Source organism: Syngnathus floridae, chromosome 2, assembly GCF_059516105.1.
Source record: "Syngnathus floridae isolate MCC-2025c chromosome 2, RoL_Sflo_1.0, whole genome shotgun sequence".
Lineage (NCBI taxonomy): Eukaryota > Metazoa > Chordata > Actinopteri > Syngnathiformes > Syngnathidae > Syngnathus > Syngnathus floridae.
The window spans coordinates 18,719,158-18,791,246 of record NC_142414.1 but is presented as its reverse complement, the minus strand read 5'-3'; the positions used below and the strand labels follow the sequence as shown (position 1 = coordinate 18,791,246).

The window sequence follows — 72,089 nt, the reverse complement described above, 5'->3', positions numbered from 1 at the left end:
GGCTTGGCCCAGTCCCACAGGCGGAAGAGTTTAAGAAAGGTCAAGCTAGGAGAAGATGGGGGAGGGGGGTTGGTGGTGGGTTGTGCCGGTGACCCCTCCCCAATTACAGGCACTCCAGCAGAACATATCACAGCGCTGTCCGCAGTGACAGTCATTTAGCAGCAACTCATCGGAGGGGTGGAAGTGGGAGATGGATGATCAGGAAATAAGAAATGATTTGCCGGGACCTGTTAAGCTCTTCCCAGCTATCTCTCCACCCATCGGTGTCGTCCCACCTCCCGCTGCCACCTGCACTCCTGCTACACACACGCACACACACACACAGGCATCCACGTGACGTGCCGCCGCATGATTATTGGCGCAATCACTCATGTAACAGCCCGGCATGGCTTTGTGTGGGGGCTCCCGTATTTGTCACTGTCACTTTCCCCCAATGCTCCGCCATTGTCTTGGAAATTGTATGTGTAAGGCAAGAGATGCCTGTGACCCACTTCGACAAGCAGGCCGGCTCTCACGCACACACGCATGCGTGCGTGCACAAGCACACAGCAGTTTGATGTGTCCTATTATGTGTCTCAGCAAGAGCCATAAATAATTGTGACAAGTTTTTTTGTTGTGCGTAAAAGTCCTTGACTCTGCCTCCTGTTCCAGCACCTCCTCTCTTGTATGGATACATTGCCATACGGCTCTTCACCACCCCCATACCTCTCCATACACCCCAGCGACCCCCCCCAACACATACACTCCCTTCTCTGGCCCGATGATAGATGGGACGGTGCGGCAAATGACAACGGGATAGATTTTTAGTTTGTGCTTTGGAAGGGATCAGTAATGGTGCTTTGCTGTACAGAGCAATAAAGAAGAAAGACAGAGGGGAGAACAACAATACCAAAAAAAAGAAGAAAAAAAATGAAAATGATTGGACAATGGCGAGGACTGTGGAATTGATGGTTTTGGTGAGGAGTGAATGTCAGCTATGTGAGCTCTTAGAAAAATGACTTGTCCAGATAAAATGCTGCAGTGCCGTTTGGCATCACATGTAATACGCACATCTCTCATTATTGAGTTGATTTTTGATCCGCAGAGGTCAGCCTCCTCAGAAAATAATGTGAACCAGAATGCCATTGATTCCATTTTTTCCTTTGACTCTTGGAAGGAGCATGTATCGTCATTACATTCTTCTTGGTGCCGCTAAACCAATCCTTTAACTTTGAAGACTCCTTTCTTCCTGTCAAGGAAGTAATCCTATTGAGTTTTCAAAGATTTATGACACAGCAGGCAAAACCTTGAAGTAATATCAGGGGTAGTTGTCTATTTCAAGCAAGCAACGGTCAGCTCTGGATTTTGAGAACATTATTGTTTTACATCATTCAAATCAGCAATGCATTCATATCTAGATTTTTACTTTTCTAGTTTTGTGTCGCAGTTAAACACAATACAGTCTTTCAGTATCATTTCATGTTGTCTATCAATCAAATTTCTGTAGTTCTGTAGTTATTGTACACAACTGGCATGTAGAATGTAGATTTGGATATTCTGTCCTTGTTTTTCTCCCTGCCAAGGGAAAATAGACATACTGGAATGTTTTTACTCGGCTTTACACAGTCGTTTTTAACGCTTTCTATTCCCGGACAAGCCTGCACTGCTTCCACACAACATTGTCCATGAAAAATGGGCCTGGATGTCAGATAGAGTACCTCCTGCAGGTTTGTGGTGCCAGGCAGGCAGGATGCTCGCTGACATCATGATCAGTCATGAAAATGAGCACTGGACTCACATACAAACATGCTTTTGAATTATGGCACTTTGAGGTTTTTTTTCCAACCCAAAGCAGCTTGTGGTTCAACCATTCCATCACCCTACCTACCTACCTACCTACCTACCTACCTACCTACCTACCTACCTACCTACCTACCTACCTACCTACCTACCTACCTACCTACCTACCTACCTACCTACCTACCTACCTACCTACCTACCTACCTACCTACCTACCTACCTACCTACCTACCTACCTACCTACCTAACTAATAGTGGTGTCATGGAGATGGAATGAAAATGTTGTGGTGTTTTATTTTTTGTTTTTACACCTAAACCTTCCCACCATGTGAGCGGCTTTGTCTTCTTTATTTGACCACAGATGCATTTGCTAATTGCATTCTGCTCCCTCCATCAGCGGCCATGATCATTCATGTCACCGCATCAGATAGTTAAGGAGCGGGCTTCCGTAAAAATCCATCACGTACATCAATGCGCATTACGGAGGTAATTAAACAGGAGGTAACGCCACCAGATATTAAAATATCACAGGGTGATCATACGCCCCCTCGCGCTGTGCAGCCTCAGCACTTAGACATGATGCAGTGGAAGAGGAATCATCTGCGGGGTGAAAAAAAAAAAAAATCCAAATGGAAATGTAATTTGTCTACTTTAAAGTATCACTTCCTTTCCTGATGAAAAATGATAGGAAATGTACAGATTGCAGCACACTGAGAAAGTGGCATTAAAATAATTACTCGAGAGCCCGCTCCGAGTTTGTACATTGAGCACTGCGGCACCATTAGGAATAATCTGTCCAATTAAAGGTTGTGTAATTAATTAAACACACGTTGTGTGAAGTGGAGCGAGGGGTGGAGACGATTTATCAAGGTGCTGAAATACGACCTATCTTGTCCAAAAGACTAATATGTTTAAACAAAAGATGAAAATGGATGACAGCATTATTTGTAACAAAATGCTCACAGTGCAACTATGATGCATCTGCTCTTGGAGTCGGCTTGTCCTCATAAAAGCGGTGATGTATTGGGCCCGGCTGCGTTCAGTGAAGGGTACAGAGCTCGAAACGCTCGCTGACTTCATCTCGCCTCAAAATCTCGCCGTGTTTTTGTATGTTGACCTGCAAACGCCAACGCTTTGCAGGCCGTTCTCAGTCAGCCCGCGGCGTCACGTTCCGGAGAGGGACAGAATTCGTGTTTGGCACCTAGCGCATGTCCTGGTAGCGCCATCTAGAAGAGCGGTGGAGCAGAAAATCTCTAGCTGTGTGAAAGCTGTCTGGTTATTTGTGTGATTGGAAGTCAACGTGTGCCCTTTTCTCACCTGTCTATGTAGACCGGCAACTGTAGGGCAGTCAATAAAATTGAACCACAAACCATATGCACAAATGGTGAGATTTTTTCACCAAGTTAAATGGTGTTCTGATCAATATTTGTGGGAATATGAGTTCAGCAGCAAAATTCACGCCTTTTTATCCATCTCAGAGGGCGGCCATTTTGAGATGAATAAAAACGGTTGAATTCATTTTCCACAAACGAAACATTAATCAGAATTTTTCGACTAGTTAGGGTGCACGAAACATATTATTGCAGAGAACATTTTTGGCTTGAGATCTCCTTTAAAGGTGTTATTGACATGGCTGCAAACAGTTTTAAAGTCTCCTTTAAAGGGTTTGCTGTAGGTGCACTATTCATGATTCCTTTCTGTTTCCCCCTAGTGGCAAACATTAATCGTGCCGCTTGCGACCTGCCGGCCTTTCGATGGGACAAGCACTAAACTTGGGTTCAGGCCCACTGCACAGGAAGATGAATGCTGTGAGCAGGTTTTTGTTTGAGCTACACGAGTCCAATGGGGCCCATGTGCCAAATAGGGAAGAGCAGCGCCCTTGCCATATCCCAAACTGTCAATCAGCTGACATCTCGCAGCCTGAAGATGGCAGTGTGGAAGCCGGAGGGGGGACAGGGAGACATAAATCCCAAGTCGTCTATAAAAAGAAATACTCTGTGTGTCAAGGAAAGGTGGGATGCCTTAAAATGAATGATAACAGACTCATTAAAAGTAACGGCCTGCTAAATGATGAATAGGCGGCCTCCTGGAAGGTGCTCAGGACAACAGCTTCGACAAATTAAGACCGGGCACCACTCAGACGACTTTTCACCCAAATATGTATGTATATATCTGAACTTATCCCCATATATCATTCAAATATGTTTCATTTCAATAAATGCCCTCTCCACTCACGTGGATGAAGATCCAGACTCGCTTTTATATTAGTGACTGCAGATTTTTTTTATTTTTTGGGGGGAGGGGGCAACCTGTGCACCACTATTTGCTGGAAAAAAATCATCTAGTAGCTGTTTTGTGTATGTCATAAAGTATGTAGTGCAATTTTGTTGGAGGTTGGCAGACTAATTCCCTTGATGTGAGTTGAGGAGCTTCATTTGCAAAATCTTGTGGCGTTATTTGCATAGTTTGTGCCAGCTAATGGGGACGCATGAATTGTTCTGCCTGTCACTGTATTTCACTGTCATAGAAGTAGAACAATTAAGTGAAATTGGATCATTTGATAATGAGAGAGGGTGTGGGAGATGCTTTGAATGATGCCAGTAAAATAATCCAAACTATCCCACTCAGTTTTAAAGTGCAGTCTTCTTTTTCAGGCTGTAAAAAAAAATGCACAGAGTGTAAACATTTACATCTGTGTGACATAAACACATCCCAGCACTGTAAATAGTTCCGAGAAGAGACAGAACTTGGGCTTGTCATGGGGAATGAAAATGAGAAATGGATGAGTCGCGCGAGCCGCAGAGTTCCGAACTGATAGACGTCCACTCCCAAACAGGTTTGACGTGTCCGCTAGTGCACCCTCACACTGTCTCTTCTCTAAACACTGACATTCCGCGTGGATGAGAAGTGTTTTTCTGAAAAATTGAAAGGCGCCGTACGATTTCAACATCAGGAGCATGATACGTACAGCATTCTTTCAAAAAAGAAAGTCTTGGTTTGGAATGTGCGTTCTTAGATAAACATCAAAATCTAGAGATGTTTTACACTGATCTGTCCTTGTTGAAAAGAAAATGCGAAATATATACAATATGGACAGTAAAAGTGGAGTATGTATCTAATTTGGGTCTCATTCAAACCAAGTTATCAAAGCGGCAGTTTTCATGAAGTTGAGCACAATGAGAGGTTTCAAGCACTTTGTCGCTCGATTATACGCAACCACATGGCGACTCGACATCATTGTCATGTACCCGCCATCCACGCCATATGGATGCACCAAATGGAGATCACAGGCTGGCAAAAGGCAATCAGCTTTTTAATTAACAGAATTAACAGCGCGATGTCAAGGCGTAATGACAGCAGTAAAAAAAAAAAAAAAGCGGTTGATGTGACAATCACATGGGCACAGAACTCAACCGCCGCCTTTATTTTCACAAGACAACATTGAAAACAAAGAAAACAGGAAAGAGTCTGAAAGAGCAATCACCCATTAATAATGTCAATGTTAACAATGAGAACCCATAAAATGAAACTGTAGCAAATAGCATGGTAGTAAGACAAGGAACTATGCTATATTTGCTAATGCAAATGAGCCATTTCATATAAAGTGTCAAAAGAATATTAATTAAAAAAAAAAAACAGCAGAACCACCAGAACTGCAAAAACAACCGAAAAATGGCAACAACAACAGAAGAACAAAAAACAGCAACAGAAGACAAAGATGGCAGAAGTATTCATATTTTGTACAAAATTAGTTAATAATAACTGAAAAAATACACTTGACTGAATTGAGCGTTTTCAAATGATGGCAGACAAAAAACAAAAACAAAATTGAGCGCGAGAAGCTGATGGAATTTAAGCAGGCACAAGACGCAAGCGCCATAAATCTTCAATAATGTCATGAATGTGAAATAGTTTGCTTCTCTGAATCCTTTGTTGCTGTCGTTATTGCTAGCTGGTACATGTGTAATGGACGCCAACTTGAGTAGTGCGTTCAACGTTTGTAAAACCTCACTTGTTGCAATTCCGCCAAAATACCGCTCATGAGAATCAACATGCACAAGTTCTAATTCATGGTGAGCGACTGAGCTAAAGTGCATCACAAGGCACCAGTTCAACCACACCCAAAGAAATCAGGAAAACTGAAATAAAAACACAAATAATTCTCAGTATTTGTCAGATTGTAGCAAATACCTTTAAACATACCTAATGTGTTTGCAAAATTCACTTTACAGGGTCTCTAATGAAATATTTGTTCTTTGTTACTTCCGAGCACTGAAGAACAACAATGACATTAATTCCAGCATTTTAATATTGTTCAGAAAGAAGAAATGACAATCAAAAGCCATTCAAATTTCTTTCAGCACCAATTACTATTTGTTGATTTCCAATCAGCATTCATTTCAGAGTTGTCAGTCAAACTTCAGAGAAATGCCGTCTCTTACTTGGAGACTTTATCAAAAAAAAAAAAAAAAAGCTGTTTATTGACCATAAAGCCCGTTATACAAAGAGCCTCACAGATGGCGAGATGGACCTCAACACGCGCCGTCCCCCCTCGCCGCACCCCCCGGCATGCAGCATGCAGCCCAACAAAAGAAAGTCAAATTATTAGAAATAATGAAAAGCCATCAATAAGAATTCAGCCGAGACTCATTTCATTCTGTTTTTGCCGACGCTTTTCAGCTCATTATTTTCTGTAAATGTTAACACGGCCGAGCTTGCCTATTGATTCTATTATTTTTGACCTTGCATTAGTGTCGGCTAATCTCGCATGCTATAAAATTTCATTTCATGGTGAAAAATGCTGCAGGGCCCTCAGGGTGAGTTATTCGCAGGTTGGGGGCACCCCTGGGATTCATAAGTGCGCATGCGGGTAAACAAACGGCACATTTAATGTTTCTTAGATGAGTGAGCAGCACCCGCACTTTCATTACATTCCTTTGTTTTTTTTCTTCTTTACAGCGAGGGTCAGGTCGAGAAGCTCATTCCAAGACAAATGTGAGCATCTTCCGGAACAATGTTGTATTTTCTCTGCCGATCCCGAGTGAGCCTTCCCGTTGTGCGCGAGCGAGGCGCGGCTTGAAGAATACGTCTTCCCTGCACATTTTAGATCACAGTGAGGCGTGACCCAAACCTGACCTGGATGAGAGAACAACGAATGGCATCTACTATGTTTACCATGCTGCTGGAATACTCTCCACTGGTCAAGTCAATTCAGTAGAAATTCATTTTTGAGGTCCCCTGATATATCAGACCAAATATTGACATCTTAGCGATTGTAGGCGTGGCCTTGGACTGTTATTATTCAATGCAAGCAAACCTTATTCAATCTGATAAAGGCATTGTGATTCATAGAGGTCTAAGGAGTGTGTCAGCAATGAATCATGCTAAGCAAATAAAGTCAGAATAGAAAAATAAATTGACAAAAATCAATACTTTTTGTGAGTTAACCTTTTCCAAGGGTGTTAAGGGGAATTGTAAATTAATTAAAGCTGTCAAAATTAATCGATTAATCGACAAAAAAATCAATTACCAAATTAATTGACTGCTATTTTAATAATCGAGTAATCGTTTGGGGCCATTTTCTCTGGGAATCGTCCAACTGCTCTAATGTCAGAATATCAACAGTACTTCAATAATTGTTGCAGTTCATTCATTCAGTCATCATCCAAACCAGTTATCCTTATTCGTTTTAATTATTTATGAGAACGAATAAAGCAAAACAAGACATTTGCAAATGGTGTGAGGTCTCGTGGTTAAGAAGTTGTCAGAGTTGTGACGTTACTGACTACATGTTGGGAAATATATGTTGGCTACTTGAAAGTAAATCACAATAGGTTAGGCACCCCCGTTTTAAATTGTCCATAACCTTTCATTTCGCCTTTCGCTCAAAAGTCAGCTGGGATAGGTTCATTATCATGATTATGAAAGCGTCCCCACCAATCAGCTCCATTTGTGTCCTGTTCAGCTGTGCTTGTCTGTCTTAGTCTGCAATTACTTCCTTTGTTTCGCTTCACTTCTGATGACATTGCCCATTGTGGTGCCCCTTGTCTCACGTAGCGCACCAGTACAATTCTTTGTTTTTTGGGAAACAAAGAATTTCTTGCATATGAAGCCTGAAAGAAATCAAATGAGTGTTTACTGACCATGATGACACTCTCGCAGCAGTGAGCTGCGAGTTGATGTCTCAATTTCAATCTCTACCTTCAGGTAAGTCATGCAAAACAATATACGACTGTGCAAAAGTCAAACATCAGATGTCCCCCAATGGCAAACTGTTAATAATAGGAAGTGGAATTTTTGGACTGTTATTTCATATCACACAAAACAAGACAACTGTTGGAATGCGATGAGACAATTTGTCAGAGACTGCTGTTAAACCGTTAAACAATTAACTGATTTGGTCTCAACATACTCAAAAAAGTGTTATTAGTTTCAATTTGGTCTTTATATTTCTCTTTGAAAAGCACTTTAAAAATGTGTCTTATTTGTTACACAATGATCAACAGAAGATGGTTTAAAACTGGCTTAAAACAACTGTGACTTGAAGTTCAAGAAAAATCGGGCACTCCTATTTTTTTTCATTTGCAAAGTCATCCATTACACTGGAATAAAGATTGTCTATTCCGAGCGCCTGCATCCTAGATTGATGAAGACTTGGATAAGGTGGATAACAGGTTCCACAGGGTGATCGGAGAGGCGAATGGAATGTTGTTTTTCTTTTGTAAGAGTGATACCACTATGTGTGTGTTTGTTCTTTTAAAGACACAAGTTGAGAGTGAAAATTAGCAATGTTCATTGGGGGCTCATCCAACTTTAAGCAAGGATGTGCTCTTATGGAAAATGTCATGAATAAATGAAGAGATGAGTTTGGTCCTGACAAGTGAGGGACATGGCACTTGCCTATGCATTTTTGATAGTGATCTAATTCATGTGGCAGGCGTGGATGTTGATTAAATCACAATGTCAGCCACTTGACAGGACAAGCGGCCCCAACCTGTTTGAACAGCCGCGAGCCCTGCAAGATGGCCGGGGAGATTCGCCACGCCGCCGCCCGAGTCAGCCCGCCGCCCTCTTATCGCTTTCCGCAACATGTCCACAGAGACAGACTTATGGACGTCAACCAATCCACATCTTGTCTACGCTCTCGGTGTGACATCGGGCCAATGTGACACTCAGGGTAAGCACCAGGGTGTGATGGCGCCGTCGTGTTCCTCCACACCCGTGTGCGATGTCTCTGTCAAATGTGGATGTCAATTAGAGCACTTGAAGCTGGACAGACCCAAGTCATATTCTGTGCCTTACAAACATGGCTGCCATAGCTTGTGTCATACAGCATCAGTGGGAAATCATATTGAGGAATGAGTCCAACATGCATGTTTTTGTTTTGTTTTTAATGCAGGAGGAGGCCACATAAACATCCAAATACCGAGAGAAGACAGCTGGAGCCCCGCTTCGAATCCATTGTTTGGGGGTTGTGCTAGCAAATGGGCAGATCAGAAAATCATTGATAGAATATCAAAGAACAAAACAAGTTGTGTAATAAAACAAATATTTTGGTCACGATCGTGTGTTGCTTTGTCCTTGCCTTCCTGCATGTACAGCTCTGAGGAGGTCAAAGTTCCATGTAAAAAGTCACTTTACTAATCTCATTTGTCACTCATAAAATTTACACATGTCCCTCATGGAGACCTGTCAGTTTGCCGCTTGCCCGTGGCTGTCACACAACATAGATAATGACTCGCCGGAATCAGCTAAGGTCTTGATTATTTATAGTGAGCATGTCTGAAAAGAAAGACAAGCACTTGATGTGGCTTTGAATGATTCCTTGTCAGTAATAATACAAGATTGGCCTTCATAATAAAACAAACAAACAAAAAAGAAGGTCTTTCCAATCATTAATGTTATAAAGCCAACAGAATAAAACTCTTGGGTCACTTTTGATGCTGACGGATATTATTTTTAATACATGAAATGAACATTCTCTATCAAAAGTTTCAAAGAGCGACGTTAAGGGCCCTTTTTTTTATCATTTGTGGGCTCGACATAAAAACGAGCGCATCATTAATTTTGTGCCCGGGCAAGACTAATTTCCTGTGTTTATGAATTTGTTAGATCGCATGACGCACCGATATACTAAATTTCAGACTACCTACAAGCAGGTCTAAGTTGTGGCGCAAGGTGGCGAAACACAATTTTGGTGAATTTGTTCAAGGCGTAGGCAGACAGATCCTGAGCTCCGCAGATGTGTGTGCTGCATGTCATCATATTTCATACAAAACTATGACAAACAATATGGGACAATCTTTCTGAATCATTTTGGAGAACAATTTATTGAACTAATTGTCATCATTATCATCTCAAAACTATTTTTAATTACAACTCCCCAACCAAGTGGCATTAGTATGAGTGTTGAGTCGTCTGCAACGGCGCAAATGCCCTCTTCAAGCTGAGCTAGTCTAGCAAAATAACAAATGAAAGAAAACTCCACCTTTGTGCACAATTAGAGTGCGCTGCTACGTTCAATGTGCATTACCTGTACCTGTGTACAGTAGTGTGTCCTCCACCAAGCAGAAGATGGAGGAACCAGAGGCCCGGCACTCGAGCAGGACATGTGAGCCCACCTAAGCAGGCCCTCGGAGGAGGCACACGTGATCTTGTTTGCTGTCGTGCCTGCTTTTTGAATGCAATCATCTCCAATGGTAACATGATAAAATTCAGATAAAAAGAAACAAACAGCTCTTGATTTCACCGATCAGTTGCTGAGATCTTTCATATGTCAGCAAAGACGCCGCTGCCATGTAGGCCTATTTTGTTTTTGTTTTTTTAATCTTTTAAAAGTAGAAGGAACAATGGCTCCCTGTCTGTCTTTTACAGTGCGTCACATCCAACACTCCGATTGATGACTTGAAACCAAAGTCAACAAAAGCTTAAAAGTAACACTTTTGTTTTTTTTGCTCAAATTCCTCTGAACTGAATTAAAAGATGTGAGGTGGCAGCAAGATATGAAACTACTTCTGTCTCACAGTATTGTCTTCACACGTTTGTTTAATCTGTGTTTCTTAATGAGCACTCCACCAGCAGCAATAATGAAAGTAGTCCGGTTAGCAAGGTATCGTCACCACACTATGCATGTTGACTTGTTTGACAGGACTGGAGGAAAGTGTCCATCACACCGAGTGAGGCACCAGGGGCAGGTGGAGCACTGAAGGGCTGATATGAACATACAATTATATTCTCGTCCCGGGCCCGTTGACAGTTGTGTGCGGTCCGTAAAAAGGCCGTAAAAGCTATGAATTTCCCGCGACAGGCCCGGGCAGCGGAGAGAGGAGCACTCGGGGAGGATAACTAGTACTGCGCAGTATAATCTGACATTTGGACCACGGGGGAGTCATAGCGCATTGCTCACAAATGACAGTGTCACTGTTGGTTTGCATCCCCGACGGAGTAGGTTAAAGAGAACAAAACATGTTTTTGCGGTGGAGTGCCACGCTTCAAGACAGCATCAATAAAAATGAATTCCATTTGCACTGGCACTGTAGAGTGAAGACCACCAATTCTCCACCCGAAGACCCGCCCCTCGAGGAAGCATCGCTCACTCTGGATGCCCACCGCGTCCTATCAAACTCCCACAACTCGTTTACAAGCGTCTCTTCATCATCTTCAGCCGCTGCCATATTTGAGTACCTGTCAAATCTTTTTAAAGACACCAAGCGTGATGTCATTCTGGGTTCGATGAGATGGTCCGGGAGGAGCTTTGTGAGCGTCCGCTGGGATTGTGTAGTGGAGCCAAACTGTGTTAGGCAAGATCTTGTCGGTTGCTAATGAATTGGCTACTCGGATAGAATGGCATCATGCTAAATTTCTTTGAAAGGATGTGACAGCCAAGGATGCAAGTAGTTTTGTTCATTCAAAATGATTTGTTTTTGGAAGTACTTTTATGCCTGTGTGGAACAAAAGGACAGTGAAATGATTCGGGTTCCGGCACTGGAACTACAGCACTTTTGTCCTAGATGGATAAAAAAACAAGTGCCCTTTTCCTTTTGGATTGGACCTTTTTTCATATGTCAATATTAACAAGAAGCTTCAACGGTTCCTTGTGTGCTTTGATGTCTACCAGGCGTTTATTTGAGCAAATTATGGCCATTGTTGATCTGACTTGGCGCCCTCCTTCTCTTCCTCCATGACCTCTTGCTAGCTCATACTCGCTGGGTCCCGCAACTCCAAGGCACAGATAGCAATGATTGTGCACTCCCAAAACATGTTTGATGCACAATTGTCAATACCTTTCAAAGAAATCAATCATATCATTCGATCCAAGCATCCATTTCACTACTACTCCTCCTTCCACAGTTGTCCGTCCTCCCTGCAGATGCTCCCTTCGGGTGACCCTGAGGACGCCAAGGTGACGACACCTCGTCATCGTCCGACCCCTGCCTCCTCTCTCGGGAGGAAGTGCTAAACAAAGCCGCACGCTTGTTGGGGGGGGGATGAACTAACAGCAATCTTCCATCACGGTGTACGGGAGCCCCCCGCACATGGGAGGGAGTTTGTTCAACAACGAATGCTGCATCAGCTTATTGATACGCACGCAATCTTCCCGCCACTTAGACACTGTAGTGCTCCAGCAGGTTTTATGGCATCTTGCAGTTTCTTTGCATACTCCCCCCAAAGTGCCTTTGAAGAGGGAGAGGCGCTAGTGCTAATAAATAGACGTATGGAATATGAAGGTAGGGGACGTCTTTACTAGTCGACAGTAAAGCCACGCTAACTGTGGCAGCAGAGAAGACGAGGTGCTCAGTTGAGATTTGGGCATCAGCAATGTGCAGGCAGGTTTTTTTCCAATGATATCTTTGAATTATTTCTTATGGGTGTGCATAATGGCTATATAAATCTTTCCGGGTGTGCAATTACAAAGACTGGCATGGTCTATTCCCCGCTGGGTGATCGCCTGAGAACAATGACATATTAGCAGCCGGCCTGCAGTGGTCATTAAGAGCTGATATGGGATTTATGGCCAGTCTTTAAACACGAGATGGCATTAAGGAGATTTGAATACAGTCAAAATGGCACAAAGAATCCGACTTGAGCGAGACGGCGCTAATGAAGCGCGCTTGGAAAGCAGGAGGACATCCGGTTATTTTGGGGGTAAGCCATTTTCTCGGTAGGCGAGCATTGGATTGTCCATAACAAGCTGAGCGTAATAAAACACGGTATGGTTTTTATGTGAGGATGTTGCGGCAGCTGCATTGGCTTCCACAAGTCAAGCAAAAGTCACAGTTTTATTTGAAACATGTTCAGTTTTTTTTTTTTTGCAATAATACTTGAAACCCTAACATCAACTTCTTTATTATATCGTCACAATAGAAAAATAAATAAATAAATAAATAAATAAATAAATAAATAAATAAATGAATGAATAAATAAATAAATAAATAAATAAATAAATAAATAAATAAATAAATAAATCCTTCTATTTTTCTTCATTTGTTACACTAGCTGACAATGCAACTGGGGCCAAAGATAGAGTTTACTTTTTTAATGCATTTTAATTTCTCATAAGCAATTAGACTACATTTGGAGAGAGATTTATCATGGTTATTTCTTCCTTGTCACCTCTGCCACTGATATAAGTCTTAAAGGGTTGGTGTAAGTACCAAGGAAGCCCCCAATTGCAAATTCTGTCTACACAGTTAATAATAAGTCCCAAATCGTTTTTTTTTATCAGAAAAAAACGTTTAAAATCAGAGGGTCTAGTGTACATAACTCCATTTCAAATATTCTGTGAAAAGCAGATTACACAAGATGATTCCAAAAAGAAAAATTGGTGTGGTGTGAAAACTGGTATTACATGAGTCGAAAACGATCCCTGCTGAGTGAAAGGAAGCCGCTTAAGTATCAGGTGTGCTCACTGTTGAGGTGACAAATAAAGACTTTGCTTCGTCATATTAGCGCCAGACCTTTAAAGCAACTCGTGGAGTTTTTAATGAGCTGTCTGTTGGAGTGTTATTCTAATTAGTGGGTCCGTCTCCAACAATGGCATGATTACCTTGCCGGGCTGATGTTGTTTCCTGAAACAGCCTTGAACGCAGAGTATTTCAATCTTGTTTCCAGGCCTTCCTTCTCTCTCGGGTCCAAAACACTGACGAAGACAAAAAATAAATCAGAACTAGCTGTGAGTACATCACACACTATAAAGAGCAGTAAGCACTGTCTGGTGATAATATAGCGCTTGTTTTAAATTATAATGAAATAGCCTTTTGGAAAAATGTGGATTTTGAATCCCTATGAATCCACTCCGCAAAAATTTGAATTTCCTCTTCTGAGTTTAAGAGGCTACATAAACCTTTCCTATCTTTGATTCAATTACTCGTAGCTTCTCACAGGAGCCACATTTGTTGAAACAGCGACTAAAACCAGCCATTATCAACAAATAGAGAGAAAAAACTAAGACTGAATTCTGATCCACTCTTAGATTTGACACCCATCCAGCATGAGAGACAGCACAGAAGTAAAGGTAATCTGAAAGCTTTCTCCGTGTCTGAGGATTCCACTTCATGTGATTCTGACTTGTCTTTCTTCCTGGCTGACAGGCGGACCAGGGTCTAACTGACACTTCTTTAAAAGCACCTGACAGAAAGAGCGCATTAATGAAGTCATTGCTGGACTTTAATTGTGTTAAGAAGTAAAAAAAAAAAAAAAAACTCATGAGAAAAGGTGAGCGAGTCCTCATCGGTGTCACATTTTCTTCTTTCTATGAATATTAATGAGCCTAATGAAGACAATCGACGCTTCATCTCACCATCGTTACTTGTGCAGGTGCCAAGTGTTCTCAGCCACTGATTTGTTGTTCAAGAACAAATATGTCACGGGAGGAAGTTACTGCCTTGTCTTTTATCTCAAAGCCATCAAGCAGAAACCTTTCTCTTGCTTTTTAGTAGAAGCAAAAAAAGTTGTCAAGGCGTGTTATTAATATTATTAATAATTAATAATTATTCCGAGGGCGGCGAACAAAAGAATATTCTCATTTCTTTGGTAAGATATATTTAGTTTTAACTTAAATGTCTATTAAAATTGCCCCACTAAAAATGAATGATAAGAAAATATAGTTTGTTGTTATGAACAATGTGACTTTAAGAAATAGAATTGCATCTATATAAAAATAAAACCAAATTGTTCATTTGTTATATTGTCATATTTTTATCGTTTGATAGGAATTAAGATGTGACGATGAACTTCGAAATTATCAAGATGCAGTTAGCAAAACTGAATAAAGTACACTAAAATGTATAACGCTTTAGGACTCTGTGAGTCCGGTGCTGGGAATCAAACCCTGTGCCTCAGAACTGCGAGGCAGAAATGCTAACCACTAGGATCACAAATATCAGTATCAGTCATGCAGATATGGCTCCGCCAAAACATTCTAATAACTAATAGCAAGGCTGTTCCTGATAAAACGCATTTAGTTCCTAAATTACATTTAAATCTGTTGAGCGATGACAATGCAATTAATCTCGATAAAAACAAGCAGGAGAATAACAAGCAGTAGAAGGCATACAGGCAACTTACTATAAATCACTGAGCCGCAACACACGTCGTCCTTCGTCGCTCCCGCGTGTAGCTTCTCAAAATTGGTTGTTCCAAAGACTGGGATTGACGGGTTTATCATTTCAAAATAGGGTCGCTTTGTACCACCGTGTACTACAAATACACAATAGTGGCGACACCTCAAACAGAAAAAGAAGCTAAAGAAAATTGTGTGAAAATGTCATTACAACATGATCTAATTGTGAATTAAGTGTGGAATCACAAAAATGGTATATAACAATATTGCCTTGCAAGATGCAAGATGGAAATGCAATGTTCAGGCATGGCGGAGAGCCTGAGGGGAGCCGGGGGGGGTGGGCGACAACACCAAGCGGGCCCTCCAAATGCAATATTAAGTGGACACAATGATTGCCAGGCATATTGAAGAGACAGAAATTCAAATTAACCTCAGTGCCCGTGATAAGGAGACCTGAACGTGCGTGAAAGATGAGCCGGGGCTATTTCGAGAGAACGAGCTCTCTCGCCACAGGGCAAACCCTGAATAGCCTCTCTCGGAATTACTACTTGAAGAGAAGGACTAGGTGATGCGCTTGGCACTTGTCATTGAAGGAGCGCCTTTTGTTCTCACTGATGTCATAGATCCTCATCTGACGGGACTGTACGGAAAACGGTTGACGTTTTTGTGAATCCTTTTGTGTAAAATGTATTTGACAATGAATACTGCAACACTTGGCTTCACTTTTGGGGAGCCTGCTGAGCCGCTGTTCCTCTCCAAATATTAGATGGCGGCCTTAAAGGGGCTTCATCACCATTGCTAATTGATGCGGTGAGACGACTGCTGACTGCTGAGGGCGAATGATCGGGAACGACGTGCACGAGAATACGACTTGATTGCATCTGACGGAGATGACTTCTTTCTGATGTCATTCCTCAGTCATTTGGGACACACGCGCGCACGAACACACACGCACACTGGTTTGATGCCATCAGCTGAAGCTTTGTACTTAAAAGTTTCTTGCGTTCCAACTTTTGCGTTTCCAATATAATAATAATTATAATACGTAAATAAATAAAACAATAAATAAATAAATAAATAAATAAATAAATAAATAAATAAACAATACCTAAAACATTTTTACGTAAAAAAAAATGATGCTGGCATTGATTAAAATAGTCCAAACAGAACCTGGCAGCAGCCAAGACTTCAAAGTCTGCGGTCACATCAAGCGCCCACGGCGAAACGCCTTTCAAGCACCCAGCGTGCAAAACGCCTTTGAAAATGTCACAAAAGCAAGTGACTGTCCCCCACAAACGCTTTCTGTAAGGTCTAAAGCCACGATTGATGCAATAAATAAGACAATGAGCTGACTAACCCCGTGTATTAAATGGATATTAATATGAAACGGCAGTTTACCCCCCTTGTCACATGACGGTCCTTCTTCAAGCAAGCATCACTTGGATTTCAAATAAACTGATCACTGATTTCCACTCATTATTGTTTAATTAAAGATTCAGATGTTAAATAGAGACGACTCCCCGGCCTGTGGAAGGCACGCCCTGAGCGGGCTCCCCAGGCTGAGGCACAAGTGTGGTTCAGTGTTGAAACGCCATGAAGGAAAATGCACTCTTAAGGTCAGAGCTGAATTTAGTTTCTTCTGTCTTTATTTATGGGGTGACTTGACAACATTCTATGCTGATTTCAACTTTATTCTCAACATGGAACAAATGAAAAGGATGAAAGAATAGAGAACAAATGAAGAGCATGGCTCAGAGAAGTAATGAAACATTTTTTCCGACAACGCTTTGTCTCCGTCCTTCGACTAAGTCTGGGACACCTATTAACATTCCCTTTAAATTATTCATCCTGATGGATAAAAACACCTCCGCTATTAATTACACGCTGGCCACTGGGGCCCCCCCACCCCTCCAATAGCTAAGGCTTTTTTTTTTTTATATACATATTTTTTTATACCTAATTTTTACTCATGGATTGACTTTGTGGAGGGTACATTTTTCTGGTCAATCGAAGTCAATCACGACATTTACAGAATGCTTGCAAAGTGCAAACTAAAGAGGAACTGAATGAAAAAGCGACGCGGTAAGCAAAGGGACCAAACAAGCGTTGTGTTTTTGCTGGGCTATTTATCTGCCTTTGGGCTCAAACGGCTTCTAGTCATCTGGGAGATTGTTAGGCATCCGTGAAAACTACGGAAATGCAGAGGAAATGGATGAGCAACACTTCATCACAATTAATCAAAGGCAGCTGATGAATAAAAATAAAAAATCAGGGGATTATCAAAAGGACACTGTCCTTGTCAGTTTGATTAACAAGCTCGGAACGGTGGGACGCACTGAAGGGAGACGCATTCTTTCGCCCATAAAATAAATATTGAATGAGAATATTAACTCGTTAACCTTGACAAGTATTTGTAATTTTCATAAGGGGACTAAAGTAGCGGATTCAGCACAAAAAAATGCTGTGGGGGCTACAGCGAAAAGGAGGGGGGGGGGTATTGCGCCAACACAACAAATTAGAGAGAATGAAGAATGCTACTGCATGAATCCTGCCATTTTTATGGGCTGCGATGATTAATTTGTTTGTTCAAATTCTCAATTAAGCCCCACGGACCTGGCAGAATGAGAGGAAGACGAGTGCAGATGCGGCATGGTTTTGTGGTTGTGAGGGGTGGGGCCCATGCAGGGCGCTCCTGGTCCAAGCTGCAACCAGGTCAGAAGACAGCTCCTTTCAGTGTCTTAAGGCTGAATAATAATGACCCAATTCAGATTTTGTGCCTCTTTTATGGTCCAGTTCATATGGTCGTATGGTGATGTAAGCAGAAGAATTCAAATAGGGGACCTTTTGTGTCTACAGTTCAGTCCTCTGGCCTGAATCATCTTCTGGCTTTTTCAGATAAAAAAAAAAAAATGCTACCCAAACCAAACAGTGTGATTCTTTATTCTCAAACCTTACAAAACAAACCACACCAATAGAAAACAAAACTACACTTATTAAAATGGAAGACTGAAATGTAAAAATGAGATATCTGCCAATATGACTGCAGTGTAAGAAGACAGAATGGATTTTCTATTCTGCTGATCAACGGCACAAACAGAGACAACTGCTGGAAAAAAAAAATACGCCAAGTGGAAGCTCATTTAATGTGATGGACATTAGAAATCCGTATGTCATTAAATATAAAGTAAGCACGGTACGTTAGGGGCGGTGCTAGCTTAAATAGAACCCTGCAGGAGACCAATTATACATTAGTTATTTGCATTTTATTTTATTGTGTTCACCTTATTTTATATAGTTAACTTGCTTGGTGGTTAAGAATGACAAAACGGCACGTTTAAATATCTCATGTAGTGTAAAGCTTGTGTGTATGCGCACATTTGTGTTTGAGTGTGTTTTCTCATATCAAGGCAACAGTTTTGAGCTTTTAACAAATTACATTTATATTTACACTAAAATGTTTAGAAATTTGGTAGTCAAGGAAAGAGATTGTATTTGGAATCTTTTTCAAAGACTCAAAGGATTTTTTTTTTATTTGTATGGCCTTGAAAGCAAAACTGATAATGTGCCACTCAAATGTTGATTCACTGAATAGTAATAGAAATAAAGCAAAACAAAGTTGTTAAAACATCAAGACCTGCAGTGTAAATCCAGTCTTGAAAATTCACCTCAAAATGTACCGCGAGAGGATAAATGTAAATTGAAATATATTTTGCCAAGCGCCTTGATAAATCACTTTGCCTTTTCCTTTCATTTGTTCAGGTCGCCTTGTCAAGGGTAATGCCCTTAAAATGTCAATTGTCAGTGTGAGCGTGCATTGCATTACACGTAAAGAACACGCTCACCCTCTACAGAAAGAAATAAAATATGGAGCTTGCACTTCTCGTTCCCCCCCGGAGGCCCTCTGCTCTTATTATTTGTCAGAGTGACAGATGTTTCTCACGTGTGTTGAACTTCTAGCGCCGCTTTGACCACCGGGGACCACAGGTACGTTCCGCGCCATCTCACAACGGAACCCTCCGCGGACCGACTCCCTATGCTGAAAGGAGCGAGGACACGACATGAGGAGGTTGGCCAGCAGGTCTGTGAAGGTGATGTGAGAGGGATGTTCAGGACACAATGCTACCCTGACTTTGCCACCCAATTTGTAACTCAATTTACTCAAAACTATTTGGGAAATAAAAACTCAAGCTTTCCTGCCTCCCAATGTCCATTTCACGTATCCTTCTCAAAATTTGCAAAACAGGAAATAGATTTTGAGGTCGTTCTTGGTGTAAAAAGTTTGACAACCACAGATCCAAATCAGATACATGTGTATGTGTTGAAAATATTAAGAGTAACTTTTCGACTTACTGTCTTAATTGACTTTTTATGCTACTTGCCGTTGGACAGTTTTTATCTTGAAATCACTGTTTTCCATGCCAGCAGTTACTTTTAATAATAGTGTCACCCACTGTTCTTTCTTTACCATTCATTCCAAGGTGTCCTCTGTGCATCTATTCAGAGCAACAGCATCAACTCGAGCCAGCACTGTGAAGCAAAAAAAAAATCCTTATTAGTCAAAGAGTCCCATTGGGATAACACCATCACGGTCAACCGGCGATGAGGAATAACTGTGGACAACACCGTGCAGTGCTTATTCTGTCGGGCCTAGGAAAAAAAAAAACATGATGTATGGATCCACAATCATCATGGGAACGCACCATCTATGTAGGAGCTGCTGATGAGCTTAGCATCAAATAATAGCATTGTGCTCTAGTTTTGCGTAATTCCATCTCAAGGAATGCAAATGAATCACATTGGCATGAACTAAAATTCTCTGCATAAAACATGTGGGGACATGTTTGATCCACCTGAAGGGTACCTGATGGTCACAAATCAAGACCAAGAGACAAAACGGCCGCCCCTGAGATGGGTAAAACGGGTGAATTTTGGTGCTTAACTCATATTTCTCAAATCAGAATGCAGTGTTTAGACAAGTGGGGCCACATACGACATATTACTGGAAGACATTTTTTGGGTTGATTTCCCCTTTGACCCCACTGCTCTAAATTTTGCCAGCTAGCCACTGTAGCCACTTTTCAATATCAAGAATGAAGACGGGTTTTAAATTGAGGGGAAAAGCGGATAAAAAAACAACTTTAACTATCTGTGTTGGTGAATGGATTTATGTAATTGTGTATCAGCTAAATGCTACACAAGGCATAAGTGAATAATAGTTGAGTGTGAAATGTGACATAAAGTCGCACACTCTGCTGATTTAATTCATCATCTCAGTTTAACAGCTTTTAAGAGACTCTGTCATTAGCGAGTAAACCTTCTCAAAATAAATTCCAATCCCAATAAATCCACCTCTAAAGGAACCTGCGCCGTCGGAAAAGTGACAGCGAGTGACCTTGAGATTTATTTTTGTCGCGCCGCAAAACTGTCTCGCTCAGCAACGAGCGACGTGCCTGTCCAGATGGTTTTGTGTGGCGGCGTCTTGCTAATTGTCAGTGATGCCATCAAAGGGACATAGCGGACCTGACAAGTTAGCTGATGAGCAATAAGAGCAGCGTGGGGGGTGGATTAGAGCCAAAAACATGTGACAGTTATTTTGTGCGGCCCACCTATGCTTTGAAGTCATTTACATCACTGCCATCGGCTTCTTTTGTTTGCTGTTCTTCTCCGATAACACACATTAACACGCTTTACCATTCATGCACAATCACATCATATTGATAATTTCTTTATAACTTTATATGGTATTTCCTTTAAGAATTATTTGCATCTTGGAGCATCTAGGCTGCTCACCTTAGTTGAGAAATTGACTTTGTGAGTTCATTTTATCACATATCATGGAGCAATCGATCTAAATTTTCCTATTTAAAAACATTCTATACTGCTGCAGGTGCATGTCATGTAAGTTTACAAATAAATAAACCTCCAGTAAATTTTTTTTTTTATTATTATGCTTATCCTCAAAAATATTACTGATATTTCCTAGAAATGGACAAATTCCACTGTGTTTTGAGTTTCAAAGAGAGACTTTGAAGGAATTTCATCAATACAAAGGGTTAAGGTCAACATGGCTAGACAGCATGGTTGAAGTAAGACTATATGACATTGTTTATTAATTACGCCTCTGCAAAGTGTCTCAGGAGGAATAAAACACTGTGTTTTGAATCTTATCACCTGTCTAAGTGAAATTTAAAGTCAAATAGGCGGCAGCAGAGAAGACATGACGTGGCTCCCCGGTGAGTGTAAAACATGCACGACAAAACATATGACACGAGCGGGAAGACTGACACGTGCTCAAATCCATTACAGTCATCGCCTGGATAAAGGTCACATTGGGTGCTGTTCTAAATTGGACAGGACAGCTCGGCCATACAGCGAGTGTCAAGGGGGAGGATGACTGAAAGAAAATCCCTCGGATGATTTGGGACATGCACGCACTACCACTCACACTCACACATTAACGCACACTTGAGATTAGCACCACACTTAAACATCCCATTAAAGGGAGTATGCAAACACTGCTTGAAATCAAAAAAGCAAGAGTTGGTCAAGTCATGCAAGGTAATGGACTCCACTTGTATGAGTTGTATTGGATGTATCCATATATATTTTTTAAATCTCTTATTCAAGTTATTATATAACATAATCCTTAGAGTAACTACTTCATATGGATCCCAGAGTGACCCTGGGCAGTGAGGCACGTACACGCACGGACACTCCCACATCTCAACTAAGATCATTTTACTGTAAATAAATGGCACGTGTCAACAGAATGCACGTGAATTACGTTCATGAGACAATTATTGCAACAGCCCTCCGCCCTACTTATTAATTTCAATTGAATGAGGGTAACCTAGGCGTTACGCCGCTGTCTGCAATTAATTTGTGTGAAGTGCTACTTCAGAGCAAAACACCAGAATTGTGTCAGTTGAACCATGCAATGTAAATCCCACCAAGGTGGAACGGATATGAAGGCGTGTAGCTCCCTGGAACATAAAAATGGACGCATCCAACATTGCCCAATGAGTACACCTCGAAATTATGTAAAACCCTCTTGAGGAGACTTCAATTACTACATAGCGCTGGGGATTAATTGAGGCACGTTGTCTGTTAGAGTGGAGGCATCGGTTTGAGGAAATACAGTTTTTTTTTTTTTTATATATTAAACATTGAAACACAGATTGCGGGACAATACAACTATGGGACAAGGGCAGTTAGGGAACGAATAAGCAACAACATAAGACAAAAGGAAGGAAATGGGGCCGTGTGTTTCGGAAATAACTGAAATAGCGATTTGTGTTTGTTGACTGGCAGGAGATCTTTCGGTAATGTTCTGAATAGATTTAGCTTAATTACATTGTGAAATTGCCTTCTTTGTTGTTATTTTGAAGCTGGTTGAATAATAGTAGGCGGACAGACAGACAGACAGAGTCTTTGTAAATTTATTTTTAGTTGAATTACAATTATATGGCAATTGCTATACCTTTGCCCAAACTTTTCAAAACAAAATAAAAAACCTCAACAATATTTGCAAGTTTATTTGTGGCTAAATAAATACTAGACAAAGAAAACTCCAGAAGTCTCAGAAAAAAAGTAGCTAGCGCAGGAGCAAAGTCTTTGCTCTGAGATCCAAAGGGAAACGACTTGAAAGGAAAGAAGCAAATGACTGCGATGCCTCATTAGGTGGGTTTTATTTGACCGTAGCCAATTAGAGCGCATCTGTAATTTAAAACAGTCAACCTAAAAAAGACTCAACAAAGAGCGCATTTCTCTCGTGGGAATGAACTCTTTTTCCCTTGTTTCATTCACAATGGGGGTCCCCCCAACCCTCCCCCCCCGATCCCACAGTGCTATTTTTCTTTATAAATATAAATAAGACTCTCACATGTGCATATCATACGTCTTAAAGTTGACGGGTGCTGGGGGCTCTTGATATGTTTTTCACATTTGGTTTTGCTCAAGTTGCATACTTAACACTTAAGTCAAGAGTAAACCAACGGATCAGTGTATCACTAACAAAAATAACAAAGATACAATTCTAATTCAATTATGATAAATGTATTGAATGCTAGTGAATTTAAAAGAAAAATGGAAGTAATAGAAATAAAAAAATAATCATACATTATTACATATCAACATTTATTCAAGTGTAAAAAGAACAACACTGCCAATATTAAAGTAGTTTGGTATTTAACATATAATACATTACAGGGAATCCTCTGTCATTGGATTCTTTCATATTTTGGGCCTAGCTGCATTTTGCCTCCAATAATTTACTCATAGGTCAGTGATAGATTATGTTCAACATATTGCGGCATGTTCTGACAAAAATGAACCAACAACAACAAAAAATAAGAATGGACAACAAGTGATGCTGCAGCTCCTAACTTCCTTGAAGGCTGCATTTTTTGCATTAGATTTTACCAAAAGAAAAAAAAATCAACAAAATAAAGTAAAAGCACGACTCCTATGATGTTCACTGAACCAAGATATTCTTTAGAGTTCTTTAGAAATTCTTTAGCGGGTCCGCCGTCTAAATAGATTTGGCATGGTGGCTTGAATGCTCACTTTTCCAAACATCCTGTGTGGATACGGTGAAAGTTCCGGAGGAAAAACCATACCGATGGCAACATAAGGCTGGCGCACCCCAAATGTGAAGAAAATTGAAGAGGTCTGAACTCTTTGAAGACGCCTTAGTAACACCTGTACGGCTTATCCTGGTTGTTAAGCATTGGAATAAAATTGTGTGCAATATGCATCACCAAATGTTGGAATAATGAGCCATCTGCATGAGTGAGGTCCCTTCCTCAGAGATGCCAAGAACGACGCCATCTGCGAAGACGCTACCAGCTGTTTTCTTTCTTATTACGTGTTTATTAAAAGCTGAACTTGTCCTCTTCAGGAGGAGGGGAGGGGGCAGCTTGAGGGGAGGGGGGGGGGGGGGGGCAGCGGCTCTATCACCACTGGAAAAAAAAAACATACACACCCTTTCGCTACATAAAACATTTTCAGCAGAACAGAGGGAACGCTAATTAAATAGTGCGTCTTCCTCTTCAGAGGATAGCAGCAAATTAAGAGAACAAACATGAGATGAAGTGCCTGCAAAGCAACAAACATGAAAATTCTTGTGAGTGACTCTAAACCGGCCTGACGGCAAATAAATAAATAAGCCATGCCCCGAAGCCCCACCTTCACTTAGCCCTCTGGGGCTGTATTTTCAAAATCCTGCTCAAAAAGAAAAACCCTCAGTGGTGCTTTTACTCATCCTTCTTCTCGCATTGTTGTCAATTTTCAAAACCTATTAGCAAGTGATCGATCGACCGCAATTGAGCATTTATGCACAGCAGGCAACCCGCATCCCTCCCGTCAGGATCCCGTCCCGTCTGGCGTAATGGAGGCTGACACAAGTGCAGACCACCCTCTGCAGCTGTCAACAGATTTCAGGAGCTCAAAGGAAGACGCGTCAGGCAAACGTCCCGAGCCGAGTGATGGACACCGGGAAGGAGCGCTGGAAATGTCCATCAGCATGCGCTGCCATGTGCTCAAGCAGACAGGTCGGGTCGGAATAGACGCTGACAAACCCAACGTGGACGCACTGTCCGGGCGCACTAAATACGATGCGGAGCGACAACTGACAGGCTGCTGCCATAACAGCATCCTTGGATCGCTCGAATCCCACACGCACTGTTCCCTCGACCCTAGGTCGGCAAAAACGGGCCAGCGCAAGTTCCGAGCTGAGGGTCAAGTTTGTCCAGAGTATGAGAAGAACCTCTCGAACGTGAAGCAGATATGTGCTTACCACTCGGCACCATGCTCCCCAATGAATATTTAGATGTTATTTGGCCTTCTGCTCAATAACTATCTAAAACATTTTCATATTCCACCCCCTGAACATAATCAGATAATGAAAGCGCTGCTGCCACTTACTGGAGTGGATGTGCAATTACACTTTAGTAGCTAAGATAAAAAAAGCATGTTCCCTGGGGGAGATGGACCGCCCTAACCCATGTGTTCAAGAGATGCATATTTCTTTTATCTTCTGAGTTACTGAGTAAACTGCACAATCTTTCAACAGGAAGTAAAGACCGTTTCTTCTCATACAGGAAGTTGCCCACTGTCGTCATGAGAAACGCATTGATTCAGAATGTTTGTTTCTCTTTGTTTAAGACAGTAGGTACCCCTCTGCGGTGAGCATGTTCTCTGCTCAGTTCAGTGCTCAATAAAACAAAACAAAAGGCCCTCCAATTTCGTTTCTGTACAAACAATTACCTGCCATGGATTTGCAACCTTATTGGATCCAGTGGAACGTTTGAAATAAATCATTAAAGGCGCTGACAGGGCATTTATCTTCACTCGTGCTTTAATGCGCTATGCACAAAACTGTGTGTGTAAGTGTGCTTGTTCGTGTGTTATTGTGTGTGTGTGTGCGTGCGTGTGTGTGCATATGTGTGTGTGTGCGCCTGCGTGTGTTGCGTGTGTCAATCCTCCCGTGGAGCCATGTTCTCAAAGCTCTTCATTCTGAAATCAAGCATGAATAATTAAGCGTTTTCACAAGGCTGCTTTAACGATACATTACACGAGAGGAAATAGGTCAAGCAGCAACGTTAGTGCGATCGCTCGCATGTTTTTTTTTTCTTCTATTATTATTATTGGCTTCATGGCCAACAATAGATCAACAATACACGCTTCACAATGGCTGACGGCTTCACTCGCTTAAATGCAGATGTGATGAGAAAGGTTACGTGTGGGTCAGCGGGACATCCTGTCCTAGCTTCAATTTCCCTGACCTTTTTTTCTGTGACTGGATTTGCTTCACTGGAAATTCATTGTAGTCAATTTTTTTGTAATTATACTTTATGCAATAGAACCACTAAAGTTTGGTGCCCGATTGGGTCTTGCTAGCTTAAAATCTGTAATGTCTTTTTAGTTTGTGTGAAAACATCAGGCCAAAAGTTGAAAAATGTTAAGCCAGTTTAATATTATACACAGTAGCCATGTGTGTGGTCAACAGCAAATATAGTATAGAGATGAACTTTGTGATGTGAATTTATGATATGTCATAATCATCAAAAAGTGAGGGAACAAAGACTTCATCGACCGACTCCTTAACCGTTGGATATCATGCTATTTATTCTGCTATTCAAACACATACTAATGCTTCCATGAGTTGTGCTCGGATGAAGCACACTTCCACGCACTTCCCACATGCCATCCATAACTTCGGGACAATGCACGGGACAACAAGCTGTGGGCGTGCATTTGACTTTGGAATTCTGATTTAGCATGTGGCGCTAGCTATTCATTCGTTAACATTGTTGTTATGTTCAACAGAAAAATTCCCAAGTGGGTAAATCGCAAATCAGTGGGAACAATGGCAAGTTCACTTTATCGATCGAGTGTGAAATAACATAATTTTTATTTATCTATTTCTGAAAATCTGCCTGTGAGCAACCCCCTCACTGTGATTTGAGGGATGATTCTTAGGGCTGCCCCATCAAAACAAGAATTTGTTTTTGCAGTGGTGTGGGAAGTGTACTAAAATTATTGATCCTTGAGGTATTGAGACAAAAGCATGTTTGTTCCCTGTGAAATTTTGCACTACATAAAACGTCTTTGCAGTCTTATTTTCAAGAATCTTTTGATATGTTGAATGCCTCGACTACCTGATGAGCATTAAGGTTTACATGGGTATTAAAATTGTTGGGGGAACCTCATCCTCGCCCCTATTTTCACCTTGGAACGAGACGAAAGTATTCAATGAATGAATCTTAATCCTCTAGTATTCTTTCAAGGACGACATCTGGGAAAACCACAGACTGTTTAATCCAATGTTAGAAATTCATGTATGACAGGCAGTCTCTAATTGAAATTGAGAGTTTAATCCCTTTCAAAGTGAAACATCATCCAAAACGCTTGCTTGATTTTCACCGGTTACGCTCAGGGAGAGGAAACAAAATGCTGAAAACAAAGATCTATGTCAAACTCTGAAGATGTACAAAAACATGCTGCATGATTGACAAGCACATCAAAATGAAATGAGATAAGACCCGTGTACAAAGGCTACAATGTGTGATCATGTAAACAACACCCATGACACTTTTTTGCTTGTGGCTTCTTTTCTGGAAGGCATTCAGCAAGCAAAGGGGGTCAGAGATGACCATATTCATACAAAAAAAGCCACAGCACATTTGAGTGCAAGCAAAGTGGATTGAGTTGACAGTCGCTGCTGTTGAAAGCAGTAAAAGCAGCTTTGTGCTACACGACGTGTTCTGTCCTCAGGGCTGAATGTAACAGATGACGGAGATCATTGGAACCTTTTTCCCCCCCCAACATCACTCAGAAATTGATGTTTTGCCCCTTCTTTTATCATATATATATATATATATATATATATATATATATATATGAATAAAACATCTTGGGAGGTCAGCATATGCTCCTGGCAAGATCAACCAGGTTGCCTCGAAGCCAGGATGGAAGCGAAACTAGAAATCTCCTTTCACGTTAACTTCCATTTGGTGAATCCTAATAGTTATTTGTTGTGATCATGCATCTAAGGAGGACATCAATCTACTGTCACCATCTGCACTGCTGCAAACACTCTGAATTTCAAGGAACATGCCGAGATATGGGCACCAGCACTAAATGTTGGGAGTGATAAGGTGTGTGTGTGTGTGTGTGTGTGTATTGTCTGTGTTGGGTTGGGGACGGTGGTTGTTGCGTAAACACAAGGTGCTCGCAGCTGTCAGGCAGGTACGACTCAGGCATGATCTGAGGCGTGATTGATCGCGGGGGTTCAGGCGGAGTTCAGCGGAGGTCTCCGGTATCGGCTGCGGCGTGAGTGAGTGACAGACACAAAATAGGCTGATGGAATATTATCAGGAAGCCATTTGTAATGTGGGCCGAGCCTAGATCTCTGAGGACTGTTGTCTCGCTGGAATGAAGTCATCCATCACCTCGGCTTCATACTGGATGAAGTCATGAGCAGATTTTGAGGGGAGACAGAGAGACACTTTCCAAATGTTCCCACACATGAAATTCAAACTTTGAGTAAAAGCACGCCAATTTGAACTGAGGATACTGAAATACGACTCCATTTGATTTGTCCTCCAAATAAGAATAGTTTCAAGTCAAAACTGATCTAAAAGTAACCCCTGGAAGGAATGGAGCAGGGCGACCAAATGCAGCTCGGACCAGGGTTTATTGGAGAACTCAAAGACAGACAATAAGAAGCTCGACTACGGACAAGACTAACAGAACAAAAGACAAGATAAAGACAGGAACGACGATGACAGACGCGACGAGAACAATCCGACCGGAGTGACACGCAGACAGGACTTATATACGCGACAGGTAACAAGAGGCAGGTGACTGTGATTAGTACAAAACTTGCGAGTAGACACAGGAAGGGAGGGGCGAGCACACAGACACTGACACTATTAGAGGACAAGGTACTCCCAATCTGCTTGTTTTGCTTTTTCTTTGGCTTCTTACATTCATTCCAAAAGAAGGAGCAGCAAATTGAGGAGTCTTAGTTTAGATGCTGCAAAATAAAATAAAAAAATGCTTTTTGTAGTCTCCATTACTGTGAGAGCAACAGTCTGGTACCTTCAGGTTACATGCAGCAGGCAGAGAAGGGGCCATTGACGATGCATGCTTTTGAAACTGCAGGAGAGAGCGAGCGGGAAACTATGACAGCCGGGAAAGCAGTTGTAACATTTAAGATGACAGAAGTAATGTTAGCTGGCTTCAATTACACGCCTTCAGCAATGGCCATCGATTGATGTTACCAAATAATATCATACTAATCAATCACCATTGCTCAAGCGTCGTCACATGCATACTTCCCCAAATCCTGCAGGCACAGCACCTTGTTCTAATAATATAGCACATTTTCAAGGATGAGAAGTCGCGGAGATTAGGTTACATCATGACAATTGAGATATTTTTGTTATTTATTTATTTATTTATTCATAATAAATGAGGACCATCCAACATGATCATGATAGTGGGTAATAAAAAAAAGTTAGGTACAAAATCAGTTTGGAACAAACAATCCCTGTAAAGACATGTGCATGGCAGCAAGCGCCACGCAGCCTCTGTTCCTTTAATAAACTGCTGCTTATCTGTTCTCACAAATGTCTCGCTGCCATCATCGTCGTCGTCGTCAGGTCCGGCCCGGTGGAAGGAGGGAAACAGGGAGGGAGGGAGGAGTTTTCAATGTTCAGTTTCTCGCGTGGATCTCTGCGCGCTGACATCGCCTATCTGCTCTGCCCGTACCCCCGGCACCCAGCAGTCCACGCTAGCGGTGCCAAAAGCCCTTTTTTGTTGTTTTTCTACATTTTTTTTTCTTGAGCTCCACCACGCGTTAAGACTCGACGGAGGTGGAAGTGGACGCGCGCGCATACGCGGGGACCAGCGATCAGATGGACACGAGGAGGGGGGCGCTCTGTCCCGCGTAGAAGACGGAAGAAGCTCTGATTTTTTTTTTTTAAATATATATTGATTGATTTGCACGCTCTCGTTTTATTTTTGATCTGCTTTGCGACACAAAGCGAACTGGATTCTCCCCGGCAGCCAGCTTGCAAGCCACAAGCGACGTAAAGAAAACAAAAAAGAAAAAAACGAAACCACGCACTCCAGGCGCGTGTGCGCTCTCTATGCGCGCGCACGAGAGTGGCCCCGCATTGTGGTTGCACCTGGGCACGCGCGCGCGAACGGCCACCCCGCGGCACCATGCCACGCAGGAAGCAGCAGGCGCCTCGAAGGGCTGCGGGTAAGAAGACGTCTCATCCACTCTCGTTGTCTTCTTTTTATTAGGAACATTGTTAGGCTTGTTTTGCCTTTGTTGCCATGGTCACCGCCTCACCTAGGCGCCTCCTCCCACCAGTCCTCCCTTCCTCCCTCTCCAAAAACTTTTTTGGCTTGTTTTCATACAGGACCCTCTTAGACATACGACACATACGATGCATTTAGTGAAGTTGATTTTTGATGTACTGCAATAAGTTTTTTATGTATGATAGTCGCGGGGCATTATATTGGGAACACCTGCGCAACATCCATGTTCTGCGCAGCACTTAAGATCGTGGTCCGCAAATGAGCTGGAGGCAAGGTGCATAAGCCAACTTTAAGTTGCCCTATCTATATCAATAGCTAATCTATATCTTTATCTATATATATCTATCTATCTATATCTATGTCTTTATCTATCTATCTATCTATCTATCTATCTATCTATCTATCTATCTATCTATCTATCTATCTATCTATCTATCTATCTATCTATCTATCTATCTATCTATCTATCTATCTATCTATCTATCTATCTATCATCAACAATTTGTATAACTTGTCCCCTTTCAATGATCCTCATCCCCCTGCATGCCTGCAATGTGTAGTAGTTGTAAAAGAAATAAGTCATGCTTTCCTTGGCTGCATGATGTTTTGTGAAGCCGCTATATCCTGCATGTGAACTCTCTGTGAACTCTTCATCATTTTACGGACAGACTCATTTTTTGGGGAGGGGCTTTATTGTATATGTCTTAAATACTTCCAGTCTTTGGGGATACTAAATTCGCCAAAGGGTGCCATAATCTGTGACCTTTGCCCCCTTGTCACCTAACCCCGTAGGAGTGTTTTCAGAGGATGCCCTTTTTTTTCTCTCGCGTGTGAAGCTGTGAGAAGTTATCAGTCTTTATTATGGCTGCGGATGCTGGGAGCAGATGGCGATTGTTTCTCCGCCAATGATAGCGTTGCTTTTCTACGTGACGAAGATACTAAGATTTCACACACATGCCTGCCCGCGCGCACACGCACGCACACACACACACACACACACACACACACACACACACACACACACACACACACACACACACACACGCACGCACGCACGCACACACACACACACACACACACACACACACACACACACACACACACACACACACACACACACACACACACACACACACACACACACAAATATAGTCACCCTCTAAACGCACAGAATATTTTTTTTCCCACATTTCAACCTCCAAAGTGGTCCTTCCCTAAAAAGCCCTTGCTTTCATTATTTAGAAGTGGGTTGGGGGAACTTTTTAGACGGTGCCTAAGTGATCCCTTTACACGCTCCCTAAATGTGTCGGGCCTGTGCGAGCGTACAAATAAGCCCTCCAGAAGAGTTTCTTCATTGTTGAGGTAATTGTCTTCTGGCTGACAGGCACATTCATCAGTGGCTTAATGGTCAATCAAAAGTTGGCAGGCAGAGTGTTTTCATTCTTTCCTATCCACTACATTAGGAATACTTCATCAAAATGTCGGCCCACTAATGGCTGTGAAGAGTTCATGACTGACTGATCCCTTGTCTGCGAGCCCCCCACCCCTTCCTCCGCTCCCCAACCCCCTCTTCTTGAAAATTAACAGCTCTGCGCTTGTGAGATGTGGGCCCGCAGATAAACAAATTGTGCATTAATATTTCATCTTCAAGACCTGCGTCGGTGCCGCGAAGCGGTGGAATATTCCCGGCCCTCGTTGTCATTTTTCTCGTTTTTCCGCGCCCCTCCTCCTCGTCCTCCTCCACTATTCTTGAAGGCTCTTTGCAGCTGTAACTCATTTCACTTGATGACTTTACTGAGGTTACAGAGAGTGACGACAAATTGATTACCTGGCAGAGCAAGAATGGAGCGAGCGGAGACGGCGGCTGACAGTCATGTTATAATAATATGTTTAATGATGTGTGCAGCGGGAACAAGGGGAAAGGAGGATGGAAATAAGCGCACACAAGATGCAAAGGAATACATTTTTAAATGTGTTCATTGTTGATGTAGAGCCCTTAAAGATGCTATGTCCCTTCTTTTTTTTCCAATCACAAAGCAGTCAGGATGTTCCTCTGGGATTTGTAGCATTTATTAATAGGTGTATATGGAAATGTCAGATCATAACTAGACTCGCCACACACAATACTAGGTATACCTGCACAATCTAATGAGATCCAATACAAGAGAAGGATCAAATATCAAAACACTAGAATATGGCACACAGTCGAAAGCAAAGCAAAGGCGAGGCCAAACAACGTGTACGGCTTCATAGATTATTTGTAAGGTTATTTAGTTAAGAATTCAAAATTTAGAAAAAAAAAAGTTATTGATCTTATAGTGTTTTGGTGATGACTTTTGATGAGACAAACCAAAAGTCACAACAACAACAATAACCTGTCTGTCTGTCTGTCTGTCTGTCTGTCTAGCACCGCAAAACCCCACCAACAATTTATGTAGCAGAATTTCCAAAGGAAAAAAATAAACACCACGCCACAGTCTTGCGCATTACAAAAACATAGGTAATTGCAATATAAACAATAAAAATACATCAATTGGCATTGTGCGACACATTCAGAAGTGTGAGTCATGACCAACAGTTAGTAATATTGTACACACTAATTTGATGCTAAAACACAGAAAAAGACTGACGCAACATAGCTGAAATATTAATGCTCGTTTTTCGCAAATGCAAGTATTATGATATGCTCTGTCAGCATTTTTTGACCACTTATGTTCAAATACACATTTTCAAAGGTTTATAATTACCAAAACCGCAGTGTTAGTTTCATTAACCCATCTATGGGGATTTACATGCGTGTTAGCATTAAGCCAACTATCTATCTATCTATCCTAAATCCATCCGTTCGTCTGCACGTCAGTCCGTTCGTCCGTCCGTCCATCCATCTGTGCATCCAGTAGTTTTTCTTCATGTGGGGTAAAAGTTTTAACAGGATAAAAAGAATGTTTGTAAACCGCAGGTCTTCCCTGTATAATGAAAATGGATTTAATAGCGCTTTGGAGAAGAGCTCTTGGAGTGCAATGAACCTTCATCACTGTGAGACGTTATCAGCCACATGTTGTGCTTTTATTCAGTTTAAAGGCGCCGTAGTAGCGCAAGGTTCATGTTTGAGTGAAAGGAGCCATATGTTACTGCGCGACCCATGGGAGGATCCCTCTCGCTGTTGTTGTTTTTAATTTTTACAATAGCGCTGTGCCTGTAACCCAATTTGCTGTTAACAAGATGAATTGGGGAGCAGACAAAGGCATTAAGTGTTGCAGCGCCAGCTCGTGACTGACAGCAGCTTGTGGGAATGGCCTCGCACAGATTCTTCCTAAGTGGCTCGCTCAGAAAACATCCGAGCATCAAGGCAGATGTTGTTGATCTACTTGAGGTGGGAAAAGATAGTCCAGTTTGAAGGAAGGACTAACAAAGCTTGTTCTTTTCTTACCCGGGAATTTGACACCTTCTCTTCAGCGATCACGCTGTCTTAGTGCTATATTTGTTCTGACATGCTTTATGGGGTTGAGAATTATTGCTTATTCTTTTGACGTCTTGATTGTGTAAAAAGATGACAAAAGTCATTCAGTAGAGAACAGACCTCCATCAAGGTCGATCAACCCTTATTCAGGACACCACATTATTGGGATAGGGTTAGAGTTACTAGTTAGCAAATACGTTTTTGTGCCACAATATTTATTGCATTCAAATTTGGCCCAGTTTCCATTTCTCAAAGTTTGGTAGAAAGCATTTCATGTGTAATCCAGCTAATAAACAAACAGCCATGAATACAACATGACCTATTTCCACTCTTAACTGATCCACACTGCACCACATTTTGGCGTCTTTCCGTCAGCGTATCAAGCATAGTGATACGGATACCTAAAGCTCGTGTGTTGATTGTTGTGTATGAAGCGCTCACTTCCAAACTAGTAGGGGAGAGGAAAAAAACAAACTCAAAAGCAAAATTAAAAGCAGAAAAGTTGTGTAACTTTATTTTGACGGTAATATGTGGAAACGTAAATATGTTCTGGGGCACCAAACTTCGGCTGGAGGTCCAGGAAGTTGCAATCTGATGCAATCATTAGCGGGCATTAAATCTCTCAGTGTTTCTCTGCGACAAGGTTGACGTCAACAAATATTTTGATCAAATGCAGTCTCCCGAGCGTGGCACACTTTGCTGCAGTGTATGCAGTTTTGGGCTCTCCCACCGTTGAGATTTCCCATAATAACTTCCTCTTCATCAGCGACTTTTTACTGTAAAATGAGGAGAAATCTCAAGTCAGGTAAGATGGTGGCAGGTGCCGCTAGCTGTTTGTGCCGATAGAGGATGGAGTTATGTTTTCTGCGTGATGGTGAAGCGAGACTCCTGCGCATGAGCTGATTTAGTGGAATGACGCACTACCTTTGTGTGATCAATTGACTTCACCAGACATGCATTTTCCATTTGAAATGACTTTTGGTTCTTGTTTCTTTCTGAGGGTTTCCCCCTTTGACGTCCTCTTTGAGAGGTAAAGTGCATGCACTGTTGTCTTGAAGTCCAGTGATTGTCTAAAATGTTTGTCTTGTTGCATAATGACACTTCTGCTGAGTCCATTTCTCTGTAAATTACCAGGAAAAAAAGATTTTGTGGACTTCAAATTATTGTGCAGCTACCACCATATGCATTTACATTGAACATTTACATAGTTACATTATGTTGATGGTATTTACTTTTCATTTAAGTTACATAACATAGTTTCATGCACTAAGCACTGAAAATGCCATTATGCACTAACAATGTGGTTCCCGCTGAAGCTTTTAAAACAACACATTGACGTAAAAATGTCCAACTTTCTTCTCCCTCCGCTACACTCGTTCAACTCGGCGTCCTCTTGAGACATGCGCCAGTTTCCAGGCAAACGACACAATTTAATTCATGTAGACGTGACGCAGAAAATAGTAAATTTCAGATTTTTCACCCATTCCTCATTAAGTGTGACAATAACTAGAATATTGGGATGTGAGTTAAGTGTAAACCTGCTAAACCGATGCTTTGTGCCCATGTGAAGGATACAGTAGCAACGGTCGGCCTGCAATCGATTACACGGTGCTGTTGGGGTTGTCTGTTTTATGTTCTTTGCGCTGAAATGCTCACTTCCTCATGCGCCGTGTGTTACTTTTACGACGAACATTCCCGCCAGAGCTCTCGTCTTGGTAATTTATGCCCGTGGCCCCACGTCATTTCCATCTTTTCCATACACGGAGATTTAGGCGTTCATCTTGTACTTGTTGACCTACATGTGTAATGTCGGGAGGTGGGGAGTGGAGGGGGGCGCGTCTGCCATATGGAGGCCTTAAAAACAAATCACAAACAGATTAGGTTTACCTGACTACCAGTGTACCTAACACTGAATGGGACCAAATGATGTTCTGCTTTTGTTCAGCAGCCGCTGTGAAATAACAGTGATTAAAAAAATAAATAAAAATGAACCGGCACTATAGTTGGATTGAAATGAGCGCATGATACACCCAAAATTCCTGTCACGATGGGAAAAAAGAAACAAAGAAAACATTTAAGTTAAGTTATCTGATTTGCTGCTTATCAAACTTCTGATGAGCCGCAATTAAGATGAATTATGTAAATTACCCCTCGCCTCCATGTGACTGCGAAAACGATGGAAACATTGTTGCTAATTCTAATGGAGTGATCTGTGGTAATTGCGAAGGAAAATCATCGTCACATGATACACATCCTCAGGGAGGGTCATCGTGGGGACGTTTATATCCAGGTGATGAGGAAAATGCCTTGTTTTATTGGGCACAGCTAATTAATTCCCAACCTAGTTAGGTGCCTAAACGGGCTGCAGTACATGAAAAAAAAAATAGTAATAAACCTAACTCTGGGCGGTACGGTTCTGAGAAAAAATAATGCGATGAATAATATCATAATATTGGATAGACTTATGCTGACACTTTACTGTCTTATGCACTTGGTTGTGAAACTGCTCAGCTCTGAGCATTAGGATACGGTGGCATTCAATTCTGCCCACTTTTTGTATTTTGTTTAAATGTACTAGTGGTTGTTAAAGCAATATTAAAGACCTATTTGAGCTAAAAGTAATTTGAGTTTTTTTTTTTTTTTTTACCGTACACGTACTCAGCTGTTATAAAACTGGACATGACATTCCTCAATTGATTGGTAATTAATCCAGCAACAAACTGTCTAACGTACATACTTATTTACATCATAATTTTATTGATTGTAATTAGGAACCAAATTTAGTTACTTGAGTGTATTTCAAAATTGATTTTTGAGGGTACCCTAATTTGAAGATAGCAAAAAACAATAAATTATTCTGGCAAATATAATTTAAGCATGACAAGCTAGCAAAAAAAAAAAAATATTCCTAAATAGATTTTTGTGAAATTTAGGAACAAATAATTAAAAAGAATTTTACACAAAGGTAAAATAAAATCCGTAAATGTATAATTTAGTTTTGAGTGTTTGCGCAGATTGTTTCAGTATAATAACCACATAATGTAAAAATATATCCATTTGCTTTTCGAATTATATGATTTAATTATTATTAATTATGTTGATTTCAAATAAGAAAAATAAAATTGACTTGTAATTATCAATTTTTTTAGCTGTGAAAATTCCAATGTATTTTTGCGTCCATCATGACAATCAGCAATCAAGAAATATGATTGGTTATTTGACAGTCAATCAGGGTGCAATTGAAAAAGCATCTCACCAACATTCTATTCAAAGATATTTAACGATCACCGCATGACATTAATCATCCACTCCCAATTAGCCTAAAACCTCGCATAATACTGTACTCTGGCTTCGGGATGCTCAGCTCACGTCACCTCGGTAACGATGAGCATGTGAGCAGAAGACGCGTTGCTGGACACGTTCTTGCGGTGCTGTATAAAGTGCTGAACTTTGCACCTTTGGTAACTTCGTTTAGCGCCGGGCTGATGGCACCCCGACAGCTTTATGCGGCTCGTGTTTTATGAGTCGTCATGCGGTGCAATTACACACGACCTAATTTGATGAATCAAGTCGATGCTCCGCCGCCATCGTTGACCTTGCTAGACCGCCATCTTCCATCTCGCGCTGCGGGTCAAACAGAGGTTTTATGCATCTCTGATGAGATTTGGTTACTAGCCATTATTGGATTCTTTTAAATGCACTTGGATAAAAGAAGTGTGTGAATCATGAAGCAAAATTATTCAGCTTGCAGCAATATCCAAAATTATTGTTATGTTTCTTAGTTTGTGCTCATAAAACAAGCTGATCTATTATGTGAGCAGTGTAATATAATAATAATACGTGAAGCTGCAAGCAGCAATGAACAGGCCCTCGCACTTGCTTTCTTAATGACAAATCCTGAAAATTCTGATCAAACTGACCCTTGTTTAAATGGCGTAGGTACATACCCAATGTTGGGGAATTTTGATCCAATTAGCAAGGTTTGCTCATTTTCTTTTAGTGCTTTTAACATCAAACTGAAAGTCTTTATAGTGTGTATCAATGTCAGTAATGTGCAAAAAATGTCTCACGTGCATTTTTTAAAATATATTATTTTAAGTGCAGTAATCACTAATTAGATCACCTATGTTGCGCCTCACCATACAGGGTGTTGACATGTCTCACCTCCAACATTCTGCTACAGTGAACTGTGGTCTCTCTGAGGCACCGTAGTGCGCGTGCTTCAAAATGCACACGCTTCGAACTTAGGTCATTGCATTCTATTATTTCGCCACTAGATGGCGAAAAAACCGACACACTGTCCCTTTAACTGCTCTAACCAAAGCTGTGTCATTGTTTTGTCATTAATGTGGGCCAATTATAGCCAACATATGTATTACTCGAGACAAAGGCCTGGGTCGCCTGTACTTTCTTGACTTGAAACACCGATTTATAATTTTAGTTTTTACAAACACCAAACAGGAACAATATCGACTCACACAAAGAGGTGAGCTGCCAAAGTAGTAACCGCGCATTTCCCTGATTACAAGTGCGTATAAAATCCAAATGAAGCCGTTACTTGGGGCTAAAACGACGACATATTGTCACGTTAAGCCTGCTCTGCCTGAAGGTCTTTTGTATTTGGAGGTCACTCGCCCGCCTGTGTTTTCCCAACGTGCTGAGCGAGTCAGTTGAAACAACTTAATTGATACTCATTAAACAGCGGTGACAGCTTCAGTGTCCGTGATGGATGTGGAATAATTGTGTTGTGCTCACAACTTGATTAAGAGAAGCAACAACAGTGGCTGACGAGTGTGTCGGGCCGCCGCACCCACGGGACGTCCTGAAACATAACAAAGCCTCGAAAGTCAAACCTTTGATTCAATATCATCGGAAGGCCCTCAGTGTTCTTGAAAAAAACAATATATACTGGATAAGTCACACTTTTATAACAATTAATTTCAAAAATGTACAGTTAATAAAGTTTTTAAGATGGTGATGTATTTAATCCTTGTACATATTTCATTTGTACTTGGTTGAAATTTGGATTTAAATCTGTAAGGTGAACTGGAATCCTGGAAGAAATTTTCTGTAGAGGCTCTATTTTTATGGAGAGGCACATGTGAACTCATGAACTCCTGCAATTTTATTTCTTCTTCAGAAGTTAAAGACAATGAGTGGAGCCGGTTTCACTGGCCAGGAAGTAAGTCAGCTGTGTTCACTCTCACAATGGCGCTAACACCCCTTTCTAACTATGGAACTAATATAAAAAAATTCCATCCATTGACTTGTGTTGGGCACCGAAATAGATCCCTAGGTGTGAATGAGAGTCTGTGTTTTTTAATTGACTTATTTTCTGTCTATATGTGCCGTGTAATTGGCTATAAAAATAGATGGATGAAATTCCACCTTGAAGAAGTTCTCAGATTACAGCACAGTGTATAAAATGCACATTTAAAACCTCTTATCCACCATTGTACAGCATTGTGCAATATATCTATAATTGCAGTTATGATAACTTTCCAAAACTTTCATTCATCTGGGTATTATATTTGCGCATACAATAAAGTTGTCTGGTGTCAGCCGGATGACGAATGTGCTCCGAGTGTGATTTGAGTTTGATATTGGAGGCGTTTGGAATTGACTGTCTCGCTAATGAGTCCATGACGAATGGTGCCATTTAGAGGAGAAAATGAATGCAGGAGAAACTTAAAAAATATTATTGTACTGTCTTCGGAATGGATAAATTCCACGAAGCTGTGCTAATTTGATCAAATAGTGCATCAAATTTTCCCTTGATGTTTCGCTGTAGGCTAACCTGTGAGCAGAATAAAACATTAAGTTTGTCTCTTTGAAATTCGAAGGCACTTACAGCCGATTATAGCCACACCCCTTGAGGACATTAAAGCTTGGAGGATTTACAACTTTATCCTCACATGATTTATATAACACAGGGAGGTCTTTGTACAGGAAGCGGCTTGCTCGTCTGGCGAAGAGCAAAGGCCGCCGGTGGGAACTGTGCGGACTCGTCACGCGCACACTTCCCGTGGGCGGCCTCTGATGTCATCGCCACTATTCAGCACGCTGAGAGATTGAGCAACAGCGGAGGCCTTCTCTAGCTGGCAGCAGCTTTCTACAAGCAGCGTGGGCAGATTGTAGTCAGTTTTGACCCAGTTTGCTTTTTACCTATTTTATTTTCAAGGTCATTCATCTTATATTAAGATGGCGCTCGGTAGAGAACAAGGCCAGCCAAGCATAATTTAGATCAGCACAGTAGATACATACTAATGTCTGTATGTCTCCAATTTTTCAAAATCTGACATTCTGTTGTCAATTTCTCTTTTTACACAATAGAAATATTACAATTTACAACAGACTCTCTCTGTTGTAGTTATATACACTATTAGAAAACAGTAAAACAGTAACATTTTCTTATTTTAACACATATCTTAATTGTTTTAAGCAATAAGGGACTAAAAATATACAATGAATTGTTTTAAGCAATAAGGGACTAAAAATTTATTATGAATACGTTCAACCGACGATTCATTTTACATATTTTTTTGTATTGACGGGTTCAATTGGTTCTTTGGAATTGTATTCTGCCAAATGTAGTAATTAGTATTGGCCTAAAATAATCCCCATCGGATTGGAATTGTGTTTGCGATGTTGGGACTGACCCATCTGAGAAGTTGCGCTTCTGTCCAGCCATTTCCTTGAGGGACCTCATAAGCCCATCTCCCCCTCTTGCCTGAGGACATCCATATTCATTTCCTTCTCCGATTTGGCTGAAATGATGAAAAGCTGCCTCGGCTCTTGCCCCCACCCCTCTTATTTCCTGCCAAAGGTCGCCTGCATTTCCATTGGTGGTAAAATCTCGAGAGGACCTGCTAAAACACGAGCTGTATCAGCTGCCGTGAGGAAAATAGACGGTTACTTTTGAGATCGTCTGCGCAGCATGCGGCCGCTCCGTTGATAAACACTATTATTGTAGTCAAGTTGGCCCATTGTCTTGTGCACGGGATTCCTTCCGCTGGCTGTCTCCTCACAGACATCTACCACCACCCCCACCATAAAATAAATATGGCATTCAGTGTCAAGTCATGAGGGCGGGGTAATATCACAGAGAAAGATAACTGCACTGTGATTAAACTGGTGGGTGGCTGTTTACTCTTTCAGCCCGGACGGGAAGTAAATGATCATCAAAATAACGTACGGCCGTATCTCTGCTCTCTAATTATCGCTGGCGTTTGATGACGAACCTCAGGTAGCCTATTCGCTTGGACCTGTTTTACGCACGCACCGCAACAAACAGGGCGTGGAGGCCCGGCCCCGTCGTCACAGCAACATCAAACACATGAGTACACAAAGGGAAGGCCCTGTCGTAGGAGTGGATCATCTCCACCTTTGGTTGGATAAAGAGCTGGAATGTAACTAGAGCCGTGTGCATGGGGAAGGGTTTACAAACAGCCAGCTGCGATTGACAACCCAATATGTTAATTTACATGACGTTACCATTATTTGGGTAATTTGTTTGGAGTGAGTTTTTTTTTTTTTTCTGCGCTATACCAAAAGGGTGGAGCTGGAAACACCAAAGTGCTCTGTGCTGTCGTGAGCTAAACTGAACACAGCCGACGGTTGGCTTTAGAGGTGTCTGGTGCAGATTTACGTCCCTCGGAACCGTATGTGTCTATTGTTGGCCTGTGAATCTGGGCCACATGTGATAACAGCATTATCCTTTTGTGCAGTAAGCCTGTGGAAGCTGAAGCTTTCAATGGTTCGGAGCCGAAAAATGGGCAAACTGGGTGTAGACTAGTTTGTTTACACACATACTGATTTTTAGCATCTCATCGCGCTTCTAAAATGTGAGCAACCACGCACAAAAGTAATCACGTAGTACGTTTTTATTTTTTGTTTTAGTCGCTTCCTCATCGGCTATTGTTGTATTTTATATCACAATTAGAGTTCATGGCTCGGCCCAACTCCGTGTTGACCACAGAAGGCTTTGGGATTGTAAATATTGCACCGGTTTAACATTCGAGATATTTATCGGTTTATCGAGCAGATAAAAAAAATTGCTCTAAACTCATGACTAATAGGTCAGGAAAATCCTGAGACGTCTACTCACACTTTTACTAGCTTTGACTGGAAAACAGGAAACATGCTTAAATGTGTGTAATTTTCGGTACGTGTGTAGCAGGGTTAAAATTATTCTGGATGTTTTAAAATTTATTTTCGTATAAGTTTTTGTATTCGTTTTAGGTTTTTTTTATGTATACGGAGTAGCATTTGTCGAGTGCGAGATAAAACTTCAATATCCAAATGACATCTGTGTGGCTGTACAGTAATACCCAAATGAATGCAACAAAGGATATTTGAGCTAATGTCAAACGTTTGATCAGTTTTTTAAAAGCACTCTTGTGTTTTCTTGTACATGTGTCTTTGTGTTTTATTGTGGAAAATACCAATTTTTCTGACGGTTAGTAAAACTTTGAGCACTGCTCTGGGACGGCGTCCAGCTAATTGTAAACATCTGCAGTTGATATCAGTCGTCAGACTGCTGACGGGCCAAGCCAAAACTGAAAAACAATCCAGGTCCAGTCCTAGCATGAAAATCTCACAATTCTGCTAGTTAAAGGAAAAATCTTCACAAACTGACATTTTGAGTGGCCGGAATGGCCAAAAGTGGGTAAAACCGAAACGAAGACTTTTGACCTCGGCTATGTTGGACAATCCCAAAGGGTTTTCAAAATTCTAAGCCACTTATGTGCTGTTAACCTGGAAGTAGTTACGCCCCACCCCATCAAGGAAGTCTTTCATTCCTGGGCTGGGTCAAAGTGACACAATTTAATAATGTTTCTACTATTGCTAAATTTGAGGCTGAGAGATGAGAGCTGTGTGACCTCACTGATGAGCGAGTCAAAGATAATTTTTAATTGGAGGATTCCTGGTGGGATTCATCATGGTCATCTACTGCTGTGCATTTTTTTTTTCTTCAGACTGTAGCAGCATTGAGCACAGCTCAAACTGGAGCGCTGGAATTCTTTGTCTGTTCATTATTGACCCACTTTGATTTAATTTCCATGAATGACACAGGCGTGACTTTAGTCTGTCATATTTCTGCAGAAGTCATGTGGAGCACCTCACACATTCACTGTGATCAAGAGGCAAAACATGGCCTTTTTAACTTGCTTTAAAAGTGTAAGTTTGAGAAGTCCTTCAAAAAAATAAACTTTTGAACACTGTAATCAAATTCCACCTCAATTGTGTTACTTTGCTCCTTTAAAATATAGCCACTCATCAGCTAAAGTGTCAAGCGCCAGAAATACTGCCTACATATTTTTGGTCATTTAGTGCACATTTTCCAACAAAGCAATCGCTGATAGTGAGGTCCAGTCAGTCACTTTTACATTTCCGGAGTCAGACCAGAGAAGCTGAGAGGGCCACAAACAACAGGGATGTGCTTAGAGGCTGGAAATGAGGAGGAGATGAACTACACAGCTCCGGTCCACAGTATATCATCAAGCGTGCAAGTGTGTGTGCGTGTGTGTGTGTGTGTGTGTGTGTGTGTGTGTGTGCGTGCGTGTGTGTGTGTGTGTGTGTGTAAGTGTGACTCTACACATAAATATCCACCCCAGCAGCACAACACCCTCCTCCCCTCTCCGAAAAGGGCCTCTCTGATAGTGATGGCGAAAGGATGTCGCTGTCTGGGTGATTGAGTGCTGCTGATCCCGGCCGGCCCTGGGCACATGTCGCTGCTCGGAGCCCAAGAGGCAGCCCACTGCTGATCGCCGGCCCGAAGGGGGTGGGGTGAGTGAAAATGGGACTTGTCTGAGGTTCTGCAGCAGGATGTGCCTCCTACCATGCACTTGGATTTACATTGTCAATACTGAAGTCTAATTCTGATCGAGTGACTTTTTTAACGACTACTCGCTACTATTTTTACGAGACACTAATATCGAAATGATTCAGTGACGATTTTTTTTTTCAGTCTGGTTGGCAGTCGGCTTGGATAGTCTTGAGCTCCCACCTGCGATAGGTGAAAATCCGAAATAGATTTAGCAATTTTACCTACGCGATGTAAACACATTTGAACTCAATTTCAAATGATTAAAAAACTCACTTCTTTTACTCACTTTTTTGTTGACAAGAAATAGATCATCAAAAGTCATTTTGAGGACACCAAAAAAGAATTGTACTTCATTAATTTGAGGCTTTCTGAAGAGAAAATGCAGACTGACCAAAAAACCAATTTGGCAAAACAATTTCAATACGGCTGTTTTTCATGCCCTACTTAGCATTCTGATTGGGGAGGCCGAGCACTCCTAAAGGTCACATCCCAGAAGCCTCCCCAGTCGCTGTGGCTATTTGGACATTCAAGCGCTCATACAGTAGTCTAAAATTGGCCACATGTTTTTTGAAAGTAATTCCTGAGCTCACATCAGATCTGTGCAAGTTCTCTCTCAAATCAGCTAAGCGCTAATTAGCCCTGCTCGCAGCAGTGTAATTGGGGGCAAAGGGAGGTTGCGCATTCTCGTTTCTTCCTATTTTGCCTCCGTTTGATAATTGCGTATTTTAGCCGAGCCTCTGTTAAATAGCGCGACCCCTCCCGAGCTCGCTTTTGTTTTATTGCAGCAACTCGTGTCTTTCATCAGTCGTAAGAAGCATTTTGAACCCCTGTCCATTCCCTTTTTGGGCTCCGGCAGAACCCCCCCTTTCCTCTGAGAGCTTGATGCTGTCCAGGTCCGTCCTACTTGGCGAGTAGGAATACTGCACTGAAAGGCCGAGTTTATTTCCTGTTCTTGTGAATCATATATCAGTACAATTCCCCTCTGTGCTGTTTGGCAGCGGTGGAATGACGGGTGTCATTTATCATGCCGACTGAAAGAGGCTATGGGAAAAGGGATTTGAATCCTCCTGGAAGTGTGTGGACGCTCCTCGGTGGTGAATCATTAAACGGAGGCAGGATATGAGTAACTCCTCACTTTGCTACTTCGACCGGCTGCGTCGCTAATAGTCTCAAAGATACGATTTTCCGGTTTGAAATAAACGGCTAAACTTTGATTCGTCCCGCTGAGTCCTTTCAAAGTCGCTCTCGATTGTGAGGCTCCTTGGCCTTGTTTGATCATTTGATTAGCGACACTTTTGTCACATCCTTGTCCGTCTTTTATCAGCTCTTTTCTGCCTCTTGGTTTTTTCGCATTGTGCTTTATAAACATTTTGTGTACCTTTTGGGTTTCTCTTTTCACTTGTCAGCGATGGTTACTCCCCGCCACCCGCCTCCCTTAGCGTTTATTTTTATTTTTTTATTTATTTTTCAAGACGGCTGATCAAAGAAGTCAACTCATGACGGGCTGTCATCGGCTCCTCAGCCGCGATGGCAGCAAATAAATATGTGCAGAGCTTTAACGTGTCCTCTGAAAAACACACTCCTAGCCCCTGCTGCTCTAATTGACTTCCAGAAAACTGAATACATTTGCAAAGGTGACAAAAAAAAAAAACGCATTGGAAATTTGGCATGGATGACATGGCCATTGAGTGTCAGTCGCCGACTCACATTTAAAAATGGTCAATTGAGGCCCAACCTCGGTGGGTTGCCAAAGAAAGCAAAACTGAAAGAAACAAAGACAATGGAAGTATGGAGCATGATTATTTTTTTAAAAAGACAGTATTAAAATCATGTAAATAGGGCGATACTAGATAACAGGTGTCAAAGATGGAGTGAGATTCCCCAGATTAGTGTGTCTACTGTCTAACTTTGGTTCATTGTGAGCATTTGTTTGTCTGCTTGACTGACTCGACTGCTTCCACATGTTGACATGCTCACATTTCCCTCACTACTTTATTTTCTTACCCTTGACTTGTCTATTTGAATGGGAAGACGTTTAGCTCTGAGCTTCAGACTCCAAGCACTTTGATTCACCAATCCATGTTAAAAAAATAAAAAATCTATACTTGCACCATTATCCTGATCCTCATTAAAATGTAATGGCTTCTTTCTCGGTCCTCTCTTCAAAATTTTTCTGATTGTATGTGTCCTGCTATTTCATCTAAGCCAGCAAGACCGTTTTTAAAATTTAATGTGGTCATTTAAAAATTAAGTAAATGTAAAACTAAGCTAGAAGTGGACTACATTTTTGTACATGACTGAAAATCAAGAGCTAGCTGCCTCGCTGTCCAGTCTTCTAGTCTTGCAGTTGCTCTTCACTCTGTCTTGCACATATTGCGGTTTCCCAAACCAAAAGTGTGTGACCCTTCCCAGTCCTGCCACCGAGTACAGATGCCCCCGAGGTAAACGAAAACATTTGCTTGTTGCCAGAGCTGCTCACGTCCAGCTTTGTAAGGGACAACGCGAGTTGGCAGGTGAGGCGTGTACAAAGCCGAACTGGAGACTGCGGCGGTGGCCTACTTCTTTTCTCTCCGTGCGGGCCACAACCCAGAAAACACAGCTTAGTTTTTACCGCACAAAGACTGACCTGCATTCAGGTGAAACTCAGCCTCTTCCTCCCCTCGCCCTCCTTCTCCTCCTCATCCTCCTTTTGTAAGTTCTGCAGTTCAACTTGACACGGCGGCACCATCATCTCATATCAACATCTGCAATTACCAGACAAGCCACACTCAGGTCCCACGGGGGAGTGTGAGCGCAATTAAAAGCATGAGGCAAACGTTAATTAAGGAAATGGCTTGAAACCCGAAGGAGGGGATGTTTTAAACGTTTGTCACTTTTAACCTCCACCAGCTTCAATTTTCACTGATGCAAATTGTCTCTATGCTGGGTTATCATTAAGAACATACATTATGCTGGTTTTATTAGTTTGACTGCTTATGTGCCAGTTTCCCAAACTTCACAATGAAAATGAATGACGGCATAGTCATGAATTGCAGTGTGCAGAAATATAGTACTACAATGAACAACTAATTTAAAATCAATTCTACTTTGGAGATTCTATTCTACATATTTTGTATTGGTGTTTTGTTGATCTCTGTTGGGATTGTTTATCCGCAATACACTCAATTAGTATGCGGCAGATTGACACATCCTAACCAGTACTGTGGGTCAAAGCTTGTTAAGAGTCAGTGTACGTTTTATTTCGAGTACTAAGGGACAGACTGAATTATCCATTGATTGACCGTTAACAATTCTTTCTTTGTGTGGAATTGACTGTTAATTGTGTCACGAGTCCGAATGGAATGCAGTACTGGTTTACTACCAGCAGGTGCTGTTGATTCAGTTTGCTGTCGAAAGAGGCCCAATTTGGCATCAAATTGTTTTTGTAACCCCTACATGTTAGTCACCTAAATGTTGAACAGAGGCTGTGATTTACCGAAGTCAAATTCCTTGTTTGGTACGCTCAAACATGGCGAATAAAAAACTCTTGAATCTTGAATCTACATCGATTTATTAATTGATTCTAAATTTTCCGATAGTTTATTAAGGAAAAGTAGTCAAATGTCCATCGCTAGTAGTCTGCCATCCTGTCTGTCAAAAGCCAACATAAACCATATCCGAATAGCCTCTTTGAGTTATTTACATTTGGAGCTTCTCGGACGCACAAACTGCTGGAGGAATGTTCACCAGCTGACACCGCCGCAGTTCATCGGGTTATTAAATCAGAGCCAATACGAGGCCGACTTGCGGCCATTGTGGTGATTGATGAGGCGAGCTTTATTTGCTGAGGCGGTGCGTTTGTTCCGCCATAATTGTCTACCAGATGGCTAAGCTAACTGCTCTTCAATGCCTTCAGATCAGCAGGGGTCTGAACATCTCCCCTCGTACTAATGACTTCTCGTCCCTACACAACATTGTCTTGCTTTTTTTTCGGAGCTCTCATTTTGGAGATTGCTTCCTTTGACTCAGTCGGAATCTGTTGTTAATTTGCCATTTCCAAGCCACTCGGTCTTTAAAGTCAAAATAGAACATTCAAACGTGAGAGCGGATTTGAGGTCTACCTTGCGAGGAGTCAGATTGGATGAGAAAAAGGATGGAGGTGGCGGCGGGAGTCATCCATCACAGCCCCTCAAGGGGAGCTGCAGCTAAAGCTGCTCTGAAGTGTGATCTGTCAGCTGCTCTTGTGCTTGGGGGGCGGCGCACGGGGGCAGTTGTGGGGGTTTAGCAAAGGGGTCGCTTTGGGTTCATGCAACTGCCATGTACCCACGTGGAGGTGCTCTCGTCGGACTGAGCCGCATCCCGCTTTTTATGAAAGGTCTCTCTACATTGCAGATGAACCTAAACCCTTGCAATCGTTTTTTTTTTTTTTTTTTACTAACGTCCACTTGGCCCTGCCCACCACAATGCAACCGCCAAGCGCATCCTCACAGATGTTGAGCCACATCTGTCGATACGTCCCAAGATGGATCGTTGTTCTGCATGCTTATTGATTCGGCACAGGCCAGAGATATAAGTATCATTTGTCATTTCTGGAATTATTTGGAGTCCTAGTTAAAGCTCAGAGTGGGAGGCGCACCGGGCCCGCAGGGGAGTGGGCGGGTTGTCGGCTGTTGGGGGTATTTTTGGACTTTGATGAATGACTGCACGGCTTTTGTTTTTTACTGCGGGCACTGCGGCCCTTTAACTGCCATTTGCTTTCAACGCGCTCCAAGAAAAACAATGCGACGGCTCTGAGTTCTGAGTAGCAGCATCCTGTCATGCGGCGCGGCCCGGCCGGCAGGGTGGTCCCGGCAGAAGCCTCAGCGGCGGCAAAGAGAAGGGAGGGGTTAGGCTTTCGGACATTACGTGCTGGAGGCCCTTGTAGGACGTCCTGCTGGTGCCTGGGCACTGGCACAATTGACGGCCACAAACATGCTCTGAATTAGAATGCTTCGTCAAAATTGTCCATACCGCAGCTTATCTGGAGCCTGGTCGCCTGGGCAGCAGCTTCAGCAAGCTCACCGTTTGGTGTACTTTGCTCTCTTCCCCCAGTTTGTCAATGGTTACTTGTTTGGCAAGAAGAATTTTGTGGCATCCCCCCTCAAAATTGAATTTGTGAAACCCTACGAAAGGAATATCTTATTTAAAGATGAAAACAAAGCTTAAAATGTGAATTAGTGACATTTATGGCAATAATGTTAGCGCAATAAAGCAAGCGCGTTGTTTGTTCCAAAACATTTTCGCTGAGTTGTTTTTATTTACGTATATCTTTAACTTGGAGGACAATACAAGGGACACTTAGCTCTATAAACTGATATTTGTTTGTAGAAAATATGCAGTAACAACTATTTTCTAACGTATTTTCTAATGTTGGACAGCTGTACTTAAATCGAGTCAAAAATGAGAAAAGTATCCCTCAAGGATTTGATCCCGTCCCATTTCGGGCTCCGAGCCAACAGCAGACCGAGCTTCATTAACGTATGGATCATCTTTTAAGACCGTTAAAGATCAGTGCGAGCTACGATCGGCTAATGACTCGGAGGAGTTCATTACTTAGCGGCCCTTTGACTTGTCGAGCTCGAGAGTCGATCGAGGACTTTGGTTTGAGTTTGGCGAGCAGACGAAAGTAACGAGGAAAAAAATAATAAAAGTGGGATGGCGAAGAGAAAGAAGTCCGACGTTTGAATGACACCTAATTATTTGCCTTGTCTATCAAAGTGTGTTTTGATGCAGGGATGCGATCAAACATGATCTGAACAACTTCAAGCCTTCAAACGGAAATGATTTTTTAGCACGCACACATTCGCTCAGGAGCGATTGTATCGCCACAGCTTCTCAACGCTCGATGGCCATTGTCTCTTCATTTTCATTCCGGCCTGCCAACATGTCTGCTCACAGTGGGATGGCGGGAGAGCGAGTTCACCCATAGACCCCCCCCCCCCCCCCCCCCCCATCCCGTCTTATGGCGCATAGGCCCGCTATATTTGATTGGACCACGTAAGGAGGGAGCCCAAGACAAACAATCAATTATTATTTACACCAGCAATAAAATAAAATGGGGAAACAAATATTGGAAATATCACTCTGCTATTCCCTTTAGATTCACATGATTGACTAAAGTCTTGATGAGCAAAAATCAATTTGTGTCCATTTAATCTGCTAATAAATTTTATTTCTGACATGCTTTAACATATGCATGTTTTGTTTGTGGCAAGATGGCAAGGAGGGACAACATGAGCCTAATCCCTCTGGAGGCGAGAATACAAAGTGATATCTGCTCCAACAGCCCCCTTCCATCAACCCCACCCCCACTTTCTAATGTCTTTCCTAGAACTTGAACAAACAGCATGTGCGTGTAGGACCCAGCGGACAGATGTTTAGGATTACTTTCACCTCATTGCTCTATTGTGCGCACGTAAAGCGAGCTCAGCTGATGTGGAATGCCACTCATGCTGGCTCCTGCAGGGTTGCTCCTGTTTATCAAAGTGCCATCTGCACTCAAGACACACCGACGCCATCGTCAAGATGGTGGCACCACTCACTTTTGTGTACATGTCTGATTTTTAAGACAATAAATCAAACATGCAAACTCTCAGGTCAGTTTGACAATTTGTAGAGCCTTCCCGGAATAAGGTTGCGGCCAATACACGAAGACGTGGATGCTTGAAGACAATAAAGAAACAATTGACAGATGGCATTCTCAGAAATAGATTTGCATGCAACTCAGACTGAGGTAAGAACATGCAAACGTCGCCACCGCGATGAGGGGCAAATAAATACAACTGATTTGAATTGAGGGGGATTTTTTTTTCTTCAGTTAAACAATTGAATGGCATTTTCAGATTGAGTGTAGTTTAAAAGTGGAGTCCACTATTTGACAACGAATACACAATTACTCTTCACTGTTGCTTCGAACAATAATCGTTGAAGAGAAAAGATGTGAATGTGAGACTGATTGATTGTTTAGCATATAGCTGCAATTGACTGATGACCAGTTCAAAATGTATCCTGCCTTTCTCCCCCAATATCAGCTGGGATAGGCTTCAGCTCACCTATGACCCCGAACAGCATAAACACTGGAAAATGGATGGATTAAGAATGGCAGCCTTTTCTTACACCAGTCATGTTAGCATTTAGCCTACATGCAATGTTTCCCTATAGAACCATGAAGATGTGCCTAAAAATGTCCTAAGAAATTTGTCAAGTATTGTTTTTGGGAGGAAGAGGCATGGAAGTTATCTTTTGGCGCAGAAACTTAACTCGTGGCGGAAGTGTGTTTGGGTCAAGAATGCTGCATCCTTAATTACCATTGATAAGGCAATACAGAGGGATGGGGGAGGACAGCCGGTGGGTGGGGGGGGAACCCATGTTCACTTTTTAATTAAGGCTCCGTAGTGTAACTCGTCAATGTACATTATTGGAAGAATGAACGTCAATGCCGTTGCTTTTTCTCGCCCTCCTTTATCTCTGTCAATGATTCCCAGACATGATTTATGGTTCGTCTCCGTCTTTCAGGATCATCCATCAAGTGCCGCCTCTGCCGCAGCACCACCCGTTGTAAATCATTCTGAAAGCCTGTCACTCATTTCCATTAACCGTTCCTCTGTCGCACCGGTCCACGCAGCTCCCCCCAGGCCCCCCCTGTTACCGCCCCCATCCCTCTGCCCCCTCCTTCGGCGCACAACCTACAGCCGTGCAGGGTATCAGTTCCGTGCCGCTGCTTCATCCGCCTACCATCTTTTCAATAAATTAACCACTCTCTTCTTTCTCTCTCTCTCGTGTCGTGAATAAAGAAGAAAAGTCAGCGACCTACTCCTCCTCTCTTGCCTCGCAAATGTCACGCAGGGAAAATATTGTTGTGGCTCTGACTTTTCCAGTGGCAATATTTGAAGAGCTGTGATGCATTTGTAAGGCCGCATCATGGGGCTTATACTACATGAATTTTCTCTTCCTACTTCAGCTGATCTATAACAAACCCAGTGATATGAAATCAGAGATTTGTTTCTAATATCAATTTTTCTGTCCCCTGCAAAAGTATTGTAACGGCAATTTGTTTTTCTTGTCCACTGAAGATGATTGAGAGACAGAAGTTCATAAATCCACCTTTTATTTCATGGTAATCTAGATATGTTAAACTACTCAGGACAGAGCCCCTTTTCAAGTGAGCAAAAATATTGGAATGGAGGTTATGAAATTGACTTATAGTGATTAACATGGAATATTTGGTGGAAAAATTCTTGTAACAACTGCATCAATCCTACAACCGAGTGACTTCAGCAGAATGTTGTATTCTTCATTTTTTTTCTTGGTCTGCATCCTCTTTCAAGTTCTTGTTTGCTTCTGGGGGTTTCTTCCTTCAATCTCCTCTTCAGGAGAGAAAATGCTTGTCAGTGATCGACCTGACCGGTATCCAGTTTTCCCCACCTGACGAAGTCCTTTGTTGAGTTGGCAGTGTGTTTTGGCCCCATTGTCTTGCTGCAAGTTTTTCCTGATTAGGTTGAACGCATTTAGCTGTAAATTGGTTTTGTAGACTACAGAATTAATTCTGTTACATCTAGAACTCAAATGTCTGCAGTATACATCCAAAACAAAGGAATTGACCTTGCGTATCAAGGTTAAACCAGCTCAGATTGCAAAGCATTGACATTTTAAATCAGCATAATTCGTAGTTTTATGGCTAATTAAACCAACGTATTTTGAGCTGCATTCATCTGTCAAACTCAACGGAAACATGTTCATGAGTCAAGGTTGTCAGCTCTCGGTTGATAAAAACAAAGAATAAAGGGTCAGCTCTTGTTTTAATAGTATTGTCGGTGTGCTTTCTTTCTCAGACGACGAGAACGTTAGGTCTGTAGTGGACGTAAATGCTTCATAGACTCTGTTGGCCAATGGCCATACCAGTTAAAATCACAATAAAGCATGTTTTCATTGGTCATTTAGCTGTCCATTGTAAAAAGTACTAGGTGGGGGGGAATATGGGCATTTACATAATGTTAAAGACTAAACTACATTATATTGACTTGCCGTGCCTGCGAGACTAAACATTATAGTTTTTAACATCTCCATTTCAAAGGCTTCATTATTGCATTAGCGCTGCAAAGGCTTCAGCTTTAACCAGACAAAGGAATCATTTCCCAGTGGTAAAAGTAATACTTAGTGGGGTTGTATGTTAGAGCCGTCATGTCATTTTTTTATTCCCTATGACTCCAACAATGACAGCAGTCTTTTAAGCAGCTTTTGTCGAAGGGAAATAATTGGCTCAATGGAGTGACTGTCATTGCGACACAATGGCTGATGTGCTGCTCCGGGGAGCGCCGATTCAACGCAATTCTTTTTTTATTCTAATCAACACGCAGATATCAGCGCTGTAGAATATCCACAAACAGCGGAGGGTCTGTTTTTGGAAGAGGGAAACTTTCAACTGCGGGGCTGCCAACACCCGTCTCTGTTTGGGCAGCCTTGTTGTCACGACGGGCTGTCAGAGTGACAAAGCTCCATTCAAGTTTTGCACTTAAAAATGATCATTTTATACTGGGGAGGCTTTTATTGGGGGGCTCTTTTCAATACACTCGTTGTCTTGTCACATTTCGGTCCCGTCAGAAACAACGGGCCGAGGCACTCTCGCAGCCGTACCTTCCATCCGCAGCCTCCTCATTGTATTTAATGAAGGGAAAAAGTGGCAATCTACTATTAATGAAGTGGGAATGTTAAAAAAGTGCCTCCCTTTGCTGAAAACTTAAAAGTGCTTGTACGAGGAAAGCTGCGGCTGGAGCGCATCCAGCAGCCTCGTAAAAAAAAAAAAAAAAAAAGCAGGCAGGGGGGAGTGACATGCAGATTGTTTTTAATAGGATACACACAGCTGCACTATCACATTCATCAGAGCCTGACCTTGATGGAGGCTGCTTTTTTGGGGGAGGAGGACAGGTCGTTGTTTTGGGTTCATATGAAGGTGATGTTGCTGGGAGAGAGCCATCTCAGGGGGAGTCACCGTAGGTCCCACCGGGAGTGAGTGAGATATAGTTAATGAAATAACAAGTGATGTCACAAGGGCGCACAAGGTCTGATTATTCATGCACATTGATTCTAAAGGCTATGGTTTCGACATTGCTCGATCAATTTGTAATTTTGGAATATGAACAGGTTAACATAAAACTACCTTATAGAAAGCTCAAATTATATGCTTTGTCTATCTAGCACAATATCGCTAATGGCATTGCTTACAATGGCAAGTCACTTATGGTGTAGCACATGTATAATTTCAGGCAAATACTCTTATCCTAGTCAGCCTTTTTTTTTTATTATTATATTTGATCGAAAGACTTTGAGGTCAGACCTGGTGAGCTTCAACTGGGATATTTCCTAATTCCTTGCAGTATGTAAATGCAGCATGACTAAGTGCTGGAGTGCCACGGCATCTTTAGAATTCTGTCCATTATCTTATGCAGAGAAAGAACTGTCCCATCACAGCATGTCAAAGCAGCCTCCTGACACCTTGCAACATGGTTGTGAGCACAAATGTGATGACATCAGCGCAATCTGATTGGATATAGAGAAATGACGCGTTTCTGTGATCTCATCATGGCTTTTCTGAAGGTGATGCAGTAAGTGTTAGAAGCAACAAGTGATCTGTTGAGGAATGGCCATCTGTGTGCCATTGAAAAAAAATAGTTATCCATCTATTTTCCTTACTTTGGTGCTGGTCATATTTACACCAATGTACCGTTTAAAGTCTTCAATAGGGGTGCGACACTTAATCGATTAATTGACAACTAATCGATTATCAAATAATCGATTACTATGTTTGATAATCAATTCATCGTTTAGTTTGGTAATCAATTTATCTTTTATTTTCATTTAAAAGTTCCACAAATTCCAGCCTCTAAATGGTAAATATTCTCAAATGTATGTACTCCTTGATTCATGATAGCAGACTGATTATCTTTGTGTTTAATCAAAATAAAACTTTTTGATTTACTTTGGAAAACAATGATCATTATTTTTGCCACTTATTCAAAATATTACGGAGCAAACCAGTAAACGCATTGTAATTATTTCTGAACTTTTAATTTTAACTAATGTCAATGTAAAGAAAGGGATTGTTCATCTGATTCATTGATTAATCGAAAGATAAATTATTAATCGACAGATTAATCGATTATTAAAATAAGTCATTAATTGCAGCCCTTATCTTGAATAAACCTAACATGGATGTTTTTCGAAAGTGGGAGGAAGCAGGAGTAGCCGTAGAACAACCTGCATGAGTTCAACATGGAAACGCCAGACAGGAAGGCCTGCAACAAAATTTGAGCTCAGAAAACTCTCAAATGAGAAGCAGACTTGCTAACCACAAATTCTATCAAAAAAAAAGATTTTACAGCTTAATAAACCTGAATAAAAAAAAAAAAATTAACTTGGATTTCAAAACATTCACACTCCATTTACTAACTCCATACCAAGTCCGTGATTCCAAAATGTTTGTTGGAGTTGGAATGGCATTAGTTCTGGTGCTGCTATTCATCACAATACAGACAAGCAGATGAAGGACTGGAAAAAAGAAGGCAAATTTCAGGATGTGCCATCGCGTTAGTGTGAAAGCTCATCTCTCAGCATTCACACAGTGAGTGAAATGAGGCGCTCAGTGTCTCCTAAGCAGAACAAAGGCCTCATGTGTTGCGAGGTCCTTTAAACGTCTGCCCACTTCCCTGGCGGCCGCCACGCAAACATTCCTGACTGACAGTCCATCAGGGAAATCTGAAGGCGAGCAGGATGCTCTTTTATTAGCGCCGCCCTGTTTGCTGGAGCGGTCAGCTCCAATATGCGCCGCGCTCTTTGAGTGGCGTACGGCGAGATGATGGCTCCCCCACCCTGATAAGGGTGAACGAGGGGTAAACTGCTGTTCCGCAGAAAGGAAGCATCGGACCTCATCGCATTGCTGCGGGAGAGCCGTGTCATGAGCACGGCCGGCCCGGTTAAGCCGACAGACTGGAACTGGGGGTCTGCGTGAGTGGATCGGCCGGGGCGGGGGTGGAAAAAAATCATCTGTAAGCTGACAAATACGAACTGGGGCTTTTGAACATCCTCACTTGTACAGACTTCCAACACTCTCCCCCCGATGGCTTCTTGTTTACCTTCTAGCAGAGGAAGATGCTCTGGGGGTGTTTTAGTAACATCCCTCCACTGACCCAGCAATCATAATTTGGATCAGTACCAAATTGTAAATCATCACAGTTTACATACCTCCTCTGTATGTAGTTAATGTTCCAATAAGATTAACATTAAATGTATTTAATTAGTTTTTAGTGTGTGTTTGTTTGTGTTATTTTTTATGTCCCAATTGTGCCTCAAAACGTCAAAATTGTGCCATTTGAACCCAGCAGTAAAAATCTAAACAAAATGCCAAGTGGGGTTTGTGGAAAAGTCAAGCAAGATTAAGGAGCGGCATCATACTGTAATCTTTGCTCAGGTCACAGTCGGGTTATCGGCTTTGGGGCTCCTCCTATTGGTGTTAAATGTAATTGTATCCCACATTTGAGTCATTTTTCATTCTTATTTCTTCCTGTTTGTTTGTAGACGTTGGACATTTTTCTCATTCAAAAGATATAATCATCCTTATCATTAAGCCTTGATTGTTTTGCTTGCTGAGTACAACATTCAAGGCGTATCTACATACTGTGTGCCGTAAACATTGCCATATATCATAAACAATTGAAGGATGCCCGTAAGGATATATCCAAGCACACAGCCTCAATCTGATGTCTTGCATTTGAAGTAAATATTGACTGATTTGTGTGTGTTAGTAGCAGCACTGTACACAACCCTGCGTGGGAATGTTAGCATCCGAGCTTGTACTAACGCAACGTGAGAGACGTCTCGGCCGTCTCCTGGTTATTACAGAACGCTAAAGTAGTTGATCCGCGGGTCACCGTTATTATAAGCCAATATAGGATCGCCATGATTTCAAAGCTGTTGTTTCATTAAAAGTAATTCAATTTAATAATTTAATTATTCATCTTACATTTTACAGCCTAACCTCAATTAATTGAAGTACAAACGGGCATTATGTTCACTGCTCCTACAGATTAATGCAGCAAATGTTAATTGAGAGCACAGATTGTAGCCAATAAAATGTATAAAACAATACTGTACATATGATAATGACATTGTCAAGATTTTGAAGGAATTTTAAAACGGTTTTAAAAGAGATTTGTTGGACAATTGCCAATGCATTTACAGTATAATTGTGGCTGCCTGCATCAAGATGAAGTGCACTAATGATGCACAATATTCTCCTTTTTTATCATCTAAAAGAAGACAAAACGCACCAGGATGTCAACGCCTGTGTGTGTGCGAGTGTGTTTGTGTGTGTGTGCTGGTGCATGATCTGGCTCCGGGTCTGTCGGTGCAGCAGCGGCCTCATGTGATGCGTCATCAAAGTGATGACTCCGGGTTCCGGGTAGCAGATTGTGTCGCTCTCGGACAGCTCGCTTCCAATTAGGCCTCGGGTCGACGGGCGCGGAATATTCTATCATCAAAAGGGGTGTCAACCTCACTGGATGACATCACAAGCGAGGTGGTGACTGGGTGAATATGCTCGTTAGAGTTGGATGTGTGCTGAGTGTTTTTGTTTTTTTCTGCTTAGCGAATGTGGCTCATGAAAACATTTCTTTGATTAATTGCCTTAATTATTGTGATCCTTTTTGGCCAAATGAAGAGCCAGATGGCAGGAGATGGTGTCGCATCCGCCATCCCGTCGTATTAATCTGGCTCGGGGTCCAGTTGAGCGTCGTTTGCCGCGCACACAATCTGTTGTCCTCTTTTGAGCCGCAAGTTTTCATGTGATTATATTAGGGCATCAAATATTCAGGTTGAGGCTGTATGAGAACGAGGCATTTATCTGCATGAATAACTTGTGCTTAGTGGAGGACGTAATGTGCTCAAAGTAGAATCTACGTCATCCATACAGAAGTCAAGATGGGCTTTTCCCTGACTTGTGCTTTTTGGAGCCAAAACTAAATCAGCAACCCTCCCTTTCAAGACACTTCGTCTTATCTTGGGATATGCATGATAAATCAAATTATCCATTCCTGCTCTGGAGGATTTGGGTTGAACAAGTGCAGTTTTAAATGTGCATTTTCCAACCACATAAATTAATTTCTTCAGGAGACCAAAAAGCTTTATGCGGTCTTTGTTTCTCTTATTTGAAAATCGTGAAAATTTGTCTCAATCAATTTTGAGCAGTCCAAATAAAAAGAGTCCAACAGCTTCAAACATTGAGATAGAGAACAATCATAGGTGAAATTCTAACTTTCATAATCCTGCCGGAATATTTTTGTCACGAGATTAATCTCCCAAAACAGTTTGATGACTAACATTTGAGAATATTTCCTGTGCACCTTTTGCATTCATCTTCATCAACTAATTCAGACACAAAAGAATAAATGTTCCCATAAATAAGAGCGTAATTGATCTGTTTTTGCAAAACACCTTCTGAGCGATTATAGAAACCCACTTTTTTAAAACTGCTATCTGGGAGCTTTCCCAGAGGCACATCTGAGCGAGGTGAGCGTCAGATCGGCCTTGCCAGCGGCAAACTCCCCTCGTGACGGTTGCTTCTTAAGTCTTGAATTGTTGTTTTGTCCTCTTTGCTTTTTCGCCATTCTCACAAAAATTCAAAGCCCGATCATAGTCGAGAACAAGATGCATTAAGTGGCCAAGTCCTTCTGTGTTCTTTTTTGTCTAAGAGGAATAAATAAGCGGAATCACTATCGGGGTTCACTAACTAGTTTGAAGTTGTGGCTGACCGACAGCCATTGGTTATAACGTGATTCGAACGATGAGTTAACCGATTCCATTTTATCCATCAAGAGATGGAGTCCAAATTCCCATCCCCAATCTGCTCATTGCAAAGCAGTGTGCAGTGTGCCATCCATATCCGCTAGCTAAATCCCTGAAATGATCAGTCGTAGCGTGGCAGAGTAGTTGAAGTCCCTCGAGGGCGTCATCAGAGCTGCTTGACTCCAGACTTGCAAGGAAATAATGGGTCAGAAGGGAGGTAATGACACGCTCCTGTTTAAAGGCAAATCAAATACTATTTCATCCCATGATGTCAATTAACCTCCAGACATGTTTTGTCAAAAGGAGGCAGCCCGGGCTTGATTGTTCTGTCTGCGTCCTCGCGTGCACCTCGGCTGCTTCCTGACAGGAAACGGTGACGAGGAAAAGCATTTGCAGATATTTACAGATGGCTGCGGGGCTCGGAATTAACACTTGGCCATTTTTTTCCCCCTTTATTTTTGTGACTGTGTTCAGAATTAACATCAGACGTCAAGCGTGTCATCAAGTCTGTCATCGGGATGTCTGACAGCGTCGGCGTTTGATCGTGACTCACACACATCGTCAGATCTCAAGATGTCAAATATTACACCTTGTGGCGGGTGTGCGCCGCCTTCTAATCATAGCTCACCGAGGACACGACTTTTATTCTGCTTGTTCTCGGCACTAAAACAAGCAGCTCAACTTTGTTTAGAAACCAACTTTTTTCTTTTGACTGACACCTCCACACTTATTTAAAGTGTTTTGAAATTGACACACACCATTAATTGGTACTTTGATGTGAGGGAGAAGGTGATAGTTACCACAGCAACCACAGAACGTTCACTGATGCCATTTTTCTTGCGTTTTACGTGGCATAAATCTCCAAGATGAAAATGTCACAGGGCAGGTTCATTTTCCAAAGAGGTTTTGATTGCCATGCACATGTAATTGATTGTTGCAAGGACAGCGGGAAATCTGGAAATGTCATAACAGTCCTCCTTAGGTCGCTCCCGCCGCTAAGCAATCAATGAGAAGTAAAAAGAGATATCGATCGGCGGGCAGCAAAAGTGAAGCCTGAGACAGCCTGAGAGCCTTTGTGGGTGGAGGTGTGCATGAGGGGGGGGTCTTGTATTTTGGTGAGGGTAGTTGAATATTTGGAAATGCGAGTATCATGCCCCGTCATGGAAAACTTTGAATTAGCAAGGTGTTTATCAGTTTCTTATATTTAATAAATGTGAAACGTTGATAATCATGTGGATTCGCCACATGGATTGTTTTAAGAACAGCATGTCTGTCATTGCTGCGGCTACTTCATATCATCTGCAGCCAGAATACCTTTGTGTCCAATAAATCATGAGATAAGCCTCTGAGTGAAGTTAAAAAACAACTATAATTTCTTTTAAGCATTTTAAATATTTTTGTAGTCTTCTTTTAACATGTTTCAATTTTGACCATGCATAGTGTGTTCTTTTTGTAATCGTGCCAATCTACTTCTGTTTTTGCTGCTTTCCTTCTGAATGCTTTTACCTCAATTTACCTCAATCCCACTATCACAATTACATTTTGTTATTTCAAATGGGACATATTTTACACTCTAACCTATCTGTTTATTTTGAAAATCAAATTGATTGATGCGTAGGACTGTAGTGTCATTATGTAAGCTTGGAACATTTTCCAATCGTCGCCAACTCCATCATTGTGTTAAAGCTCGTAGCGTTAATGCTAACTTCATAACTCAGAGTTGGATGCAGAGATTGTACAAATATGCAAAAATGCTATATTCAACACTGTTTATTTCAAGATGAAATGTTATGAAGATGATAAGTTGCTGTTTATGTTGAACTCACACAGGCGTTAACTTTGTCAAGCTGCAGAAACAAAAATGTAGCAGGAAATGGCTAAGAAGAAATTTGTATAAACTCACTCTGTTTTACATATAAAATGTACACTCCAATCATGTAGGTGCAGCTAATGGTCACGTGCGTCACACGGTCATTTCTCAAATCATTTTGAATTCCGTAATTTTCAACATGAACCCACAAAACGTTGGACACATGGTTGAAAAGATGACATCCCGCCTTAAACTGGATGGATGTAGCAAGTATTTTTACTAAGAATTTAATGAGGTGTTGACCTTTTTGTGGGCGAAACATTCTTACACGCTGGCGTGTTGAAACAGGAAATTCCTCAAATGATTGACACATCCTGAGAATCGTCTCTCGAGCAGGCAAGCCAGCACCGTCCGCTCTTAAGTTGCAAACGTCGCACTAAATATTTGGTGCTGTACGCTCTTCGCGATCGGCTTGGACAACTTGCTGCCAGTGGGTGGATGTAGCCGTAAAAGTAATCTAGTATGGCCGAAGCACTTAGCCGCTTTCTGTAGACGTGAGGAAAAGAGCGTGTTGGCTGACAAACAGGCGGCTGCCTCCGTAAATCTCGGCCTCACTATGCCAAGAGCCTGCTTTCACGGATAAAGGTTCTAAACACTTCAGTCGGTTGATTAACGACGGACACCTCGGCTTTTTTGACCTTTGCATATCTCCGTCTGAAGATATAAATTTGCGTTGACACAGATTGGAGGCTTTAACGGTGCTTTACGACATGCTAAATCTCCTGTAAGCCATGCCAGCTTCTTGTTTTGCAAGCTAGGTAGTCAGGTTGCCTTCTTCCGACCCCATGGCAGTATTTTTGGAAGACCTTTTGGGTAAGGGTGGGCTGGTTTCTTCTTCTGTGGTGGTGGGTTGTAATGGAAATAAGATGCTCCATATGGCCAACCCATAGTTTTCTGGAAGTTGGATGTTCGGCTTTGTTTGACTGCCATTTTTTCAGTGTGACTGTTTTGACCAAGCTCCTGTCCTTTCTCTGCTGTGTGAGCCTCAAATTACATGATGGGGTACTAATGATTTTACTCTGGAGGTTCTGTCGAACAAAACTTATGGAGACATGTGACATGGCCAGGCAGCAGAATGTGACTCATCAATCAAATCTTGGTCACTGCCGTAATTGAACCACATCGAGTGCATTGTCCATGCACTTGAACAAATGCAATCCTCATCCCAATAGGAAAATAGTTGCAGGACTAGGCAACATCATAATTTGAATTTAGGACATAAATTGTAATGGGAATAATGATTACAAATATAAATGCGTTTATAAGAAAATAAATAAAAAAGAGGAAAAAGGGCTACCTCTAAAATATGGGCAGTAATTTCTGCCACTGAGTAAATGTGAGTCTTGCGTTTATGACATTGCTATTACCGTAATTATCCATCTTTGGTCTTGTCCTTGAATCTCAATTTGTATAAAAGGCTGTTAGGAAATATTTGAGTTACAAACGCCGAGTGAAAGGCAAGAGAGGGACTTTCCGGCAACGCCTGCCAGAAGGTTAATTGGTGCCTCTGGAAGTTTGCTACTCGGGGCCATCTGATAGAACCGCGTAGAAGAGCGGGAAGGGCAGCTGTTAATCTCCCACGATTCTGCCCCGTGCGATAAGACAGACCTTCGTATTAAAATTGATATTACAGTAAACGGTGAAACTCCCTTGCGGAATGCACAATTATTTTCTTAAAAAAGGGGTGAAGTTAAAGTGAATTTTAGAATTTACAACAAGCATTTGCGTTCAGTTTCCCTCCAGCCTAAAAACCACTAATAGCTCCACTTTGACGTTTGTTCTTGCCACTCGAGCTTGTCAGAGCCGCCGGTGTTCTCCTTCTACATATAAAACTCTAAATAAAATATACCTCCACGTTCCCTCAGCATCCAACGTGTTTTAGAGGCCATCACGGATGTCAGTCGGCCAATCCAAACGTCGCTCCTACGGCGGATCAAGGTCATGGCACGGTTGAGGGCTCTTGTGTGTTCATGATGCCACATTCTCTATATTTGTTTTAAAAGTCCAAAGCCCATCTCCATCTTGTGTCCATTAGCTGGCAAGCAACACACCTCCGGGCTTTCTCTGGAGGCGCTTGTGAAATATTGATTCAAAAAGGAAAAAGTTTTATTTTCAGAAAGCAAAGAAGCAAGGCATTTCCAGAGCCGGCCGGCCGGCCGGCGTGGGACCGGCGCACGCCGCTCTGTGGAGAGAGGAAATATTAACCACGTGAATGGCATAAGTGCACCCGGACATGGCTGTTATGTCCCATTCATTTTTTAAGCGGGAGAGCACATCTGCCAAGTCTCTCTCCCAAAATGCACATTTTCCCCGCATGGCTGCGAGGTGGAAAACATCTCAGATTTGTGCTGACAAACTTCGTTTATGGCAAAGTGTCTTGCGAGGAGAACGGCAGTCGTGATGTCGTTGACGGCCATTTAAAGAGGAGATTTTCCTTCGCTCCCGCAGCCACGTGAAATGCTCCGTGCTGAGTCAGACTTCTTCTAATTGCGTGACGGGAAGTGTGCCAATTAGTAATAGTGTTGTTTAATTATCTGTTAATGAAAGCAATAATGTTTGTGCAGTATGAGTTGGGAGAAGGAACAGGTGAATAATGAAAGATGTAATTACTGTTTACGAGGCTGTCGGGGGGAATATAAAGACCTGACAGATTGCCGGTAATCTCTCGAAAGTTGTTATTTATGTACAGTTTCATTGCTCTTCATCATCGCTCGCATTTGCAACATAATTCTGTTTCGCCGTCAGCAAAATCAGTTTCCTGATGTCGAATGGCTCGCAAAGCATCTGCTGAAGTCATGTTTCCCCGTCGCCTTCTAATTTGTTGCTCGCGCATGTCGCGACATTAGTACGTCAAATTTTTGCGTTGGCTTCGGGGTTGGCGCAGAGAAGCACAAGGCTCGCATTTTCACTGCACTTCACGGCCTCCTTAATCACTGTGGAATAGGTCATTTGCAATAACAGTTAACAGGCCTCCAAAGAATCAATTTGCTTTTGTCACTCAGTCGCCAATGACTGTTGTAAACACATCAAGTTGAGGCCAGAAAAGCCTTGGACACAGCACTAAGTCGATGGCCCGTCGTGAATCACAGACCGCGCCGGACTGTTGGTCAAGACGTCGCATCCGGCGCCAGCCGGTCTCACGAGGCACAAATGTCGGCTCGAATGTATCGTTTATATTCTGAATTAGGGATGAGCATTTGGAATGGTATTCACCATTTTATGACAGTAATTGCAGGCAAGTCATGAGTCTCAGACTGCATTTACAATAACCATTATGCGCACTCCACTTCAATGCATCAGCTTGCCTTACGCGTTCTGCACCATTTTAGTTTGATGCGTGATATTACTCACAGCAAGACTTTTTTTTTCACATTAGCTTAAATACAAATTTCCTTATACTATTATCGAACAAACACAATAGAGGAATGCTTAGAGTGTTCCAAAGAAGAAACTTTGTTGGCATGAAGCTAAGAAGTTTGATTTTGATGAAGCATTGTGTTGCCCATGTCTTGACTTCTTCATTAATTCCTCTGTGTCTTTCATTTGTCATTTCAGTATACATGCCTGATGATGAAGACGCTGCTCTTCACGACTCCATCGTCGAGGAAGATGCAGAGAATGACACCCTGACGGAGGAGGAATCCTCAGAGAAAACGAGCCCCAAAGTGTCCGAAGATCGTGAGCTGGACAACAAGAGTACCAACAGTTACAGCAACCAGAACTCTCCCTCCAGTCTCCTGTCGAACCAAGAGGCGGATCTGGAGTCCCACCTTAGCGACACCTGCGACAGACTGTCGGACTTCAAGAACTCCTCACCGCGTGACGGCCAGCCGGATGAGGAGAGCTCCAAACGCAAAGAGGAAACGGGCAACAGTTTGCAGAAAATGAGAGCAGCCTATGCAAACTTTCTTTCCGATTCCTACTGGACAGGTGTTGGGACGGAATTGAAATTGGGCCGAAACACCAGCAAAGCCAACTGTGACAGCACCAACGGAAGCGCCAAGAGTGAGTTTGACTGGCACCAGGATGCTCTGTCGAAGACCCTGCAGCAGACCGTCTCCCCGAAACCCACGTCCAAGCCCAACCTCTTCAGTTCGGTCCACTTGTACCGTCAAAGCAGCAAACCCTGCGGTTCAGTCTTCACAGGTGCTAGCCGCTTCCGCTGTAAAGACTGCAGCGCTGCTTACGACACCCTGGTGGAGTTGACGGTCCACATGAATAAGAGTGGCCACTACCAGGACAACAACATCAGCAAACAGAGTAATTCCTCCACATCATCCTCTAAATCCAAGAAACGTAGTTTGCAGGATCTGGAAGGGAAGGAAGATGCGCAGAAAGTTCTGAAGTGCATGTTCTGTGGTCATTCGTTTGACTCTCTCCAGGATCTGAGCGTCCATATGATCAAAACTAAGCATTACCAAAAAGTGCCTTTAAAGGAGCCAATCCCAGTAATCACACCCAAACTACTGCCACCAGCAAAGAAGCGCGCTTTTGAAACCGCTAGGCCGTGCTCCCCCGACTCTACAACGGGCGCACCCGGTTACGGCGACACCCAACGCGCCGGTGCAGTTTCGAACGCAAACAATCGCTTTGGCTATCAGAACGGTGCGAGTTACACGTGGCAGTTCGAGACGTGCAAGTCTCAGATTTTGAAATGCATGGAGTGCGGAAGCTCCCATGACACCTTACAGCAACTCACCACACACATGATGGTGACAGGACATTTCATCAAGGTGACCAACTCTGCTTCCAAGAAGGGTAAACAGCTATCGCTCGATCCCCTGTCTGTGGAGAAAATCCAGGGGTTAGCCGAGCCCACCGCCGGTGAACCGGATGGAGAAAAGTTGTCTCCCAAAAATGTTTCCCCTGCAAGCAGCGAGACAGATGGCCAAGGGGAGGGCGCATCAAACAAAATGGAAGAAACAGAAGCAAGAGATGACAAAGAAAAAGAGGGTGAAGATCAAAAGGCAGGAAATGGGGGATTTAAGTACCCTTATCTTCGGGAGGAAGACCTGGAGCAGGACTCTGGTGGAGGGGGAGACATTCTTAAATCTTTAGCTAACACAGTAGCCTCGGCTATCAATAAAGCCCAAACAGGGACGCCAAGCTGGAGTGCCTATCCGAGCATTCACGCCGCCTATCAGATCTCTGGCATCATCAAAAGCAGCCCCATCACAGCTGCGTCACCCCCTGTTCAGCTGAAGCAAACGTTCAACCAAAAGCTGAGGGTGCTCGCCCCGAAGGAGAAGTATCTTGGTGCCACTGGCATTGAGAGTCCCCAGGGGACACATAAGAACTTGGACATCAAACAAGAAACGGTTGTGATTAGTGACGGGAAGGAAAGTCAAAGTGTGAAGCTTGATCTGATGGAGACGGACGACAGCGATTGTCAGGATGATTCCTCTTTCTCTTCAAAGCCAGATGCCGACTGTGGGAATGACGGGAGTGAGCCGATCAAAGGGAAGCTGAGCCCCGATTTTTTTGACAGGGGCAAGACTCCAAGCCCCTCTGCCGGCGTCACAGAGCCTCTCAAAGACACTCTGGATATCCTTGCCGTAAACCCTCTTAGTGCGCTGCAGTCAGTTCTGAACAATCATTTGGGCAAAGCAAATAAGCCCAACAACTCGCGAGCAGACGAACTATCTTCTCATATCCAGTCTATTTTTGCAAACACTAACAATTGCAGCGACAAGCCCTCGTTGATGCTCAGTAATCCCGCCAGGAATAAGCCGAAAAAAACATTTCTTTTTCCAACCGATGACCAACCGATAGACCTGACTAAATCGAAACACAGCAAACCAAGATCTTCTCTGCTGCAGTCCGCCACCCCGATGCCACAGAAGTACGCCCTGTCCGACATCGCCGACATGGTTAAAGTGCTTCCCAAAGCCACCACGCCAAAGCCGCCCACCGCATCCAGGCTCCCGGCCATGAAACTGGAATCGGACGTCAGGCGCTTTGAGGACGTGTCCGCCGAGGTCTACTCCGTCCACAAGCGCAAAGGCCGCCAGTCCAACTGGAATCCTCGCCATCTTCTCATCTTGCAAGCTCAGTTCGCCTCCAGTCTCTTCCTCACCTCGGAGGGGAAGTATCTTCTCTCAGACCTCGGCCCTCAGGAGCGGATGCACATCTCGAAGTTCACAGGACTCTCCATGACCACCATAAGTCATTGGCTAGCTAATGTGAAGTACCAGTTACGGAAAACGGGAGGCACCAAATTCCTCAAGAACATGGACACGGGTCACCCGGTCTTCTACTGCAATGACTGCGCTTCACAGTTCAGGTCGCCAACCTCCTTCATTTCCCATCTGGAATCCCATCTGGGCTTCCAAATCAAAGACATGAACAAGATGCCGGTGGAGCATCAGATCAAGGTGGACGAGGCGGAGCTCCCGAAGGTTCTCGGCGTCCGGGTCTCAGAGACTCTGGTCCCGGAGGAGGACGGTGACTCTAAATTTAAATGTAAGCTGTGCTGTCGGACATTCGCCAGTAATCACGCCGTCAAACTCCATTTGAGTAAAACTCACAGCAAATCCCCTGACAACCACTCGCAGTACGTGGAGATGGACAAAGAATAGTTTTACTGACACAGTTCTTGTTTTAACACACGGGTCGGACATTTCAACTGTTTTTCCCAGTTAGCGTTGCGTAGTACTGTTCAACATTTGACGGAGTGGCGGCAAAGACACACTGGTTCGGAAAACGTTCGGAGACACTAAAACAAACGTTTGCACCCTGCTCCAATTCATCACCAGTAATGAAGTCGATTACTGCTTGAAGAAACATAAATGCTTGCATGCGTAGCCACGGCTATGACTACTATTTATTATTTGTATGATATGCCAAGTTTCAATTGTATTTGAAAGTCAGCATAATGAAACGATAATTGTACTTTGCAACTTTTGGGATACAGAACACCTGAATACATGTGCAGCGAATCGCTCTGCGCAGAGCTGTACAGTCTATTTCTATGTAAAGCCGTGTCGTGTCCCATTAGAAAAGAGAGAGCGAAAGTAAAAGCACTTTAGTCTTTAATCATCAATTTGGACTCTGTACAAGTCTCAAAAGTGGCCCGAGCATTTCAAAAAGCAAAAACTATTTCAAATGAAAAAGAAAAACATGCAATGAGGACAAGCTGCAAGACAAATGTTACCGGTGATCCCTGCACCTTTTTTTTTTTTACATATTCAAATAAAGAGTTAACATTTGATAACAGCTTGTATTGTTATTTTATTCATTTCAAATCATTGACTCTGAGCAAAATATCATCACGTATCCAACTTGGTACCAATTACAGACTTAACAAGCGCAAGTCCCGATGGCGGAATTTTTATCTTTGATACCTTCAGCGGTTATCACAGGAGACAGTAGCAGCGCGTTAATAGCCTAACATTTTTTTTTTTTTTTATCAAAAGATAAATATAACATGCTAGGACATGACAGCAAGGAAGAGAAATATTCTATTTTGGATATGTTTGTTTTTTTTCTTCCTATTTTAAAAATAACTCCATTAACTGTCACCTCTCTGTCTACTGATGTGGATAAATCAATCACATGGAAAAATGTGCGGGTTTTTTTTTCATAAAAATTCAACACGTATGATGAAGTTGCTTGAAGGGGAAAATAAAGTGAATATAAAATGTGAAGAAAATAAAATGTTTGCTGATGATTAGAAATTGTGAAAAAAAATATTAGATATATCGAGTATTATATCTGTACTATGCAAATATGTCAGTTCGATTTTTAAATCAAATTACTGAAATAATTGAACACAACTATATTTTAATTTATTGATATCCACTTGTGTATTTTTTATTTATTTTTTAATTATTTCTGTTTTTTATATATTGTATTTTTTTTAGGTTTGATTTATCACACTCACAAGGCAATTCAACTTACACTCTGCTCTCTATTTTTGCTGCACTGAAGTGAGTTTTGTGGGGATGCCCTGTTCAAGGGCTTTCTTAACCGTAATCGGGATAAAGATGGCAAGAACTTTTGGACTTGCCCCCCCTCCACTCACACACACACACACACATTATAAACCCCTACCACTGCTCTTAATAGTTGTGTCCCGCAAAGGACATGTTTTAGCTCCTGCTAAATGGAAGTGGCCCAGAATTAAATGGACTCCTCCTTAGCTCAGCCTTCACTCCTCCACAAATGTCGTAAAAATGCCCCTGATGGCAAAGAGAGAGGGTGTAAACAACAGCTAATAGTGATGAATATTGGCATGGACTTGAAGTACCACGTTTGCTCTGAGGACATTATTAGGAAATGATAGAGCTGCAGGATGCATCTTATTCAATTGTGGAAACAGGAACACATTTTAATCTCACAGTGAGAAGCGTTGTGAGATAAAGGACAACAAGGCCGCAGTGTACAATACTTCCTCATCTCCACATAATGGCGTTTAGATGCAGCGCCGAGATATTTCCTCATGTCGGCCTTTATTGCTTTTCTGCAAGATGCTATCATAACAATTAAACATATTTCCTCCAGCTCTATTATTTCAAGGCTATTAAAAAATAATTGCCTCCTAAATTCATAAACATTTTATGCAATTCATCTCTTTTTCTCGCAGCAATCAAGTCCTCAATTACCTCGACCCATCAAATGGCTATTTTATAACAGGCGAGTGACATTTGATGGTAAATGGGTGGAAAGCGGCAGCCATTCCAATGCGCGTGACACCGACGTGGCCCCCATTGTTGGAAATGAGCCGGCAATCACCTCGTTCATCAGATGACTCCTAATGCAGTTAAAGTATTCCGCTATAATTTCTGCACGCATTTATAATTACTGTCAAAGAGCCCACACCTCAGTGAGCAGATTAAAGCGATCAATTATTTAAGGACTTTTTTTTTTCCCCCGATTCGCCTACGAGGCCATTATGTTGGAGAGCAAGCGGCACTCCGAAGAGGCTCTTTGGAGGGAAATGACAACAAAAATATAGAAAGTTTTTGATCCGGTCACAGGGTTCAGAGGCATTTTTTATGTTGAAATTCTGGAATATAAACAGCTTCTAAGAGAGAAGCAATTTATATATATTTTTTAGATGATTGTATGATCGCCTACGGTGGACAATGTTATACTAGCACACAAAAAATACAAGTCTGTTTTATAAGAGAAAATGTTATCAATCTGTAAAATCATTTGACTTTTAAGCATAAACATGGAAAATGTGGCCATAAAATTTGAACGTTTTTAAGAGATAGCCTTTATCACCAGCAGCAATAACAAACAATGATACTACAACAACAAAAGCAATTTTGCAATGCGGAGTGCTGTGTCGTCTTTCCACATACAGATGAGATGCCGCAACATGAGTAATTGGTATTTTCTTCTAAATTGAGTCTACCAACATCGACTTTGAGAATTATACTATATCTGCATTCTGTTAGCTAGTTAGTTTTTTAATTTTCTTGTACGGGTGGCAACTATCATCATTCAGAGCATAAATGGGCCACGAATACATTCTGATGACTCAGCATTTTTCCCTGTCAACTAATCAAAGACTGTCTCCAGCTGAGTAATCACAGAACGATTAAAAAAAACAAAAAACTTTCCGAGTAGAATCTACTCCGACAGAAAGGCAAAACTTGAGCGGTAAGACAAAATACGCAGAAGTTTACTGTACTCCACCCTTTTTATTTTTTAATTTCAAAACACCACTGCAGAGCTTTTCATGCAGTTCTTAAGTGAAAAATCGGACTTGTCATTAATGCCAAGAAACAGCACTTTGATGATGTTGCAATCCAAATGCGATTGCTCGGCAAGACAACAAACATTTAGTGTGTGTGTGTGCGTGTGTGTGTGTATGTGTATGTGTATGTGTATGTGTGTGTGTGTGTGTGTGTGTGTGTGTGTGTGTGTGTGTGTGTGTGTGTGTGTGTGTGTGTGTGTGTGTGTGTGTGTGTGTGTGTGTGTGTGTGTGTGTGTGTGTGTGTGTGTGTGTGTGTGAGAGATTTTGCTACCCCCTGCACCACACAGGCACAGACGCTCTGCATCATTGGGCCTGTGAAGCCGAGGAAGAGGAGGGGGTTGCTGTGAGAAGGGCGGACAATGTTCATCAAGTCTGCAGCAGGGTAATGACTAGCTCATGTGTTTAATGAAGGCCTTTAGAACTTGGAGCCATAATGACCCACATCCTGACTCCCCTTCCTCCAATTTATCCTCCCTGCACAGGTTATTACATCCCTTTTGGAGAAATATCCTGCCGAGAGCCTCACAACGTTTCTTTTCTTGGAGATGATTTCATTTTTCCCTCACCGCGTTGACAAAAAAATTCAACAACCGAATGCACGGCGGAATATTAAAGGTTCAGCTCCATCCGCTCCGAGATGCCAGCTGACCTCCATTTTGTTCTATCAAAACAAATTCCTCCAAAGGAAATAACAGGAATGGAAATCAGTTCCAGACTGTCACCTACATAAAAACTGTTAAAAAATATTTCAACTTATCTAATCTTTAAAAGCTTGACTAATGACATAATATTGAGCAAAGAATGTCAGAGACCTTTTGCAATTCCAGTGAAGTTGGGTTGTTGTGTAAAACCTCCAGACACAACCTACACAACGTTTTTATTTATTAACTTGCAGACTATTTTCTAATTCACAAGGGCTGACTTAAGATGGCTTCTAAATTCGTCTTTCCAAGCAAATCATTTTTTGCAACTCAAACATCAATTAGAAACAATTAATTTGGCATCCAAATCTCATGTAGTGCTCATGTAACAAATAAAACAAACGGCAATTAAAACAATATCCATAGACTATGTGCACAATACCATTTTGAAAACATTTGTCAATTGCTTTTTTTTTCTCCTATTTCTCCAGTTCTCCCCAGCATGGCAGAAATGATTCTTCGTCGTGCCGTACTAGACAAAGAGGGATGTGCGCTCATCTGCATACATACATCATATCTCTCAAATAGCCCATAGTGCTGCACTCTTAATGGTGTTGCTTCAAATATGCTAATTAAGCACAAAATGTGTGATGAATGGAATACATTTGATCAATCAAGTATAGGCCCAAGCCGCCGGTGCTGCATATTCATTGGGCATCATGAATATGAAAGCCCAGTCATTTATCAAGTATCCGTTGCACATTTGTATCTTATTAATCATACACGCTGAAACTACTGTCTCGTCTGGGAAAAAAAATAGCTGAAGGTTGATGGAGCGCTTGGAAAACGGATTAAATCCGCAGAGGTCTGGCTAATGTTTCATGCAGTATTTGCACACTAAACAGTCAGATTATATTTGGAGATGCTTTTTTGTGTAATTCTTGATATCAGTGTGTTTTATCGAGTATTTACATTTATGAGACATCTGATATTCTTTCCGATTGCAAATTCAAAGATGTCGTCCGATGAAAAGCATGCACATCCAACCTTAGCCCATATTTTCTGGACCAATGTCAGGAATCCCTGACAATTTTCTGTATCTCAACAATTAAAAAAAAAAATCTTTTGCATAATATGTCCTCTTTAATATTTTGGCTCTCTCAAAGAAACGGAGATCGAGTTGCATAAAGCAGATTCCAATGTTTCCCTTTTTATTTTTAGCTGATAAGTGGCATTCTAATTGGCCTGATAGCATTAGCTCGGTGTAAAAAACAGAGACACTTGATTGCCGACACTTCATGAGTTCATCGTTCATGTTTGTCCCTCAAGGCAGCGTGCAAGCTCAGATTGGAGCTGACTTCCCCCAAACATGAAAGCAACAAATCACACTTTTTTTTTCATCATTATTCTTATTATTGGGCTTCATACGCACAGCCGTGTGCTCCCGCTTTGCACACGTCAGCACAATCAGAGATGGCGCGCTGATCTTTTTTTTTTTTTAACCGACTGAATGCTCTGCAACAACTGCCGACATGGAGAAGTGCCTATTAGGAGG

General features: G+C 42.0%; 1 protein-coding gene and 1 long non-coding RNA gene across 3 annotated transcripts; both read left to right on the top strand.

Annotated features, from left to right (window-relative positions):
* Positions 1-16,726: 16,726 nt before the first annotated feature.
* On the top strand, positions 16,727-19,528 carry LOC148402417 (uncharacterized). 2 transcript variants are annotated; one of them, XR_015857325.1, is made up of 3 exons: positions 16,727-16,956; positions 17,944-18,052; positions 19,298-19,528. It is a non-coding gene; the product is annotated as an uncharacterized LOC148402417 (long non-coding RNA). The 2 variants fall into 2 exon arrangements; XR_015857324.1 differs by lacking the exon at positions 19,298-19,528 and adding an exon at positions 18,134-18,177.
* Positions 19,529-29,552: 10,024 nt separating this feature from the next.
* Positions 29,553-67,402, top strand: tshz2 (teashirt zinc finger homeobox 2). Its single transcript, XM_088369046.1, has 2 exons — positions 29,553-30,113; positions 63,743-67,402. Exons 1-2 carry the CDS (start codon positions 30,074-30,076, stop codon positions 66,763-66,765), a joined length of 3,063 nt encoding a protein of 1,020 aa, XP_088225172.1. The 5' UTR covers positions 29,553-30,073; the 3' UTR covers positions 66,766-67,402.
* The last annotated feature ends 4,687 nt before the right edge of the window (positions 67,403-72,089 follow it).

Excerpts from the sequence above, each read along its gene's own strand:
- tshz2 (XM_088369046.1), top strand. The coding sequence starts at position 30,074 with ATGCCACGCAGGAAGCAGCAGGCGCCTCGAAGGGCTGCGG. Across the intron at positions 30,114-63,742 it reads GGCGCCTCGAAGGGCTGCGG|TATACATGCCTGATGATGAA; the intron begins GTAAGAAGACGT and ends TTGTCATTTCAG.